Genomic DNA, 72,089 nt, shown 5'->3' on the forward strand with positions numbered 1-72,089 from the left:
TTAATTTCTGCCCATCAGGGATATTAGTCTGGAATTTTATTTTCTCTTAAAGAAAATTGGTCTGGTTTTTGTTTCACAGTCAAGTGGCCTCATAAAATGAATTGACAATTGTTCCCCCATCTTCTATTTCTGAAAAAAAGGTTTGTATAGGATTAGTATTATCTCTTTGTTAAATGTTTGGTAGAATTCACAACATCTAGTCTTAGGATTTTCTTTGTGGAAAATGTAATTTTGTTCAATTACAAATTAAATTGTTTAATTGATAGTAGGATATGAAGATTTTCTATTTTTCTCATTTCAACCCTGGTAAGTTGTATCTCTCAGGAAATTTATCCACTTCATCTAATTTATTGGCATAAAGCTGTTCATAATGTCCCTTATTAGTTTATTAATCTCTGTGAGATCTGTAGTGTTGTCCCCTTTGTTTCTCAAATTATTGATTTGTATTTTAAATTTCTTTTTCTAGATTAGTCTTGCTAGGGGTTTTACTAATTTTACTGATATTTTCAAAGAACAAAATGATTTGTTGATCTTGATTTGTTGATTTTTCTCTATTGTTTTTAGCTTTTTTTATTAATTTCTCTCTTATTTTTATTTTTCCTTTTTTCTGCTTATTTTGGGTTTAATTCGCTCTTCATTTTCTAGCTCCCAAAGTGGAAACAGAGATGATTGTCTCCTTTCTTCTTTTCTAATATATGCGTTTAAAACTGTAAATTTTTCTGAGAGAAACATTTCTTTTGCCTCCATTTTTGCTGTTGAGCAGGCTAATTTCAATCTCATTGCCTGTTAAGATTGTCTGTCCTTTTCCCTGGATGCTTTAACATATTGTCTTTGTACTTTGACATTGTGTGGGATCACTATGGTATGTGTTTGTATACGTTCCTTTTTATTTCTTTTGTTATATACTATATTTCTTCTGTGTATCTCTTGTCAGTCTGAAACGTTCTCATCCATTATCTCTCTGACCATTGTCTTTCTCCATTTTATATATTTATACTTCTGGTAATCTGAATAGACATGTATTAGATATTCTCATCCTACCCTTTGCCTCTTCAAATTGTTTCCCAATTTGTCTTCTATAATAAGGAAGCCTCTTTTCCCCTGTTCTCTGGTTTCCATGAAGTAGGACCTCTATTCATATAACATTTCTGGCCTCTATCTCCTGACTCATTCTTCTCAAGGGAAGGAGAAAATAATCTGACCAATAATTTGGAGCAGGACCAGATATAAAAGTTCAGCTCTTTCTATTCTTTCTTTTTTTTTTTTTAATTTTTTATTTATTTATTTTTTCCCCCAAAGCCCGAGTAGATAGTTGTATGTCATAGTTGCACAGCCTTCTAGTTGTTGTATGTGGAACGCAGCCTCAGCATGGCCGGAGAAGCGGTGTGTCGGTGCGCACCCGGGATCCGAACCCCGGGCCGCCAGCAGCAGAGCGCACGCACTTAACCGCTAAGCCACGGGGCAGGCCCACTATTCTTTCTTTTAGGACTGGTCTGCCTGCTCTGTTTTGCTCTGGACCACACTAAGCTCAGAGGTGGAGATTCTTTTCCCGTAAAGAGAGGTTTACAATTGTCCAAAGCAGGCTATGCCGAGGTGTGTTTAAGTCTTTAATTCTGGGCTTTGGTAAGTCACTCTCCAACCTAGATTTTGTTGACAATGAAGCTCATATTTTCATTTCCATTTGTCTGCTTTTTGCATCTCTTTGTTGTTTCATATTTAGACAAAAAAACAAAGTTATTTATTATTCTCGTAAATTCCCAGCATCATCTTTCAGGGGCCAGTTTAAATATTCTCTCTTCTGGGAATCTTTTGCCAGATCATCCATTTATTTAGCACCTATGCATTATCTTGCTTTCTTTTATTACTGTGCTCTGTTTGTCTCTATTGCAGTGATTAATAAGAATTGTAATAATCTATTTCCTTCCTTGTTTATTGCTCCTTTTCCCCCATTAAATTTTTTAAAATTTTTTGTTGAGATAAAGTTCACATAATATAAAACATCATTTTAATCATTTTATAGTATATAATTCCGTGGTGTTTAGTATATCCACATCATGCAATAATCACCACGGTCTAATTCCAAAACATTTTCATCACTCCAAAATGAAACCTTGGGCCCATTAATCAGTAAATCTCCATGCCCCCATGCCCCCATCCCCTGGTAACCACTAATTTACTTTCAGTCTCTATGGATTTGCATATTAAGGACATTTCATACAAATGGAATCATGCGTGACCTTTTTTGTTTTGTTTTCTTCAATTAACATGTTTTCAATGTTCATAAATACTATAGCATGTATTAGTACTTTATTTCCTTGTATGGCTGAATGATATTCCATTGTATGGATACATCATATTTTGTTTATTCATTCATCAGTTGATGGACATTTGGATTGTTTCTGCTTTTTGGCTATTATGAATAATGCCGCTATGAACATTTGTGTACAAGTTTTTGTCTGAACAGATGTTTTCATTTCTCTTGGTTATACATCTAAGAGTGGAATTCCTGGGTCATAAGGTAACTCTGTTTTACTTTTTGAGAAACCACCAAACTGTTTTCCACAGCAGTTGCACTATTTTATATTCCCACCACCAATATATTTCTCCATCATATTTTAAACTTCATGAGGACAAGAGCTCTATCCATTTTGTTTACCATTATATATAGTCAGTACTTAGGGCATAAGGCCTGATACACAGGATATTCTTGACATAGATTTGCAGATTAAATAAGTGAATAAATAAAAGAAATGGTCTAGATGTTGTTCAAAGCTATATGTGTTCCTAACACACACAGAAAGTGATTGGTAAACATTAAAATAATATTATTATTAATTTGAATTTACACTAACTTGAGCCCCTGTCTATACCATAGAGTTAAAATTAGATCAAAATTGGTTTGAGTTATACAAGTCTGCTGATTTCAGGAAAGAATGCCTGATAAAATTGACCTGATTCTTACTGGCAACTACTCAGCCTGCAATAAGAAATATTAGAATATTGAATGATTTGCCAATCTTCCAAACTGCTTACAGTTATGAGAGAAGAGCAGCAGTATAAAATTATCGCTCAGAGGAAATAGGTCCAGATCTCAGCATCTTCTTGGATAAAACAGTTGAGGTGGATGATCAGCTGATCTTAAAGCTCCCATCCAGTTAGGCGATAAGGGAATTTAAGAATGTGTTAGAAGTATTCTCCCCACTCCGATAGCCTCTAGTTAGTGTCATTCTCCAATCCATTCTCCATTCACTAGCCCAAATTATCTTTTATCTTTTTTGTGTGTGTGTGAGGAAAATTAGCCCTGAGCTAACATCTGTTGCCAATCCTCCTCTTTGCTGAGGAAGATTGGCCCTGGGCTAACATCCGTGCCCATCCTCCTCCACTTTATATGGGACACCGCCACATTATGGCTTGACAAGTGGTGCGTCAGTCCGTGCCCAGGATCCGAACCTGTGAACCCCAGGCCACCAAGCAGAGCACGTGAACCTAACTACTACACCACTGGCTGCCCCCCCCCAAACTATCTTTTATCATGAAGATTGATTATCCCACTTTGCTATTGATACCTCTCTGTGGATTTACTGTTGTATTTAGGATTAAGTCTAAAACCTTAATATAGTCCACAGGAACTACATAAAGGCATTTGTGACTAAGCGTTATGGGTGTCGCCTGTGGAGCTTTGGCCTAGATTCAAATTTTAGTTCTACCTCTTTCCAACTGGATGAGTTGAGGAGTTACGTAAGTTATCTGAGTCTCAGATGTTTCATCTGGTAACTAGGATAATAGTAGAATATCTGCCTTATGGATTTGTTTTATTAAGTGTGTGTATGTATATATATTCACAACAATATTGCAGGATAACTTAAAAGAGTACTTGACACACATTAAACATTCTATAAATGTTAGTTGCTAACATTTTAATTGTTTTCATTACGTGTTATTGGCCCCTGGTCACCTTTCCAATCTTTTCTCACACCACTCACTTCTCCCTTGCTATGCTTCAGTGACACCACACTTCTCTTTGTTCCTCAAATATACCATGGGTTTTCCTGTTTCCTTTGCCTGAGGCACACACTCCCTCCTATAGGTGGTTAACATCTCACTTTCAGTCTCATCTTCTGTGATCCTTTCTCATGAAGGTCTTCCTCATGAAGACCTTCTTTTCCTTCATAGAAGTTTTCAAAATTATAATTATTCAGCTACTTGTATGATTATTTGATTCCTGTCTGTCTCACCTGCTTGACTGAAAACTCCCTTATGACTGGCACTGTATGCCCTCTGCTAAATGGATGAATGGTTGAATGCAAGACATCAAATGGATATGTTTTGAATGAATAAATGAAATAACATAGATAATTTGTAAAGATGGCTACTTTAAGAGAGAAAAGCAGGGGCCGGCCCAGTGGCATAGTAGTTAAGTGCGCGCGCTCCGCTTCGGCGGCCTGGGGTTCGCGGGCCTGGATCCCAGGCATGCACCAATGCACCGCTTGTCAAGCCATGCTGTGGCAGCGTCCCATATAAACTAGAGGAAGATGGGCACAGATGTTAGCTCAGGGCCAGTCTTCCTCACACACAAAAAAGGGGGGGGGGCAGAGAAAAGAAGAGGCTAAAAAACGGTTGGCATAAGCTTTTAAAATAAGTAAGCTTTGCCTATGGTAACATTTTATTGACCTCAGAACACATCCTGGGCCCTGAAGATCATTCTCGCCTTGACCTTCCCAGGCTCTCTTCCTATTCCTGTAGTCCTGGACTTCTCTGACCTAGCTCTTCTCATCTGCTTACTCCTTTGCTTTACATCACTTAGCACTCACGCTGACTTCCACACCCTAGAATTCTTTTTCATCCTATTCCTTTGGTAAACCCTTTTGGGCAGCGTTTTTTTCCTAGTATAACTTGACTGTTTACACCCTTGGCAAATCTTGCACTGTGCTTTAGTTTGCACTTCCCATGTTCACGTCTAAACTCTCTCCCTAGGGAAATCAGGTCCAGATGTACCAAAACATACCCTGGTAGCAAAAGGGACATGGGAATAATATCAGAGTTAGCAATCATAATCCAGCTACCGGATCTAAGACAGGCGACATAATTCTAGGCCTCAGAGGGCCAGCTTTGATTGACATTTGCTCAGAAATTGGATCTGAACATGGGCTCCCAGTGGAATGTATAAAGCAGACTGAGAAATTTTGGGTGGGCTCATATAGGTCAGGCCATGACCCAGCAAATGACACAAAAGCATACAGAACACAAGCTTTTTCTCCCTTACAAGTTGGTCTACACCTGACTCTACAGATATCACCTTCAAGCACTATACTGAGCAGGGAATCCACCTCTCTCATTGTCTGAAGCATAACTCAAATTTGACAGTAAACATAGCACACGCATGCAATCTGTGACAAGGGATTATTCCTGAAATGGTTCAGTCTCTGAATATTTCTCGTACTCAAGTTGTCTGAGGAGTTTGGGGGGCTCTGGTCTCAGAAACTGCCTGGCAGGCTTTGCACAAATGATATATTTTTTTAATATTAGAACCCTTGCCTAAGACTTAGTGGGATGAAGTTCCTGAAGTAAATGAAACCTGTTCAAAACTCTGTCCCGGACACTTTGACTCTATAACCTTGGCAAGTCACTTCATTTTTTCTTGAATCTTAGTTTGTTTCTCCTTTTAAAAAAATTAATAATAAAAGTAATCTTACAGTATCATTGTGAGAATTTATTAATAAAAGAACACATTTAAATTTCTGATGCAGGACCTGTAACACTAACCATAGTGGTATGATAAATGGTGTTAGGTATCCTCAAGTAAATACATATTTGAGCACAGACTAGGAATATGATCTTGTGAGGATAATAAGGATGGTTGATCTGTAAACTCTGCCCTATGGATCTTTCAGTACAGTGAGAGATGTAGGATACATCTACAAAACAATAGCAATACCAACAACAGTAGTTATACCTGAGGGCAGTACTGAACCTTCAAAAATATAGAGACCACTTCCTGCCTAGAATGATTGGAAAAGATGGGATTTGAACATGGCCTACAATTATGGTAGCAGGAAAAGCAGAGGCTGGGAAACAGCAAAAATATAGGAAATGGAAAACCAAACAACAAGTTGAATAGATACTGGGTAGAATAGTTTGTGTAGAATACCGGTTCACCCAGGGAAACAACTAGAGTGATAGCTAGGAAATAGGTTAGGGCCATATTGTGGAGGGTTTTGGATACCAGGTTAAGATGTTTGGATTTTATATGCAAGCAGTGAGTGTGTGATGGTTTTTGAGTAGCAAAGGGGCATGTTCAGAAGTTGTCTTAAAAGATTAGACTTAGTGGAAGGAAAAGTTGGAGAAGGGAATCATAGTGAGGGGTGTTGTTAAAAAGCTGGGACACATTGAGACCATCTAAACCATCAGTACCTACATCATAATTGAGATAATAGGAATGGTGACAGTAAAACTGCCTGTACTTCCTTTTTCATCTGTCTTAACTCACAATAGCAAAGCACATGAGAAACATTACATTCTATTCCAAAGCATCCAAGAGGAAAATGGGTAGGCTGAAAGCAAGAACCTACATATCAATAATAGAGTAAAGGAGCATTGGAGCTATGAGAGGAGAATGCCATTGCCAGGAAATGACTCCTGTGAACTGCTGCTTTGAACTACTTTACCTTCTAAGAGAGTTGTTGTTTCCCTATCATGTTTTCAGAGATAATACTAGATGTTTGTACTTTATTGAGAATAAGGTCAATATTTCAACAAATTTAGATGTTTTCCTCTTCCTTCAATAAAAGAGCAGGAGGGTTTGATAAAATAGTACCACTAAAAACTTTTCTGCCAGTTTATGATACTATCCCCAAGAATGACAAAAAGAAAATATAACTCTTAAGGTAAGCACTGAAATTTACAAATATATACACCAGTATATATTTGGAGTGTCTCTCTCTTATGGGCCTCAAAACACTTTGCAAAGATAACTTCAAAGGTCCTTACAAGAAAGCAGATAGATGGTCATACTGTCATTCTATTAGTGGATGTGGGTGATCAGGTGTAGACAAATGAAAGCCAAGCTTAGCTTCATAAATTCAACAATAGAGTCATTCCAACACTTGGTCAATACACAGTAAGAATTGAGAGCTGCTGCCAAATTACACTTTCAGGAGTAGAGGGTGGAAAGCTTTACAATAATCAATCTATTCCTTGCCTGTTCAGTGATGTTTTCCGCTTCTATTCTTTTCTGGAAAGATAGTAAAAGTTGGGGAATGCAGAGGTGACTAAGTTGACCTTCCCAACATTTTCTTAGGAGTGGGTTTTAAATAATTTGATCAGCCAATTTATTGGTCCTTCATAATATGCTGTACCATGATAGATACAGAGTACTCTAGGCTGCCTTGGTTTAGGAACAACAAGATTATTCATTGAATGAGTGCCAGGCACTTGCCGAAAGATGCAAAGATGAATAATGATCAGTGTTGTAATTAACATTCTATAGGGGTAGAAGAGAAGAGAAAGGCATTTCCACTGGCCTGAGATAAATGGACTTGCTCTGTATGGAAGTAGTGATGTGTTAGATGATGAGGAGTGGGTGCTGTAGAATTTGAGAGCTGGAAATGAAACTAAATATCATCTCATCAAATTGCATCCTTAATAGAATGCAATCTTAAATATATACCAATGTTTTTTGAAAACATATAAAATGTTTTCAAGTGCATAGGTTTTATTTTTTTCATTTTTTCAAAAATTCTAGTGATGTCAGAACTATCACAACCTTCTTTTTTTTGGTGAGGAAGATTGCCCCTAAGCTAACATCCATGCCAATCTTCCTCCATTTTGTATGTGGGCTGCCATCACAGCATGGCTTGATGAGCAGTATGGAGATCCGCGCCCAGGATCTGACCCCGTATACCCCGGGCCGCCGAAGCAGAATGTGTGAACTTAACCTTTATATCACTGGTCCTGCCCCACAATCTCCATTTTATAGATTGGAAAACTAAGACTCAAAGAGGCAAAGTCATATTACAATTATAAAATCAAATTGTCAAACAGAAGCACTAATTTGCATATAAAACAGAACTCATTCCAATAAAAAACTTGAATATGAATATTTAAGGGATAAATTCTAAAGCAAATTTTTTCACATTAATTTATTTCCATTCTACATTCTTTTCTTTATAACCCAATCTCCAACTAATTTCTTTATTTTCATATGCTAGCAACTTTCAACAAAAAAGCATAAGGTGAATATTCTAACCAATGAATTATGGAATTACAAGGTGGCATGTGTTAAAAATGCAGAGTGAAGAGGCTGTAATTTTTATTTGCATCTATGTTCTCTTCAGTTTGCTAGAATTGTACTAAATGCCTCTTCAAATAACCCAGCCGCCAACTTGTTTTCTTTGTTAGCAAACAATATGAAGCAATGACAAACTGTTTAATTGTATAGCTTGATTACAACATGACACCTATGTAGACTGTAATTTGATTTCAAGTTCTATGTGATTCTGGTATTTGGGGAGGTCCAGGCAGGGGACATCAAGGAGGCTGGAATAAAGCCACTTTAATCTCTCATTGGTTAAAACGAGTTCTCCCTAGAATGATGTCATTGAGAAAATTGATTCTCTGTCTGGAATTTTAAAAAGCGATATAAAAAGTGACGTTGGTTGGGTCATTTCTGTATATGAAAAAGTAAATAAAATACCTCTTCTACAAGTAATTAAGACGAAAGGACCTAATAGCGGTATCTGATGATTCTGTAATTGTGTATTAATTACATTCATTGTGAATCTGCACCAGATCAATGAGTTGACATCCAGCTATCACTATCTCTCAGCCTTGTAATCCTCCCTTAATTAGATTTCTAAGGAAACTCTTCTGGGCCAAATACCTGTTTTCAAAGAGATTTGTGTATTACGCATCATACAGTGAAAAAGAAACAGCAAGAGATGGGGTTATGACTCGTTTAACCGATAACTAGCTATATAATCTTGGACCTTCACCTTCACCTTTTTGAGTCTCACTTTTATCTTTGTGATACCAGGAGTTGAAATAAATGATCTCTAGGTTATTCTAGCTCTAATATCCTATGACGTTTAGACATGACTGCTTTGAGGAATAGTGTATTGCTATTAAAGCTTCAGAATCTCAAATATTCCCAGTTGAGCATTTAAGCTTTAAAAATACCACAGCTTCCTTCAAAGTATTGGTCAGCAGGAGAAACATGCAACTGAATATACAATACAGATACCCAGAGAGACTTTGGAACTAGCTGTTCCTTAAAATAAGTTTTCTAAGAAGCTAGAACTACAAACCTCATAGGCCAGGAGTGGAGACAAACCAAAACAATGAAAATTGTATTTACTTTAAAGAGAAAAATCTGTTTATTCTTCAATAGCTCCCTGACTTCTGTTCACTTAAAATCCAGTGGAAAACTCTGAGTAAATATTGCTGTATTACATTTAGGAAGAAGTCTTACAAATATTCTAAAGAAATTTTTTGGAGATGGAAAGTTTCCCTTCTAACTGACCTTATGTAGAAGAAGAAAAATTCATTTCTAGAAAAATACCTTTTTCTTTGTAGTTCCCATATACACTAATCAACCATGAACAAAAGTGATCATTTTTATAATAACTTTAGAGATAGATACCACTTTCTTGAAATCTAGAGACCTTGTACTTATCTCAGTATTATTCAATGTATCTGTACCAAACATACCAGGAAAACATACCCAGGAAAAATGTAGTCAATATATCTATACAAAACATATTTAATAAGGGTATTGAAGTTACATAAAGCTAATGTTAGATTTTTTTTAAACTCCTTTTAAGGTCAATAAATATGCTTCTACATCAGTAATGCCTTGGGTCTTCCAAAGAATAGTAAGAATTATCAAATTAGGGAATGTTCCCAGGCGGGTCACATGCCCACACTTCCTCTATGCATTGTTAGTTCTACTCCTTCCATTAGGTTGGTGTGTTTCCTGGAATACTCTGGGCACATCTGTAACCTTGGCCAATAAACATGCCCACATATTTTTCTTGTTGTTATTTTCTCTGTGTCTGACCGTTGTAAGGTCCTACCATCTTCCCACTGATTTTACATTTTTATCTAGTCACTGCCACCCCCACCAACCCTCTTTGAGATACAGCAGAGAAAGGACAATAAAACTTATGAACTACATGTATGATATGCAAGGCACGATGAAATCCGTGGAGCTCATAGCATCTCTGAAAGGATCAAACATTTTATCAAATGCCAAAAAGTTGATCTGTGGATGGAAAGCAATAGATAAACATTTGTTTTCCTTCTATCAAACAAAGTAATCTTTATCAAACCAAAGGGAGAATAGTGATGCAAAATCTCTAGAGAAGACCTAAAATAAGAACTCATAAATCCTTGGCATAGGCTTGGAATCAAGATGTTCTTTACAGTGAACCTTCAGACCACTGAGGACACATAATGACCCCAGCAGTGTGGTATAATGAACAGAGCCTTGATCTTGTTCAGGAGACCTAGGACCTAGACCCAAGCAAAGGCCTCAATTTCTTCATCTGCAAAATAAGGATAATAAGACAGGGACACATATTTATTGGACACTTACTATATGGGGATGGTATATCACCATCCCACAAAGAGTATCACACATCATTTCCTTTAACTCACAAAGCAGCACTAAAAGGCATGTTGTTAGCCTCGCTATACAAATGAGGAAACTGAGGCACAGAGATGTTTAAATCTTCAATTTAAGAAGCAGAATAGGATTTAGAACCAGTTATATCTAAAACCAAAGTTCATGCCTTTTACCACACCCTGTAGTTTTCACAGTATCCGAAGACATCTTAAGAGATACCAGATAGGAGAACAGATTATACATTTCAAAGTGTTACACAAATATACAACTTAATAACATCGACACTTTTGATGTCTAAGCATGGAAAATCAGGACTGAGTGCCTCTGTTTATGAGTTCTATCTCCCCAGTAGATGATTATTTTGCAAGGAAACCTGCATCTGACCTTCTATATCTTTTGTACTATGCGCCTCACAGAGCAAGGGCTCAATTAATGTTCATAACTAATTATGCTATGCTATTTCCATGGTTTCACATTTAACCTCAGGATCCATTCTATATAATTAAATGAATCTAGTGTAAGTTCTATACAGAGTAAAATCCTTGTAAAGTGTGAAAATTTGGAAGAACATGTAGGTCTCTTTGCTAAAATAGGAAGATTTTATCTGTATCTCATTATTATTTTCTTTTTCTCTTCTTTATTATTAGAGCTCAAGTTTCCTATCGCAGGGGTTTAATAGCATATAAGGCCAAGCAACTATTTAAAAATAGGAAAATTAAAGCAATGAGCTACTTTACTGGCCTACTATCCATTAAGCAGATATTCTATAGATCAAGGATTGTTAACTTATTGTCATTGTCCACATTTGACTTACTATGGAGTAATATGACCTCTTTCTTCCAAAATATATAATTTAAAGTAAAATAACACATTTTAGTATTAAAAGTCAATAATTCCAAGAAACCCCTAAAAGCATACCCCCATTAGCATGTCACCTTTAAGGGGTTATTTTCAACATTATCTCCTAAGGTGAACTTACTAAACAAAATATAAGAGATGAAAGTTATAAAATTATTAAATTTTAAGTCTGGGGCCAAAGAGCTGCAAGTTATCTAATTATCGTGAGAGGTGGAAGGAAGAACAGTTAGGATCAAAAAAAAAGGAACCATGTACAGAGGAAGAACAGGGATCTAGGGATAGAACTGAGTGTGAAGAAGGAATGAATTCTGGTACAGATTCAAGATCTCAGATCTTATTTTCACACTGCCTCATTTCATACATAGCACTTATGAATAATATAATTTGGCTCTTTGGGTTTGAAAACCTTATAAATCTCTGCAGATGTCATCTCCTACACACATTGGAATGAACCAAGTAAATAGGAAAATCCTGATAATTTAATAGTAAACCTGGAGGGAACATTGATTTAATTTTTCATGAATATTGCAGCCCATTGTTTTTAGAACACTCAACCCAGAGGTCCTTCCTTTCCCCCAAGAAATTGAGAGTAGGATCTGTAACCTGGAATGTCTGTCTGAATAGCACAGAGAAATGATTACTTTCTAGGGCAGTCACAGCTTTTTGCCAAACATGTACTGGAGGAGAGAAAACTCCTTAATGTCTAGCATCTCACACGCCTATAAAAAGAAAGTTAGACAAAACAGTAAGTAGAACCATAAGAAAATAATTGAGGATCTGCAGAAAGTGACTGAATACAATCTGCAATGGCTCTCTCAATCTAATCTCTATCAGGATGGAACTCAGAGAACTTTCTTGAGATGATATCAAATCAGGACAACAAAAAATGATACGGGACCATGACAGAAACATTTCTCTGGACCTAATGCACATAAGAGTATCACCAATTCCTTAGTAAGGAGGGATTGAAAATATCCAAACAGCTATATTTGCTATTAAATAAAATTCTATCTATCTATCTATCTATCCATATACACACACAGAAGTTGACTATTTAGCAAACCATGTGTTAGTTATACCATGATATAAGTTCAGCCATCAAGTAATTTGTTTGTAGGTATAATAAGTCTAAATTAAAAGAATTATTCCAAGGCTGCTATTTGTACAAGTCCATATTCTTTGAGTACACCATGAGTTACATAAATACAGCCCAAATCAGTTTTCAAAGATTCCAGGCAGGATTCACAATGCTATTTTTCATATCAAATAAAAATATTTTGGGTCTAAAAACTTTATTAAAAGTTGATACAAAGGGTGAGAGTTGCATGCCAAGCTGATAGATCAGTATATAGCATTTTAAGCTGATAATTGAAGATTCACAAATCTTTCTTCTAAACAAGTAAACAAAAGAAAATCCTAATCGAACCCCAAGTAGTAAACATTTCTACAAAATCTTTACAACTTGATTTTACTCGTGTTACTATCTTAATAAATCAAAGTACAACTAGAAATTTTGCAATTCACTCCTGCAAGAATCTTTATGAGGACTGAAGACATGCATCAAATGCTAAAAAAGAAATGCCAGGCAAAGAATTTACTATTGTTCTCACATGATTCTCCTCCTCACTCGCAATATATCCCTTCACAACTCGATTACTTGACAATCAAATGCAAAGGAAAGAGAACATAAATCCATTTTTAAATTAAACACCTAATGAGAAGATAGTTATCTTTCTGAGGGACATTTTTTCTTCTGCTGCTCTATGCTAAGTTGCTTTAGTGAAACTATATCTGTGAATAAATTGGATATTGAAGGAAAGCAACGATAGACTTTGAGATAATAAATACTTCTCTGGGTCCTGTTGCCTTTTGAAACTATACTTCTACTCATTCTGGATTTGACCCACTTGATGGCTTGGGAAGGATACCCCTAAACTCATGTTTGCCAGAACAGTGAGATGCACTGAGCCTGTCTGAGCAGGTAGAGTGCACACAAATAATGCCAGGTTTATACCATTACATGTTTGATATTCTGTTGTGTTTGTTTGCTTTCTTATTTGTTTTGGCTCTCGTTTGCTAGCTTACTGGTTTTTTTCCTTTGTTTTTACCATACTTGGAACTAATATCTGAAATAGAAGAACAACTAAAATATGGTGCGAGTTGCCCAGCAAAATGGTGGCATAGGAATTTCTAGACCTCGTCTCCTCCCTAGAAGATCAATTTGAACAACTATCTGCATAGGAATAGAACTTCACAAGAGCCAAGATGAGGCTCAGGTGAGGGATTACAGAACCTGAGTGAAGCAGAAAAATTAGAAAAGATGCATCAAGGAGGATAGGAAAGATAGATCCACACTACTCTCATCACTCCTCCCCAAAGCCCAGGCATCCCAGAACACAAAAAGACACTCTCTCCATGGCAGAAGAGTGAAGTGAACACCCACTCACCACAGGCCACACAGCTGGCCTGCCTCAGCACCAGACTAACTCCCGTGGCCCTAGGTAGCTGCCTGAGGGCTCCCACAAAGCAAGGTCCCCGGCTCACCCTGGCACCTGCCAGCTCTAGCAGTCCCAAGCAGCTCCTGTGGCCTCATGCAAGGTCCTTGCCACTAGGTTCCCAGAAGGCTCCTGTGAATCCAGGCCCCTGGCTCACCCTGGCATCTCCCAGTTCCAATGGCCCTAAGTAGCTGCCATGGTGCTGGGCAGCTCCTGTAGCCTCTGGTTCTCAATCAACCCCCATGAACCCAGGCTCAAGGAGGGACCCACAAGCCTAGGCTCCCAGGTGGGCCCAGGACCAGACCAACTACCATAGACTCAAACCCCCAGCTCACCCACTGCCAGCCCAACCTCCATGGACCCAAGGTCCCAGCCCATCCCAGTGACAGACCAGACCCTGCAGACTCAACCTCCAGGTCAGCTCACTAAGCCCTAGGTTACAAGCAAACTCCCATTGCCCCAAGCTCCAGGCATGCCTCTGTCCCAGGCTGGCCTCTATGACCCCAAACTCCAGACTGGCTCCTGTGAAACCAAGCTCCCAGTACATCCGGCCCCTGTGGATCTAGATGCCAGGCCCACCCCAATAGTCCCCGAGGCCTGGTTGGTCCTGTGGACCCATGATTCAAGCCTGCCTACAGAGACCCAGGACCCAGGCCCATCACCCTAGACTCAAATGCTAGGTCCATCTGCCTGGACCCAGGCATCAAGGTGGTCCCTGTGTACAGAAACAACAGCCGAGCACACTTGCTGACTCAGTCACAGGAACTGCCTACCCAAGGAAATGAACAGCAAGCCTACCCATGGACACCACTAGACAGCCACCTAGAATCTCTGGACAGGCTGACTAGTGAACTCCTTTGCCTGCCAAAGCCAATCTGTAAAGACTAGACGAGGTGTCTACTTTCTCAAATGTGCAAGCACCAATGCAAGGTCACAAGGATCATGAATAATGAAGGAAACATGACCACCAAGGGAAACTAATAAAACTCGAATGAGTGACTCTAAAGAAATGGAGATCTATGAACTGTCTGAAAAGAATTCAGAATAATCCTCTTAAAGAAATTCAGTGTACAAAAAGAAAACACAGATAGACAACTAAATAAAATTAAGAAAACAATGCATGAACAAAATGAGAAGCTCAACAAAGAAATAGAAACCATTAAAAAAAACAAATAGAAATCCTAGAGTTGAAAAATACATTGATTTAACTGTAGAATTTATTAGAGAGCTTCAACCATAGATTCAACCACGCAGAAGAAAGAATTAGTGATGCAGAAGACAGGTCATTTGAAATCATCCAGTCAGAGGAAGAAAAAGTAAAAAAATTTAAAAGTGTATAGAAAGCCTTCTTGAATTATGGGATACCACTAAAAGAAACATTATTACTGGAGGCCTGGTATGAGAAGAGAGGGAGAAAAGAGCAGAAAGTTTATTTACAGAAATAATGGATGAGAGTGTCCCAAATATGGGGAGAGATCTGGACTTCCAAGATTATGAAGCTAGTAGGTCACCCCAAAATTTCAACCCAAAATGATGTTCTCCACACACATTACAGTAAAACTGTATAGAATCAAAGACAAAGAGAGAATTTTAAAAACAGTAAGAGAAAGGTTTTTTTATATATAAAGGAACCCCCATGAGGCTATCAGTGAATTTCGCAGCAGAAACCTAGCAGGCCAGGAGAAAGTGGGATGAAACATTCAAATTACTGAAAGAAAAAGCTGCCAAACAAGAATGTTTTACCCAGCAAAGTTGTTTTTCAGGAATGAAGGAGAGAAAAAGACTTTCCAAAACAAACAAAAGCTGAAGGAGTTCATGTTCAGTAGACCTGCCTTACAAGATGTTGAAAGGTGTTCTTCAAGCCGAAATGAAGGAACGCTAATTAGTTACATGAAAAGATATGAAAATATAAAACATACTGGTAAAGGTAAGTATATAGTCAAATTTAGAATACTCTAATACTGTAACATGGTGGCGTGTTAATCACATAACTGTAGTAAAAAGGTTTAAAGGATAAATGTATTAAAAATAAATATAGCTACAATAATTTGTTAATGGATAGACAATATAAAAAGAGGTAAAATAGGACACCAAAAACATAAAATCTGAGGGGAGAGTCTAAAAGTTGGACCTTTTATATGCGATTGAAGTTAAGTTGTCATCAGCTTAAAATAGACTGTTACATCTATAAAATGTTTTTTTTGTTTTTTGTTTTTTTTTGTTTGTTTGTTTGTTTGTTTTTTGTGAGGAGATCAGCCCTGAGCTAACATCCGCCAATCCTCCTCTTTTTTTGCTGAGGAAGACGGCCCTGGGCTAACATCGGTGCCTATCTTCCTCCACTTTATATGGGACGCCGCCACAGCATGGCTTACCAAGCAGTGCATCGGTGCGCGCCCGGGATCCGAACCAGCGAACCCCGGGCCGCTGCAGCGGAGCGCGCGCACTTAACCGCTTGCGCCACCGGGCCGGCCCCTATAAAATGTTTTAAGCCTACTGTTGATAGAAAAAAGATAAAGAGAAGGGAATCAAAGCATATCACTACACAAAATCATCAATTCACAGAAAAAGACAGCAAAAGAGGAAGAAAAGAACAATGAAAGTACAAAACAACCGGAAAATAATTAGTAAGATGGCATTAGTAAGTCCTTATCTATCAATAATTACTTTAAATGTAAATTTATTAAATTCTCCACATAGAGTGGATGAATGGATTAAAAAACAATAAGACAAGACAGAACTATATGCTGTCTATAAGACATTCATTTCAGCTTTAAGGACACACATGGGTTCAAAATGAAGAAATAGAAAAAGCAAAAGTAAGCAGGGAAACTAAACTTATATCACACAAAATAGACTTAAAAGTTAAAAACCCTCACAAGATGCAAATAACGTCACTATATAATGATAAAGGGGCCAACTCATCAAGAGGATTTATCAAATGTAAATATATATGCACACAACATCAGAGTACCTAAACATATTAAGCAAATACTAACAGATCTGAAGGGACAAATAGATGGCAATACAATAATAGTAGAGGACTTCAATATCCCATTTTCAATGACTGATAGATCATCCAGACAGAAAATCAATAAGGAAAAAATATTGGACTTGATCCATACCTTTGACCAAATAAATCTAAGAGATATATACAGATCATTCCACCCAGCAGCAGCAGAATATAGATTCATCTCAAGAGCATGCAGAACATTCTCCAGGATAGATAATATGTTAGGTCACAAAACCAGCCTTAGCAAATGTAAAAGACTAAATCATACCAAGTATCTATTCTGAACACAATGATATGAAATTAAAGATCAATAACAGGAGGAAAACTGGGATATTCACAAATAAGTGGAAATTAAACAACAGACTCCTAAAGAACCAATAGGTCAAAGAAGAAATCAAAAGAGAAATCAAAAGATATTTTGAAATGGAAGAAAAAGGAAACACAACATACCAAAACTTATGGAATGCAACAAAAGCAGTTCTAAGAGGAAAGTTCATAGCCATAAATGCCTACATTAAGAAAAGAGAAACATTTCAAATAAACAACCTAACTTTACACCTCAAAGAACTAGAAAAAGAAGAGCAAACTAAGTTCAAAATTAGTAGGAGAAAGAAAATAAAGATCAGAGCAGAAATAAATGAAATAGAGACCAGAAAACAATAGAAAAGATCAACAAAACTAAGAGCTGCTTTTTGAAAAGAGAAACAAAATTGGCAAATCTTTAGCTAGACTAACCCAGAAAAAAGGAGAGAACACTCCAATAAATAAATCAGAAATGAAAGTGGAGACATTACAACTGACACCACAGAAATACAAAGAATCATAAGAGACTACTATCAACAGTTATACACCAACAAATTGGATAACCTAGAACAAATGGATAAATTCCTAGACACACAATCAATCAAGACTGAATCAAGAAGAAATAAAAAATATGAACAGACCAATCATGAGTAATGAGATGAAACAGTAAATAAAAACCAGCCAACAAAAAATCTCAGGAGAGGATGGCTTCACTGGTGACTTCTGCCAAACATTTAAAGAAGAATGACACCAATCCTCCTCAAACGCTTCCAAAAAATTGAAGAGGCGAGAACACTCCCAATCTCATTTTACGAGGCCAGTGTTACCCTGTTACAAAGACAGATAAGGACACTAGAAGAAAAGAAAACTACAGGCCAATATCCCCGACAAATGTAGATGCAAAAATTATCAACAAAATACTAGCAAACTGAGTTCAAAAGCACATTAAAAGGATCATATACCACGATCAAGTGGGATTTATCCCTAGGATGCTAGGATAGTTCAACACATGCAAGTCAATAAATGTGATATATCTCATTAATAGAATGAATGATAAAAATAATATGATCATCTCAACAGATGCAGAAAAAGCATTTGACAAAATTCAACATCCGTTCATGACAAAAACTCTCAAAAAATTGGGTATATAAAGAATTTACCTCAACATAATAAAGGCCATATTACGACAAGCCCACAGCTACCAAATCCTAAATGGTGAAAACTTAAAAGCTTTTCCGCTAAGATCAGGAATGAGACAAGGTTACCCACTCTCACCATTTTAATTCAAAGTATTGGAAGTCCTAGACAGAGTAATTAGTCAAGAAAAAGAAAAATAAGAGGCATCCTAATCTGAAAGGAAGAAGTAAAATCGTCTCTGCTTGTAGATGATATGATTTTATATATAGAAAACCCTTAAGACTCCACCAAAAAACTTTTAGAACTAATAAACAAATTCAGTAAAGTTGCAGGATACAAAATCAATATCCAAAAACCAACTGTGTTTCTATACGTTAACTATATATACATAACTAATGGGCTATCTAAAAAAGAAAGAAAGAACCCTATGTAAATAGCATCAAAAATAAAATATTTAGGCATAAATTTAACAAAGGAGGTGAAAAATTTGTACACTGAGAACTATAAGACATTGTTCAAAGGAATTGAAGATGACCTAAATAAATGGAAAGGTATCTCATGCTATGGATCAAAAGAATTAATATTGGGGGCCGGCCCGGTGGCGCAAGCGGTTAAGTGCGCGCGCTCCGCTGCAGCGGCCCGGGGTTCGCTGGTTCGGATCCCGGGCGCGCACCGACACACTGCTTGGCAAGCTATGCTGTGGTGGCGTCCCATATAAAGTGGAGGAAGATGGGCACGGATGTTAGCCCAGGGCCGTCTTCCTCAGCAAAAAAGGAGGAGGATTGGCGGATGTTAGCACAGGGCTGATCTCCTCACAAAAAAAAAAAAAAAAAGAATTAATATTGTTAAAATGACCATACTACCCAAAGCCATTTGCAGATGTAGTGCAATCGCTATCAAAATTCCAATGACATTTTTCACAGAAATAGAAAAAACAATCCTAAAATTTTTATAGAACAACAAAGGATTCCAAATAGCCCATGAAATCCTGAGAAAGAAAAACAAAGCTTGAAGCATCACAATTCCTGATTTCAAAACTTTATTACAAAGCTATAGTAATCAAAACAGTATGGTACTGGCATAGACCAATAAAATAGAAATGAGAGTTCAGAAATAAATGCATGTATATATGGTCATCTAATATTTGATAAAGGCATCAAGAAGACTCAGTGGGGTAAGGATAATCTCTTCAATAAATCGTATTGAGAAAACTGAATTGTCACATGCAAAAGAATGAAATTAGACCCCATCTTACACCACTCACAAAAATTAACTCAATATGGACTAAAGACTTAAATATAAGTTCCAAAACTGTAAAACTCCTAGAAGAAAACATAGAGAAAAAGCTCCGTGATATTGGTCTTGGCAATGATTTTTTTGGATATGACACCAAACATGCAAGCAACAAAAGCAAAAATAAACAAGTGGGACTATACCAAACTAAAAAGCTTCTGCACAGCAAAAGAAACAATTAGTGAAATGAAAAGGCAATCTACAGAATGGGAGACAATATTTGCAATTCATCTCTCTGATAAGGGATTAGTATCAAAAATATATAAGGAACTCATACAACTCAAGAGCAAAAAATCCAACCTGATTCAAAGATGGGCAAAGGATTTGAATAGACATTTTTCCAAAGAAGACTTACAAATGGCCAATAAGTACATGAAAAGATGCTCAAAAACTCTACTCATCAGGGAAATGTCAACCAAACCATAACGAGAAATCATCTCATACCTGTTAGAATGGCTGTTATCAAAAAGACAAAAGATAAGTTTTGGCAAGGGTGTGAGAAGAGGGAAACTTTGTGCACTGTTGGTCAGAATGTAAGTTGCTACAGCTACTATGGAAAACGATATGGAGTTCCTCAAAAAATTCAAAATAGAACTACCATATGATCCAGCAATCCCACTTCTGGGTATATATCCAAAGGAAATGAAATCATTATCTTGAAGAGATATCTGTGCCCCAATATCCATTGCAGCATTATTTACAATAGCCAAGACATGGAAACAACCTAAGTGTCCATCAAAGGATGAATGGATAAAGAAAATGTGGTATATACAGAATATTATTCAGCTGTGAAAAAGAAGGAAAACCTGCCCTTTGTACAACACGGACAGACCTTGAGGGCATTATGCTAAGTGAAATAAGTCAGACAGAGAGAGATATATACTGTACGTTCTCATTTATATGTGGAATCTGAAAAAGCTGTACTTGTAGAAACAGAAAGTAGAATGGTGGTCGCCAGGGGCTAGGGGTGGGATAAACAGGGAGGTGTTTGTCAAAGTGTACAAACTTCCAGCTATAAGATGAATAAGTTCTGGAGATCTAACATATAGCATGGTCATTCTAATTAACAATACTGTATTATATACTCGAAAGTTGTTAAGAGTGTAAATCTTAAATGCTATTACCAGAAGAATAGAAGGTGATTATGTGAGGGGGTGGATGTGTTAATTAACCTTATTGTGGTAATCATTTTGCAATATATATGTGTATCAAATTATAACATCGTACACCTTAAACTTACATATGTTATATGTCAATAATATCTTAATAAAGCCGGAAAACATGTAGAACAAACACTTCATGGTAGTTTACACTTTGCCATTAGTAAAATAGCAGGAAGTTGATAACATCATTAAATCCTCATTAACCAAAGTTAATTTGTCATTTGAGAAGAGATTTGAAAAACAAGAAATTAAAATAACAGTAAAATTTTACCATGAGCCAGTTCTTCTATTCCTAAAGCAGACAGACTTTAAGGTGGCCCCATGATCTCTGCCTTTTGGTGTTCATATCTTTGTAAATTCCCTCCCCTGGAGTGTGAGTAGGAGCTGTACCTTGGTTTTATCAATAGAATCTAGCAGAGGTGATAGCTTTCATTCCTGAGATTACATTACATTATATAAGACTCAACCTTGCTAGCTTATTTCTCCCCTTGCTGGCTTGGGAAAAGTAACCTTCCATGAAATGCAAAATCATAAGGAACTGAATGTTGTCAACAACGAAGTGGGAGGGAAAGTAGATATCTCCCCAGCTGAGTGTCCAGCTGAGAACCCAGCCCTGGACAACACCTTGATGGCAGCCTGTGATACCCTAAGCAGAGGACCCAGTTAAGCTGTGCCCAGACTTCTGACCCACAAAAACTCTGAGATAATAAATGTATGTTGTTTTAAGCTGTGATAATTTGCTATGCACACCAATACAATTCCACAGTCAAAAAAGTGGATTTAAAATATAAATGCTCATAAGAAAATGTATGCTAGTCTAAATTACTTTTGAAAGACTTTCTTTTAATAGATATTGATAATAGGATGGGGACTGGAAATTATATAGAAAGTATAAGAGAACTAGGAAAAACTTGCATTTATTGTTTGAAAAGAGAAAGAATAATCATTTAAAAATTTAACAGAATAAACAGGCAAAACTATTGTATTAAAAGACTCAAATGTCCAAAGCTTAGTTAATCCCAGCATCCCTGTGAGAACTGCCATCCTTCTGCACCATTGCAACATCACTGTTCTTCTGGTTGTTCTTAAAGGTCCAGAGTTCTCTTGGACACTTTCTTTTATCGCCAAATTCTGATCACTTTCTCTCTATGGGCCTGTAACTTCCAATCTCTCCTTTTCATATGAATTCCACTCTCTGGGTTCTCATCACTCCCGATCTGTATTACAGCATATCAACTAGTCTTCAAGCCTCATTTATTGAACAAAAACTTAGGGATTATATGCCATATGGTAGACTATTCAATAAAACATTGCATAAACTGTTGTCAGAATATCTTTCTAAATGACAGGCCTAATCAGGGAAAAGAATCTATCAAAGGCATCCTGTTATCAAACAGAGATTGTCTGACTGCACTTCAGTTAACTTTCAATCAATCAATCAATGCGTTAGAATTCATCTAGAAGAGCCGAATATTTTACATAGCCAACTAAGAGAAATAAAATAAAAACTATTTTCATAAAAATAAGATATATTTTACCATAGAAAGTAAATCTTTAAATACTATATGCTTTACTTTATAACGCAGATATTAATAGTACTCACTTGATAAGGTTACTGTGAGATTAAATGAAAGAATATTCATAAAGCCCTGGAAACAACACATGAGACATCATGACCATTCAATAAATTGTTGTAATTATTATTTGTATTCCTATTTAAATTTGCATCATAATCAAGCATTATTTTTCAAATGAACAATAAAAAATTTAGTTAAAATGAGAAGGACATACCTTCCAAGACAGTTGATAACTTTATACTTATATACATATGCACAGAAATTACTTAGGAGACTATTGTAGTAATTTAGGAACGATAACTATGCCCTTAAACGTGAGAATAAAAACTGAGTTTTAACACATATTGAAGAGATAGACTTGAAAGAACTTGAAGACTCATAGGGTGTGAAGGGGAGATAAAGAGAGGCTTCAGGATTGGCTTCTAGATGTCAGGCTTAGGAGACAAGGTGGCTTATCATTCACATTAACCAACATGAGAGTTATATTCAGTTTGGGACATGTTGAATTTAAAGTGAAACAGAAATTTCAGAGTGATAACCAACAAGCAATAGAAGGATGCCTCTACTTCTAGATTGAACAACTTAAGGGCAGGGACCTTGTTTTATTCATTTTGTCACGTTTCGTCAAATGCAGGCCCTTGCACGAGAAAGTATTCAATAAAAGATTTAATTCAGTTGACAGCTCTATTTTGGAAAGGTTAGAAGGCCAAAGAAAAAGAAGATAATAAGTATCAAAATGCCTGTTCTTCTCTTTTCAATAAAAATTCAGCAGAGATCAAAAATATTCACAAATGTTTACTGCCTCACCAATCCAGAACAGAAACAGTATGCTTTGCAAAGAACAGAATTAATTCAAAACCCTATAGTTTTGCCAAAGTTCTTTAAACAGTTTTTTAAATAATTTAAGATAATTTTATAAAAAACTCTTGATATCAAATATTTAGCTTGCTCGCATTCATCTGTCACTTAAAATAAACTGAAATATCCAATATTTTCAAACCCTTCCAAATGAAATCTCTAAGTACTGTCAGATCTTTCCCCTGTTGGATAGATTGCTTTGGGAAATTCACGGTATATCTACGAAATCCAATTTCTGTATAAATCCTGTGATCAGACTCTATAATCTATTTCCCACATTAGCCAGGCTCTTTAGTATGGCTTTCAGTCAGAATTATTTGAACTATTTAACTTTAAGCTTCTGAAGATAGGCACAGGGATCCAAACTGTCTTTCTTGAGCTGCCAATTGTCATTAAAATATAAGAACTTTTTTTTAGTAGTCATTATCAAACCTGGCATACAGAAAATTCCCTGAGCTACTTCCCCACCTAAAAAAGCCTTGTTGCATTTCTCAGACCATTTCTAAAAATAATCTTCCCAAATAGAGAAATTTGGGGGGAATGTGATATATTCAGTTCAGGAAAAACGTCTAAACTCAAAAAATTGCCTCAAATACAATCTCCCCTATATAAATAAAGTCAAACAAATTTAGTCAATATGACCTATTTTTAAATGTATGTTTCCCTGAGAGAATAATCTAAAAAATGTTCTACTCTACGTTGCAAAAAAATCTTTAGTTTTCCTGGACTAAGCATATTTATGAGATTACGAAAGGAAGTCAAATTACGTTAGCCTAGTTACTATCATTCATCAGCATTTCTCATAGGGTGCTCCTTTGCAAATATTGAAAAATAAAAGTCTAGAGCAATTTTAAGTGATACTCTGAATCATATGCCTCTTTCTGCCTTAAATGTCCCTCTCTCTCCAAGTTCTTCAGTATGGCAAAAATGGTACAGATTAGGACAAGACATGGCACATACCGTCCAGCTGGTCTAGATTTACAAATCGGGGTAAGGAGTCAGAGTTTTTACATTTTCTTACTCACTGACATCATCTATAAAATCTGATCACCCAACATTTATTAATTTCTATGCCAAGCACTAAGAATAGACACGCAAGAGGGGAATTGTCATTGTTTCCCAAGGCAGATGGGCTTTCATTGAAACTAAGGGTGCTGGGATAGCCTTTTGAGATAGAAGACCCATCACAGAGTCTCTCTTACCAACAAAATCCTCATCTTAGATAAGACTGGGTGATCTTGTCATCTGCTCTTGGTCCTAGTTGTCCAGACCTTTGTTGGAAGCGCTTATTTTTTTGTGAAATATCCTTAAAGAATTGCTTCCACCCAGTTTCTTTGTGGTTTCCCCATTCTCTTTTCACATATCCTCAATCAGCTTTACTTCTCTTGTCATTTAATATTAAAAAGTATTCAAAGGTGTTGACCAATTGTTCCTCAAAAATGCCAAACATTCCCACATTAAAGCCTTTGCATGAGCTATACCTGCTGCTCGGAAAGATCTCTTACCCCATCTGTGATCTGCTGGTAACTTTTAAAAATTACACTTTAGACTGTTGCTGACTACCCAATCTATAGTAACCACCCAGTCTCCCATTCTACTTTAATGTTCTAAATAGTCTCTATAACTGATGTGTTCCCTGTTAATTTATTTGGAGGTCCTGTTATGAGAACACAGACTGAGAGCAGAGACCTTGTCTGTCTGCCTCACTTGCTCATCCCTATACTCACAGTACCTAGAACAGTGCCTGACATATATTGGATGCTCAATAGATATTTGTTGGACCAAAAAAATAAAATATATCATTGCAGAAATAGTCCACAATGCTGCCTGCTGAAGTAACATATCCTTACAATTAAAGGATGGGACCCTATTTTGAGTTCAATCTGGTCACAATTCAGACTGTCTTGTGGTTGGCAAGGAGTAAACAGCACTGAAGCAACAACAAATATGCCACAAGATAACTGGCCTTTTGCCATTGTGAGCATCAGTATTTGCTCAGTCTTCAGAAACAGAACAATTTTCTTCTGGTCGGCGTGCAACTTGAAGAAAGACTGTCAACTTGATTACTGGAAAGTGTCCCCTGAACTGAAAAATAACATCACAGCATAAAATTCTGTCCCTGCAGCTGAAATGTCCTGGATGTTTCCTCACCAGCAGCCGATGCCAGACAGCCTTTCACTCCACCAGATAGGCAGCCAGCTGGGAGAAGTGATTGCTGTCAAAAACTATACAAAGTGTAAAAGATAGCAGGATTAGGTGTTCTGTTTGAAAAGAGGGAGGAGATTCAACCATATTCCTGGAATGTCTGGAAAGGTTTTTCAGACTTTTGGGGACTGAACAGGGAAGCAAGTAGTTGGAGATGGGCAGATTCCAAAGCAGACAAAAGGAGGAGGTGGAGAGCAAGTGAGCACACCTTTATGAAAATCCTTTATTTATACCTCTCGTGGCTTCCCAGGCGCCCTGCCAGTTGAGGGTGATCACATCAATATTTACAGCACGCCACACCGGGGTGCACATGCTCCCCAGCAGGGGTGATTAATACATGATATCAACGCCTATGACAAGACCCATTTTATTTCCGTTAACAAACAAAGAGGTTTCTACTTTCTCTGTCAGCTGAATACCCAAGGCTTTTATTTTGCACAATAAACCATCTTTAGCAGGAGCTGAAAAATAGATGCTGAACTGTAGTCAATTCTTTAAATAGGTTTCTTCAACTGGCAGGCGGCCTGTCTGTGGCCTGTGTCAAATATGAGGAATTCTGCTTTTGGTGGGGGATAAGTGAGCATGATGAGGAGGGTCCGAGGGAAGACGTGCCTGCGATGGTTTTCATAGCATGTATTTCGCACTGAGCTGTATACAACGGGGAAAAAGTCAGGATTTCGCTCCTCAAGGGACTTTCAAATAAGTCTAATACATATAACACAGTAGAAATGTGGGACAATTTATCTTTAACTAGTACTTTCTGTTTAAGACTTTGAGGTCCTATACAAGTGTTAATTTCCAGAGTTATGATCAAGTGGTAGAATGGACCCCTTTGGATCTCATTTATAATAAAAAGAGCTTTTGGAACTTCTCCTTGAAAAAATAGGAAACAAGGACTAATCCTTAGATAAGAAAGGAGTTTCTATTTTTTGCGTGTGAGAATGAGCTTACTAAGCAACAAAAAGAGTATGACCCAGTGCTTCAGACAATGCCCCTGGGTGTTGCTGGAGATTTAGTCTGTAGCATTGAGTGGGCTGAGCAGAAGTTGTGGCTGTGGTTCTCCTGTTCATGCCAGCTCAGGCCACCTGAGCCCCATGCCCACTAAGTCCAGAAAGAAACATGCTTGAGCTCTTAATGATCCACTGGACGCTATGCAACTTATGCTGGGTATCTACTAAGTTTTTATCACTGATGTTAATGAAGAAATAGATCCACTGGAAGTGTAAACATCTTTAAAATATTCCTAGAGTTAATGGGACAGCTGGCTGCTAACACATATACCAATCTTAAAGTGAGTTCTTGTCCCTGATTATTAGGCAAATTCACACTTTAGTAAAATGGCAAAATAGTACCCACCATGTGATTTCTGAAATTTGATCAGAAAATGATGATGATGATGCTAACTAGTATATTTATTGAGAGCATATTACATTCTCTGTGCTTTACTTATATCATTGAATTATCATAACCATTCCATTGGGTGAATTTTTTTACTATGCCCTTTTTAAAGATGAAGAAACAAAGTCTTAGATTAAGCATTTGCCCAAGATCTCACATATAGTTTAAGTGGTGCTGCAGGGACTTGCATTAGGTTTTTATGGCTCTGAATCCTTTTTGTCTTTGATAACAGCAGATTATTATCCCGAAGACCAAGCTTATACTATCCAATAATTTATTCTGAGCATCTACTATTTTCTCAGCATTATCCTGTGTGCTCTGGGAGATTTAGTGCCCTGGCAATCTTTGCCCTCAGATGTTTACAGTCTTAAGAGACAAGGCAAATAAACATGAGTAAAACAATTAGACAATAATTCAAAAGGATGTAATTAAGTGCTGATAAAGTAAAACCGAGTGCCAGCTTGGTATCAGATACAGAGCCTTAGATTTGAAATCAGAAACATGGATTTAAGCATGGTTCTGTCACTTATTTCTATACATCTTTAGGCAAATTACCTAACTTTGATCTCCTCACAGGATAATACTCTTTGTCGTGGGAATTTGTCTTCTGTCTCTAGGGGACTCATATATGAGTCCTGTGAAGTTTATATACAAAAAAGGAAAGAGGTATTTCACTCAATGTCTCTTTCAAGTATAAGAGCCCACATAGTACTGCCTGGGTTCACCTCTGAGAGATGGTAACATTGAAGACAAACCTGGAGCAAATTGTGCTTCCCAAACAGCCTTCATACCAGGAGGGTTCTAGCACCTCCTAAGAGGAACAGCAGCAAAAACACTGGTGCCAGAGAAGCAGCCACAGAGCAGCCAGGGGGGGAGCAGCAGTGCCCGGGAGCTGGTGAGAGGTAGTGGTGCCCAGCAGAGTGGGGGCCACCAGGGGCAGCACAAGGGAAGGAGTCATCAGGCCCACCCTAACCTTTTGCAGTACTGGGGGGAGAGAATAAATGGAGTCAATGTAATACGTGTCTAAATATTTTAAAGTTGTAAATAGAGCTACTAAGCTGTGAAATAAAATCTCTTCTATGCTCCTACCTTCTTATGATCCTCAGCTTGATAGCACTGGGAGCTGTTGATCACCCTGGCTGGTGGCCTGCAGCTCACGCACTTTTATTTCCTCACCAGGCTCTGTCCAGCCCCATAGGTGGCCTCCCAGATGCAATGTGGACACCCCACCTAAGTGTCCGAGCTCCGTCTATAACCCCCACAAGCAGTTCTGCCTAGTCGCAGGCCTAGAGGTGTGCTTTGTGACAGTGTGATCTACCCTCAGAAGGACAGAGCTGGATAGGTAAGAGCCGGCAGGAGGGCGCTGCTTCTATAGCAGGCAGAATCCTGCAGGAAGGGTAAGTTATGACTGCGGAAAGGTTAAGAGCTAGCTCCTTGCAGAAATCCTTCCAGAACTAAAAGGAAGGGAAGAAGCCATCAAAGGTAAACATTAATTATGTCATGGGTTGTTAAGCGCTGGCACTTGGCATAAATATTTTTGAAGAAACAACTACAATGTTCCTCCCACCTAGAAGAAAATTATGATTGTACCTGCAGCACCTAACTCCACACATAATACACAACATGAAAAATAAACATTTGTTAAATAAATGCGTAGATAGCAAAGCTATGTGCTAGAGTCAAAAGCTATTTGAATTTAGAAAGAATTTTTTTAATGAAATCAGAATAAATGAGCAAATGAATGAAATATTATTCAAAGGAAAATCGGGATATTGTCACTATCACTAATGTATTGTGACTAAATAAGCAAGCTCAAGTCAAGAATGAAAATTCTTACAGTTCAAGCCAGAAATACAAAAATAAAAAATATAAACTGTTCTAGTTGTCCATAGAATTCACAATAAGTTCTTTGAGGAATGGGTTTTTCAGGTCATTGTCCTTTGCAAGTACAGGCAAAGCCTAAGGAACAGCATACATAAGGTTTCTATTAGATTTTTCAACACTGAGGCAACTCACAATAAATAGTATGAACTTTTATATAAATTATGTGTATATAAAAGTATATAAATATACTTTTATATAAATTTATATAAATTATATAAATTATATATATTTATATAAAACATATACTGATGTTTTGGTCAGTAATATTTATTAGACCTACTATTTTTTCCCATCCATAGTGGAATGAAAGTTCTATGATATTTGATAAATCTAAGCAATCCTTTCTTTTATTACATAAAAAAAGATGAAATGGAACCAGGTTTGTCTTTTTTATATTAAAAAACAATAATCCCAGGTTATCTGTTTCAGGAGCTTGTTCTACCTTATCCTGGAAAGAATTCATACAAGAAGGGCTCTGGGAAACCTTGGGTCAGAGAACTTACACATTTTGAACAAGTTGCTCTCTCAACTAAGTGTTTCTCCTTGGCAGCCTCAGAGTCTAGAAGCAGACATTCTTTGCTCCTATATCAGTTTAAGACAAAATTTTATTGATATTTCCACTCACTAGGATTTCAAATGAGACACTTAAGGTAACCAAGGGATTCTTTCATATCTCAAAATGACTTCTCTCAGAAAGATTCTTTGCCATCAAGGAGACTGACTGGGAAGCCATGGGGAAAGATGGCAGCAGAAAGAACAAATGGGGTTAATTCCCTCACCCTCTTTGTGTTCAAAATAAACCACCCACCCTTCAGTACTATGAGACTTCTCCTATATAAATACTGTTTGAAACCCTGGCTTGTTCCATCCTGGATTATTCCCACCTACTCTACTGTTCATGGGTGAAATTCCTTGGCTCCCCCTTGGCTACTGCATGTCTAGCTTTACTTTATACTTTCCATTCCATATCAAAATAGAACTGGATTGATACTGGATGCTGGCTGACCAAGAACTTTTCAATTTATCTTCTCCCAGTGCCTACAAAATCAATTTAAAAACATGTTATTTCGGTCAGTTACCACTAGATGGAGGTACAAATTTTGAAGTGCTTAATAAATGTCCCTGTTTGCATTTACTGAAGGATAATGGTACAAGGTAACACATACTGTTGTGTTCTTTCATGTCTATAAATCTTCCTGCCTTGGATAGTGCTCAATCCATGTGGAGTTCTAACATATGTTAAGGAAAAAACCCATAAATATACATGAATAATGACAAGTCTAAAATGTGTGCCTTTTTTATACTAGTTTTGTAATATATGCATACACTGAAATGTTCTTAATAAAGAAGTAAATACTTCTCTGGCTTGGGCATAGGCAGAGAAAATTCATTGCGTATTATTTTATTTGGAATGCCTTCAATACTTGACAAAATGTAATAATGTTGAAATTGAGACTGAAGTAAGCAATGTATCTAGGCCAAAGTACATGATGCTTATATTGAGCGTCAGTGTCCCCTTTCTGCTCCTATCTGTGTTTAATACAGGGTCCTCATGTTTTCTTGCTCCCCACTCCTTACAGAAATGTACTTTCAAAATGCATCTGGCAGTCTTATTCACGCAGAAATATACATGATTAACATTGTGCTGTATTAGCTCACAGAAGGAGATTGTTTTTAAACAGGACTGATAATATTAAACTTAAGTCTTTAACAAAGGAATTTCAGATATTAGCAAATTAGTCGAGAGGACCTGAATAGTTTTCTCTTGACCCCTGAAATCACTCACAAAGGAGAAAGGCCAGCCCACACTGAAATGCAGGAAGATTCTGATTGATTTTCTTTTTCTTCACAGTGGCATTTGGTGCAAGGCAGAAAGGTTGTCTCTGGGCTTGTGACGACTTGGAGAAGGGTAGGTATCTGCATGATTTCTCAGCATAAGGTGGCAGCTGGCAAGAGAAACTGCACTGACTGCGGTCCTTCAAGAAGAGAAAGAGACGAGTCCTTGGGGCCAGGACATTTTGTTCTCTGAAGGGGAAAACTGAAATGCGGTGAGGACTGGGAATGGATGAAATAGGAATGGAAATGGAAGAAAGACTGATAGCCCTTATAGATCTGTAGGGGCACCTTACTTACTCACCTCTGTGTCTCCCCAAATCTTAGGCTATATAGAAACTGAACTCCACATTATGAGGAGATGGAATGGATAAAAAAATGGAGAATTATCAAGAGGGGTTCTCACTAGCTACTCTATCTCCAAATATTTGGAGTGATTAAAAAAAGAATTTCTCTTCATCTAATCCAGGCTACTCATTTAGGAGACGTTACTAAGTTTCCAGAAAGAGAATCCCACAGCAAATGAAAACTTGCAATTTTGTCAAATTTACCACCTAAAAATTTCTAGCACTCTGATTCTCTTTTACTATAGGTAGCTGCTTGCTAATATCTCTGATTAGAAATTCTTCGGAGAGAAGGAAAGGGAAATGTGGGGATGCAGTGGGTCTTTTTCCCATTTGCTAGGAAAATTCAAATGCCCACCCACTGAGTTTCACCCAGCACCACTCCTATACTTACCATGCAATTGTTCTTGCTTTGTATGATTTATTATTACCTTATCAATTATTGACAATTGGTTTGACAGGTTTCTGCCTCCTTTCTTATGGCAAACGTTTCTTAAAATAGACAAGGTTCTGGGAGAAAAGTAGAACCATTCACCTGAGACTTAGAGGTCCATGTGAGCATTGGCATAATTGGTCAAAGGAAAGGGTATGGGTTTTTGGAAGCACAGAAAATAGTGTGTTGTATATATAGTTTATATATTTCGTAGGTTTTCCCAGGGGAAAAGGATAACAGCTAAACTTTCTAGGATGATTATATTTTACTCATTCACATATTCAACAAAAATTGAATGAGCACTTGCAAAGGGCATGTGGTGAACACAAAATAGTCAGAGCCCTCCTAGAGTCCAGTGTGAGAGATGCCCAAAGATAATATAAGATAAATTACTTAATTATGCATGAGTACAACTAAGGAACAGTAAAGCATATTATGAGAAAGTATAGCAAGGGGAATTTATTTAGTTTGGGGGAGGCATTTAAGGCATCTCTTATAACTTGACATTCAAGGCAAGACTTTTAAAATGACCAAGAGTTAGCAAGACAAACAGGTGGAGAGAAGAGATTCTTAGGCAGGGATAATAGCACATGTGAGAGCTCTAAGGCAAGGAGCTTGTCATATTTGATAAACTAAACCTTTGCTCACAGAGGAGATGATTCTGCCTCTCCTTTTTGATCCTGCCTATAGACATTTGGTTGCTGTTTCAGTAGAGTCCAAACAGGAAACAGATGTCATAGTCAAATTAGGATAATTCAAAGAGGGTTTAAAATATAGAAACACGTGGCCAGATTGTAGAAGAACATAAAAGATTTTGCGGTTAACCTGGGGTTTGCAACCATGGAGCTATTACTACCCTCAGACCCAAAGGGACAAGGCAAAAGCATGTAACAGAACCCAGGGGTGGAGCACTGTGCAGAAAAGGCCACCTTGAGCAGAGCAATCCAAAGTCACAGCTAGCCAGGGTTGGTTCCACAGTGAGGGAGCCTCACTCTCCCCTTTCCTTCTGCTCTGCTGGGGCACCCCATCAATCACACCACTAGAAGCCACAGGGCAGGAGAGCCTCTTGATGGAGTACATACAGTTAAGCCTCCCCAGACAGACAACAAGGCAGGCGGAAAGTGATGGAGAGTGGATCTGAAGGAGCAAACAGAAAATGCCTGGCACACTTGATCATTTCCAGGATGAAGAAGGGTTGCAGAAAGGGAGCTGGCCCTTAGATCAATCATATTCTGATAAAGCAGAAAAAACTAGCAGCAACCCATCCCAGTTTCCATTCTTTTAATGAATTTCCTCATTTCTATTATTTCTCTACCCACTTGGATGAATCTGCTTCTTATTAGTAAGATGGTTTCCATATTTGCTTTCTATCATACACCGTGAAAACATAGAGACCTGATATTGCTTGACTTCGCTGCAGGAATCTCTAGACCCTGCTTGCCTGCTCCTCTAAATCTATGCTCCTAGTATAACCGTGAATATTTTCACCCATGATGCAGCATGGGCTTCTCGCTCTACAGGGTGCGTGAGATTCACCTGAGGAGATTGTTGAAAGGTGAATCCTGCCCTCAGAAGTTCTGAATCAGTAGGTCTGGCCTGGAACTCTGGAACCTGTATTTAAAACAAGCATCCCAGGTGATTCTGATGCAGGTGATCCAGGGAACACATGTTGAGAAATTCGGGTATAGTTGCTACCATAAAGATAGCATATTACTAAATTGGCACATTTCTTAAAACATTCCTGTACATACCAGTATTTTAAAAAATAAGAAATTTTGGAAAAAAATTTAGTGCAAAAATAGAAACAGAACTATGCAGTGAGTTACTTAATTTACAAGCAAAGCTAAATATGAATGGAATCATTATAATTAATCCTGAGTTGCTAGTGACTTCATTTGCAAAAGTTTTACCTTTTTCTATGATTAATCTTCTGTCAATAATGATTCATGATGCTTTGGCTTTACATTTATCTAAGCACCAACCCCCAGGGTCACCTAACGATTTAAAATCAACACTTAATTGCACTAGGGAAGCTCATACCTTCAAAGAACCTTGCACGTTGTTTTACATTGTTATATATTTTTTAATGTGAACAACCATTCTCTACACTATATGTCAGGGATTTTTTTAATTGAAGTTTAATTGACATACAATATCCTATTAGTTTCAGATGTACAGTAGGTTATAATTTATTGACCTCTAATTTTGAACAATGTTACAGATTATGGTAATTAGAACATATAGATTTCTTTTCTTATCCCTAGATATAAGGCACAGGCAATCCATGATAAGTTACACTTTACAACTGTGTCTTAAAAGAAAGATAAGAAAAAAGATGAATCACATAGACCTGAGACTGAGTCCCAGCTGCCAGCTTCACCTCCACAAACAGGTCACCTTGGGCAAATTACTTCTCCTTTCTAAGCCTCACTTTCTTCAACTTTTAACTGCAGTTGACTATCCTCACTTCACAGTATTACTATGAAATGAAAATGAAAAAAAAGCTATGTAAGTACTCAGCACCATGCCTACGATGCTCCTTAAAGATGAGCCTGTTTCCCTTTGGTTAAAATACAGATAAGAGCTGCACCTTCCATTTACTGATTAGAATATTTCAAAATCCTAGTATTTACCTATAACTGCAGTTCTCAACATTGGCTACATGTTGGAATTTCTTGGAAAGATTTTTAAACTTTGATGATAGAGCCACAACCTGGACCAGTTGAACCAGTATCTCTGGGGGAATGGGACCCAAGCCTCAAGATTTTCAAAGTTTCCCAATGTGCAGCCAAGATTGAAAACCACCACCTTTTACCATGCTATTTTTAAAAACTGAAACACTGGTACTTTAGTTGTGGTCATGTAAACGTTTGAGACATTGGTCAGCAGCTTAGTTGGCCGTTTTTATCTTTGTCTCTAATAGCCTCCTCTTCTACTTCCTGCCCAGCGCCCTTTCCTGACATCCTCACTGCAAGCCATTCCCACTACCCTTTGTCACTGATCCCTGCAATATTTGTTAATCTTCCCCCCAACCTCACCACATCCCCACACAAGAAGCCTGGGATGGACCTGGCTGAAGCTGCTCATTGCACAGGCAGGCGCCTCAGCTGGGAACAGAGAGGAGAGGCCAGGGACACGGCCACTTCTTTGGGGATGGCAAGCAAAGAAATCAAAACTGCTGAAACCAGACCCTCTGGCCAGAGCAGAAAAGCTACCTAGCGGCAACAGTAGTGACAACTCCACTCAGGGGAGCTAAATAACAGGAAGATAACTGAAGGCCAACTGGACTGATCACATCAGAGGATACAGCTCCAAGTGATCTCACTGGTCCCAGGATGGAGAGGAACGGAGTCCAAGCAAACAGCAGAGCCCAGACATGTCACTTAGCAGCTTGTCATTTATATTTAAATTATATTTTTAAGTTTTATACTTTTTCATAACTTTACATTGGATACATTTCATTCAAATGCTAGTATTTGAAAAGCATTAAGTAACTATATTTGGTTATTTTGTTAAATAAGTTATGCTTACTTTTTTCATAAAATGCCAATATTGCAATATCACACACACAAAAAATGCAGTTCTGTCATTTTTCTCAGCATATAGTCACTACTTTTATCCCCAGCAGATGCTTTGGCTGCTTTACAGGATCTCTCTCCAGCCACCCTCACTGCAGCAGTGCACCACATCCTAGAAGCTCCACGACCTAGAACTCTCTCTCGATTAGCACTAATGCTCCACCCAAACCGAGACAGCTAAACCCTTCCTCCCTCACCTGCCAAGCTTTCACCACATTCACCAGCGTTAACAGTGTCCTCTGTTGCAGGGGCCACAGACAGTTAGATGAGGTAAGGACTCAGAAAATAAAGCATATTTGATTGACACCAGATCAATAAATCTTAAATTCAGCGGCTCTGAAGGCGAGATGAAGAAATGGACTCTGTTAAACATAAAATCAGTAGCGGAAGAGCACTGCCATGAAATGAAAGTTAATATTATCTCAGAATCCTGACAGCCAGCTGACACGTCATGATTTTTAATATTAGATAAAATCTGGGCAACTCTCATGTGCTTAAGGGAAGCCACTTTGTTTCCTCTTTCAGAATTATTTCTTCCAAGACAAACACATTGACAACAGAGAACAACCTCTCATTTCTTTTTCCCTTCTACTTCTCCCCATCCTATCTTTCATAGCTCAATACTTTCCCTATTTCCCAAGTTGTTTTTCACATTTCTAAAAGAATTGTCAAAACTTTGTTTTTTAATAATCCATGAGTTTAAAAATTCATAGTTGAGTATATCTCTAGTCACAGTAAGCCAAATAACAAATTTGAAATGAATATGCAATTTCCTTTTGCTTACTTGGAAGCTAAGAATGATTGTGCAAAGGCAACATTTACTTGAGTGGGAATTCTCTGCCTTCTGCTGAGAGAAAGGCTTGCTATAAACATGTAAACAACTTAACAAATAAAGATGTATTTGCCCAAACACGACCTGTACAGGGGCCCTGCAATTCTGCTGTTCCTATTACATTTTCTTGAGGATAAAAAATTATTTTAAAAGCTATAGATCAATCCTCATCTTAGGAAAACTGCTTGATTTCTGCTGTCCATATTCCACAGAAATATTGCATTCATAAAACAATTATGAAAACCTCAGTAACTATATTTCTAAATGTATTGTGTTATTAAGAGATGTCACCTAGAGAAAAGTTCAAGCATTTGTGGCCTCCCTATTTTTGAATTGCTATCAAGCTTGATATATGGCTTCTGATGCTGAATTTACCAAGATAAAAAAAAAAAACCCATAGAACTTTAAAAACAACTATTTGAAACAACCACAAAAATATAGAAAACCATAAATAAGACTTTTCTGAAACTATGAAAAAGACTAAGATCTGCTCCCCTCTCTAGGCCCAGGATAATGCTACCCAGGAAAAAGGAAAGAGAATACTTCCTTACTTGGCCCTTTACCCTCAACCGGAGGACACAGAGAAACACATAATATGCACCCAAATTTTCAATAGGCACTCTTCCATCCACCTCAATATCTCTGGGAGAGCCTGAGGGAACACACCAGCTGATGTGTCACAGCTGTGGGCTCCTTGGCCTTCTACCAACACGGAATGTGCTGTCTCACAGGGACATGAGTGAATTGCAGAGGCTCGGCAAGTGAACTGGTGGATCTGCCAGGCTTCCCGGCTTACCATAATACAACCAGCATCTTAGAGACTCAGAACCCATAGGCCCGTGCCCCATCAGGGGTTAGGCAGAGCCACACTCCCAAAATTGCAATAGCTGCTGATGAAAACCAAAGCTAATAGACAATAAAGATACTGCTTCATACATGGGGAAAACATTGCTAATTTCACAGCTGCCCAAAGGGAGACTTAAAGCACTGAAACACTATCTAGTGTTTTACATAACTAACAGTAAAAATAATCACTAAACTTACTTCCTACAATCTTATTGCAGAAAGAGAAAAGCTGAAGTCTGCACATCGCTCATTTGAATATCAAAGTGGAAAGAAAATTGCCTTTTTAAGTCTTCTCCTAGAAAATTTTATCAGAAAGTTTATACCTGGTCTAGGAAAGTAGCCATTTCAAATTCTAATGACACCATAATGTCACACTAGGAAAGACCACAAAGCAGCAAATAGGCCCAGCTTCTCACCTAGTACGATCATTTTTCCACACAGTTGTGCTTTCAGAGAAGGGATCGATGCATGTATTTCTATAGGATTAGGAGATGATATTTAAAAATGTATAAGCTCCATATGCATAAATTAAAGAGCTAATACTGAGATTTCAAGTTACCTGCCCAATGCCATGTTAGGTATCAAAATTGGATTCAAATCAAGGCTGCCTGGTGCTAAAGCTCATTCTCTTCCTCTCTATAAGGTAATTCTCCACATCACATCTATACATCCTCACCTGCAGTGACAGCAAGTGAAAAAATACTGGAAAAATGTTATTTTTCTAAATAGAAGAGAAAAACTAGCTCTTTCATTCTGGATTAGACCAGAAACTAAATTATGTTAACCTTCACGAGGCAGAATTGTCATTGTACTTACTGTTTAGACCACTTTAAATTTTCCTCCTGGTCCATAGTATTCAAGAACATCCAAATACAAATGTTGAAGAATCATGTCAGACTATTTTCTGACTATTTTCAAATTATATTAGAAATTGGCAGATCCTAAAATGTTTGTAAAAATGTTAGACACAGATAAAAATAAACTCCTAAAACAAAGATAAATGAGGAATTACAATGAAAATCATAACATATTTAGAACTTAAAGACCTGTGCAGAATTGAAAGTATTATATAACAAAACGATTAGAGTCTTAATCAGAGGTAGGTAAAATCTTAAATGCATTCATTATATAAGAATAAAGATTAAAATGAGTTAAGCATTCAACTCAGAGAGTTAGAAAAATAATTAACAGAACAAACAGAGAGAAATGGAAATACTAAATGTAAAAGCAGAAATCAATGAAAACAGAAAAATACAGAGAAAATTAATAAAACCGAAAGTTGATTCTTTGAAACTATTAAGATTTATAAAATATAGATTTTTCTAATAAAATGAGAAATGGTATAAATAACCAATGATAAGTTCAAAAATTGGAACTTATCAACAGACCAAGTGAAGATTAAAAACCAGAATAATGTGAACAATTTATATCAAATTTGACAACCTAGATGAAATGGACAATTAAAAATACATGGGCATTTGTAATATTGACCTTAGAAGAATTTTAAATGATGACAATAAACCAACATTAAATAAATTAAATAGTTAAAATTCCATTTCCCCAGCTCATTACTGACCGTTCATCCACACCCACCCATCCACTCCGCACACACACACATATACACAACACACATACACATGCACATGTAACCTCCCAAAAGGCTCAGGACACTTAATTTTAAGAAGACATTTATCAAATCTAAACCTCTAAGACAGATCCAGTTTATACGATGCAAATTGTTTCAAAGACTACAAAACAAAGAAAAGGTATCCAACTCATTCTATAATGAACATGTAATCCAGAGTCAAAATCATGCAAAGATATACAATAAGCAAATTAAATTTATCATAGTAAAAAAAAAACTCATGACCACATAGTGCCAATACCATAAATGGAAAAATGATTGCCCCATTCAAGATAAAAACTGTTAGCAAATAAGAGATAGTAAAGAACTTCATTAACCTGACAGAGGAAATCTACTCACAATCCACATTTAATGGCAAATGTGAAAATATTATAATTTATTTAAGCTGGAAAGTGGATATATTATGAATATTTGTTGTAATTTCTACACTTTTCTATGTTTAAAATTTTCCTTCAAATTATAATTAAATACAGTTTTTGGAGAAAGAGATGGAAGAAAAGGAAGGAAAGAGGGAGGGAAAGAAAGGAGGGAGGGAGAACCTTACCATTTATTCATTATACCTTGTCTGAAGTATGCTATTAACATTAACAAAAGGTTAGATATATGCAAGGATCCTACAAAAAGGTGAGTAAAAAGTAAGATTTTATCAAATTGTTTATCCAGCACTGATTAAGGAGGTCAGAGACTTTGAATCTGGCACACTCAAATGTCCGTCATTTGAGATGTTAATTATAAAAGGATGGAAATAGTTTTGCTGTCTCCTTTGTTTTCATCAAATGAATGCAATAGCTCTTAAACCAAATCACCTCTGGTGACATTCTCCACAACCAACTTCTGACTATTGAGTTCGCCTCCCAAATACCCTGAAATGTACAGAGATTGTCCTAGAGAATAAACATAAATATCTATTCACACACTGCCCTTTGTAAATCCTTCGATTGGGCTAGCTTACGTGTTAGTTTCCTCTAACTTTGTTTAGGTTCTATCAGTCTCCCTAAATGTGACCAAACTGTGCCCTGGCAAAACTGAATTTCTGGGACAATAAGGCTGAGAATAAGATTCTCTACTGTATTTCAATACTGTCAGGTTCTGCCAAGAGGCTGATTTGCCACTAGTATCAATCTTTTCACTTTTTAATACGAATAACATCTACTTGGGAGAAAGCTGCTCAGCTTCATTTAATGTGATTCTTAACTTGTTGGGATGTGCCTGGACACACCGAAACTGGCTCCATGTGTGATAATTCAGCACCCCCTATACCCTTTTGCCTCCATAGTCATGATATAATTTATTCTTATTCTGAAGAACTTTTGTAATTCCCATGGTTTTTATTAATTTTTTTCCTAAAACTTCAGTGTGTTTGAGAAGAAAAGGCATGAAACTATAGTTCCAAAGGTTACTGATCAATCTAGCAAGGAAGAGAAGTCTCGTACCTCTAGTTTTATGCTTTTCTCAATTTTGAGTTCTCATAGCAATTGTCAATAAATGTAAACTGCTACCCAGAAAATTATTAGAAAAGTCCTGAGAGCTGTTGGACTGTGCTCGTGAGAAATCATTTTAAGGGTTAGAACTCCCAAAAGAACAAGCAGTCTCTCTGTGGGGAAGTACATCCCATGATTTCCTCTTTTCTCTATTTTTGGGGGGGTTATAGCAGAAGTTGTCTATAAAACTCTAAATGGTTTCCTGAATAAATAATAATGATAAAGAAGGCTATTACCTTGCTTACTCCCTTGCTTGAAACCATCTCATACTGATTCACCATCTCACTTCTTTTCAGAGCAATTTCTTTCTCAGAGAGCAATAGGTCCAAATGCTCAAATACATAAACCAGTCACGTGGAAATAAGTGGTCCCAAACAGAAGTCCTTTCTGTGTCTAGGAGAAGGAATGTACTGGTGCTGTTTAGTGATCTTGGAGGTGAGTTAATTCACATAGAGCTCCACAACCCTAAAAGTATTTACGTGATGAATGGCCTAAGTTCAATCGTAAAATGGAAAAGACACCTCAGGAACACAGAATGTATTTGCAAGTTTTCAATACAACAGTTATTTATTTCTCTGGAAGTGTTTGAAGGGAAGAAGGGTAAAGATTATCATTTCTGTTATGTCATCCACTTCTACTATATCATCAGCCAGTTCTCAAGGTACCTCAATGTTACATGTCGGTCTTGAGGGATCAATATTTATAAACCCCTGTCCTTTTACTCTCCCCATCCACTGAAGTCACTCAACAGAATCTGTTATGTGAATCAAAGACTTTTTTGCCAGGATATTCTGCATATGGATATTTGTAATATACATATTATCTGTTCAGTGTCATACAACTTTAGCTGCAGAGGGGTTTAACTTAAATAGGGGCTATAGTGCATTTTGTAAACAATGATCCAGTGACTAATTCTATTAAGCAAAGAATTATGATGTATTGATTATGTTAAGAATATAGTATATTGAATAAACTTAACATAGAAGGTAAAATTAAGAGTTAGGTGTTGAACAGGGTTTAAATTAAAGAAGATCTTACAGAAACACAGATTCACTGTATCTGTAAGCGAAAGGAACAGACACTAAATGGTAAGGTAAGAGAACAAAATTACAAGTTTCTATTACCATTAAATTCCTGTCTATGAAAGTTGTTATAAAGTTTTAACCTAAACCAGGTATGGACCATAGTACAGAACAGCTATGTTTATAGACTGATGTAGAATGGAATGGCCACTTCTGGAAGTGAATAGCAGTTGCTGGGACAAAATTTACCACCCAGTCCCAAGCTTTCACTATGACTGTCACTACAGTCAGCGCTGATTCAGCAGTCCTTATTAGGTGTATTCTGGAAACCATGATAAAATACTAAAATTAATCAGTATATCAGTTACAAAATTTAGAGGGACTTCAAGTACACACGTTTCAGGAGAATATTCTTAGGTATATACCAAAAAAATATGTCTGCTATATGATATTTACATTAAATGTAAATATTTACATGATGCAAATATATCTAAAACTAAGAAAATGTATTAGTTTATGTCCATACCTACTTCCTTTGTGAAGGGTAGAAAATATGTTTAACTTGTTAGATACTTTAATTTGATTTATCAAATATTTATTTTAAGTCTAATACAATAAATTGCATTGGACACTAGATGCACACAGGTATACAAAACTATACTTTTGTTAAAGTGTACTATTAACAAAAGTATAAAATGCTATGTGGATTGTAAAGTGGAAGAAATTATTCATAAGGAGTTGGGCAGGTTAAAGAAACTAAAAATGGAAGGGCAGAGCTTGAGTAAAGAATGGTACACAAACAAAAAGCCCAGATTGTGGCTGGGAGTCCTGACTGGTGTAGTTAGCAGGAGCTCAGGGTATGACTGGGGAATAACACGAGATGCAGCTGGAAGAGGGAGGATGGGACTGTACTATTTGTGAAGCTTCTAATCCTTGAATTGAAAATCTCATTCTTAACTCAGTGGGCAATGAAAAGTCATTGATGGTATTTAAACACAGAGAATACCATACAGTACAGATACTATAAGAATAGCACCAATAATAATAGAATAATACCAAAGATCATACCAATAATAAGGATGGTAGCAATAATAATAGCTTACGTGTTGCCCACTTGTAATAACTATACAGATAGAGAAAGTATGGTTGGAATAAATCACATAATAAAACCTTAAATCTTTAAGAAGTTTATAACCTGCCCTGAGGTCTAAGCATATCTCTACTCTTACAAGACCTAAGCCCATTTGTTCTTCCTTTTCCTGCTTTCCTAGTTGGAAAAGAGCATGTGTTAGGATTGAGCTGAAAAAAATACTTCAGTTCTCAAGCAAATATTTAACTTGAACAGTACATATTGGTAAGGCCAGAAAAACTAAAAGAATAAGAGCAAGATGAGTAATTAGTATTAATTAGTGTCAATTGCTGTTTTTCCTGAAAACAGCTCATGCTGAGGAAGCAATGGTATGATGTAGACTGAATGTATGCCAACAGCTTTCTTGAATTGCACCAATCTTACATTTCTTTAAAAATTGAACATCATCTTATTTTATTCAAGAAGATTGATCAGAGGGAAACTGCTTTGCTTAATGAGAAAATATTGCACTGGATTGTTGGCTTTTGTGTGGCAGCCTGGATTTGGAAGGGGCTGTTCTCACTTGGCTGTTTTCTGACGTGAAATGAGCCTTGAAGATTGTCTTGACATGAGTACAGCCATGTTTGGCCACTCCATTGACCTACAGCCACCAGCAAACCAAGAAATATAAAAAGCTGCTTTCTGTGTGGTGGGAACTGGCCCTTCTCCCATGGAGAGAGTTGCAAGTTGTAACATTTCAAGGCTCTTTGGGCGTCACAGCACGAGAGGGACTGGCCATCTGTGCCAGGCTGGGACGATAACCAGAGAAAACGATGCACGTACACAACTGCTGGGCTGGGACAATAGCCAGGGGGGCTCAGTGCACGTTCGCCACTGATAACCATTTGTTATCACACAAAATGCTTGCTCTGCAAAACTCTGTAACTGCTTACTCTGGAAATCACTGATGTCATAAAAATTGCTGAAAACTGAGACCGAGAGAGAGTTCCACCTGTGGAAGGGACACATTGCCCAGGACGTGTGACCCCCACCCAACCGTGTTGATTGAGAGGACTCTCCCGGCAGTGGGGCATGAATGTTTTGAGTAATTGATTTGTTGTGAGTAATTGATTCATTGTAAAGTAATTGGTCTGATGTGTTCTCTTTTTGGTCAACCTGGTGTTTCTCTTTCTGGTTGATTTGTGTCATTTCTCTTCAGTCAATGTGGATGTTTTCCCTTTCCAGTCAAGCTGATGTTTTTCCCTCTTAATATTTGACCTATTCAGATCTGTTTGCAGACCATCACCCTTACTATCCTCTATATAATAAAATATACCTTCAGCCCATTTGTTTGAAGTGAAAAGTTTCTTTTACATCTCCAATCGAATGCCCCGAACCTCTCATAACAAAGATTAACCAGCCATGTTGTGCGTGCACCCCAATATCATATGTTGTCTTGTACTTACTGTCAACAGGACTCTTTTTAACTACTCATATCATTTGCCTCACATTCATATTGGAACTTCATATCATTACAGAGCCAGAAAATTGCAGAAAGTGACTCTGAAATATGGTCCACTACATCTGCAAAATTTCCTATTGGCTAGTTTAATACCTGTCTATGCAATCCTGTCACAGCTAATGCATTGGACAGTCTTTCACATCCAAAATAACATATCTCTCTCCCTGGGGCAAAGCCCAAAACAGCATGAAATTCAGGAATGGGCCACAGGCCAATAAGAACTTTTCAGTTGTATTTTTGTTTTCCTAATTTAACATGAGAAAATAACATGCACATCATTAGCTCTTCTTCTTGGAGTAAAAGAAAAAATGTATTTGCTATTCAAACACTGTCAGGATGTTTTTCCTCTTGTTTTTATTGCTATTATTATTATTACTAGATCTTTGTCTTTGATTTTCACAAAAATCAAATAATTCCACCAAAATTAGTCTGTTTTGGAAATTATTAAATAAATATTTATTCTTAGAGCTGCTGATATAGCTATTCTTCCTGCATCCCTCCCCTAATGCAATTATAAAGGGCTTCATCTTAAATAGGATGTGACTTTATTCTCGATCTCATAGTCTGACAATTTTCAGTCTCAAAATGACCATTGAGGCATGTGAATTGAGGTATATATTAGCTTGGAGCATGAAGCATGACTTCTGTAGTTTCATGGTTGCTGCTTATGATTGTGTTAGTGTAATTTTAACCCCTATTCCCATGTTTCTTCTTGCTGTCTTGTCAAACAGAATTTTAGCTAAATCATCCATTTAAATATTTTTCCAAGGGTAATGCACAAAGTTTGCAAAAATACATCTGAACCAGCAGCTATGCTCTTCTGGTTTTTATGCGCTTATCTAAAAGTGTACAATACCAAGAAATGTACAGTCTACTCTCAATTATCAGTTTACACGGACTTAGTAAACTAGAGTGTGTTTAGCTTGCAAATTATCTAAAAAAGATAATTTTAAACTCAGTTTTTTGGGATTCTAGATGTGGTTCCTGCCACCAAACACCCCGACTTCAAGTATAGCCTAAATTTATGGTTGGAGAGAACGGCTCTGAAAAATTGGGTCCTGAGGTCATTACCAGGGCTCTGGAAGCTTCTGGGAAGTATGGATGTTCCTGGTAGAAGGATGGAAACTTAGAAGGGTATGTGGGTCCTGGGGGGATGATCCCATGGTTTCATGTACTTACGAAGCAATGGATCCAATGTGCCAGCGACAGCAGGAGTCTGGCCCTGGCAAAAGGGATGTAGGTTGCTGGGCATTTAGGAGCGCAGTGGGGGCTCCAGTTGGAGTTCCTTGTGAGAGTTGATGAGCTTTGTGTGTTAACCAACATAAAATGTAAATTATGGATTTTTTTTTTTGTCTTTTTTTTTTTACCAAGCTACACATCAGAACACTCTTGGTGTTTTTCCACCATTAGAGGCACTTAACTCCCAAATTTAATTGTATTTTGATGTTAGCCTAAACAAGGTACATCTTAAAATTTAAAGCAATATCAATTTTAACTCTTCTTATGTCATCTCTAACTTTGAATTCTCCTTGTGCTTTCTTTTTTACGGTGGAATGATATTGCCACACACTTACACAGTATTTCATTCTTTTTAAAACACTTCATACCTACTGCCTACTATGTTCCCGGCTTTATAACAACTTTTGAAGATATAAAGATGAATAAAATCTGTATTTGCCCTCAAAATCTTCATTAAATGTTAGTTTGTGAGGTATTGGAGTGTAAAGTAATAATTATAATTCAGTATGAAATGTGATAATAATTGAATATATGTTAGTAATTAATAATGATTATTATTATTATATTATTATTATAGTATATTTTTTGAGCCTTTATGGTATAGCAAGCTCTCTTCTATCTTGCTTTTTTATTGTATCCTGACAACTACCCAATAATAGAAGCATTATTATAATTTTAAATATAAGGCCTCAGTTGAAGTGCAGGGAAAGAAAATAATTTATCCAAAGTAACATAGCTATTAAAAGACGGTGTTAGGATTTGATCCCACGCAGTCTAACTCCAGAGCACGAAGTTAGAGGACCTCAACACAGAAGAAAGAGTGATTCATCTTTTCCCAGAGAGGGTGACACCTGGGGAGTGTTTTGAAAGATAAATAGAAGTTAGCAATGTCAATGGGGCTATGAGACAAAGGAGCTGGGGAAAAGTGTTTCAGAAACAGGGAGCAGCCTGAGAAAAGGCACAAACACAGGATGGAATCTTAAAACTATAAATAATTCAAAAATTCTAAATCTATAGGTATGAAAAAATAAATAGTGCAAGATGCAACTGGAGAGATGAGCTGCTGAACGAAGCTGTGGAGCCTTGAATGGCGTTCTGAGGAGCTTAGACTTAAGATTGAGGGCTACAGGGAGAAAAGGAGGTTTGTATGGAGAGGATTGAAGTGCCCACATTTGCATTTTAGAAAAATTGCCACGGCTGTAATACAGGGAATAAATGGGAGTGCAGGAAGATCCAAGACAAGGAGATAGTGATAGGTCGGTTGCACTATCCAGCAGAGAGAAGATGGGCGCGTTGAGAGCATAGGTGGAGTGATGATAGATGGAAGGGGACAGATGCAAGAGAAACGGCAGAGATCAACAGATTTGGATGGTAATTGGAGAGGGAGAGAGTGGGAGCAGACTAGACTGACTTAAGGAGTTCGCTTGGGTGACTGCAGATTGTGGTACATTTGTAAATAATTAACTGCATGTGAAATCGCTTTTATTGAAGAACCACATTTAGAATTCCAAATAACTGAGTTTAAAATGTACTCCATGAAACTCATGAATTCTCCATGGGATTCTGTTAAATGTTTTTTGATTATAACCTAATTTTAGTTCATTTGCTTCTGAAAAAAATCTGGGATGAATGCTTATAAATCTTGGGAAAAATCAATCATGAGAAAACTTAACCCCTGATGTTATTCAGAGATATGATAAGGAATTATTGTTTATTTGCTTAGTTGATTTTATGGGTGCGGATCCTGAATGGAGACAAGAAGTTTAATTAGAATGATCTTGCAAGGATCTGGGTAAAAAGAGTGGTCAAAACGTGGAAGGGGGTGGGGAAAGAGGAGGGAGCCGCAAATCATAAGAACACCAAAACAGAAGTCCCGTTCACATTAGATTTAAAAGAGTAATATCTTACCAGCCTGCCCTCGTGGTCTAGTGGTTAAGATTCAGTGTTCCCACCACCACCTTCCCAGTTCATTTCCCGATGAGGAACCACTGTCTGTTGTCATACTGTGGCGGCTGCTTGTTGCTGTGATGCTGAAAGCTATGCCACCAATATTTCAAATACCAGCAGGGTCACCCATGGTGGACAGGTTTCAGTGGAGCTTCCAGACTAGAAAGACTAGGAAAAAGGATCTGGACACCCACTTCCGAAAAAATTGGCCATGAAAACCCTATGAATAGCAACGGAGCATTGTCTGATAGAGCACTAGAAGGTGAGAGGAAAGACTGGGCAGGGCTCTGCTCTGCTGTACACGGGTCCCTAGGAGTTCAAATCGACTTGACAGCACTAAGAAAACAACAAAATACCTTACCCCTTCCCAACAAATTTCTAATCTGCATGCTTTCATATGTTCTCAAAGTACTAATACAAATACAAATACTAATCCTAGCCCACCACTCAACAGTTATAGAGACTGGTTTAATCAATCAAACAAGCAAGCATTTAATCAATTCAAATAATGTACTCAGTACAGTAATTAGCACACAATATGTATTCATAGTCATAAACCCAAAGTGACATAGTCCCAAACTGTTTCTGTATCAGATTGAAGCCTAGTGATTTGTGTATGCGTATGCATACACATACACACATACACACACACACACACACACACACACACACACAAGTGTTCTTTATTCAAGTGTGTTTAAACACTCATATTTTTTCCTCTAAAGAACAAACTACACCCTACAGGGAAATTTACTCCAATATACCAATCAAAGATACTAGACTCGGCAGTTTTGCTTAAAGACTTTGTCCCTGCCACCAGTAGGAGAGAAGGAGTATTTCTCAAACCTCATCAGCACAGCTCAGAAGACTAGGAGCCTCTTTCTACCAAGATACTTGGGTTCAGAAAAGTAAATGCTTTACAGTCACTGTCAACTGGGTTTGGTTAAAAAAAAAAAAAGACATACACATGCATTTAATTTGTAAATTGAAAGCTCTTCTGCTGCTAAGGCAAAAAAAAACTGATATTTAATCTACTTGATAATTCTAAATAACTAGATACCACTAAAAGGGAACACAGATGACACCTAGATTCTAGACTTCTGTGGAAATACAAAATATTTTGTTACGTGCAAGAGAATACGAAGGAATTGAGTTTTTAAAAAAAATATTCTATAAGAAATGCAAGAGTTTTGGACCGTGTTAAGTCTCTGTGAGTATATTCATAGTATTTATGTAAAGCATACATAATTTTGAGCAAACAATAAGCACACAGGAGGAAAAATCCTTTTATTTCCAAAATAATTTGTTGGATTAAGAGCTTTACATATCTTAAAATATTTCCATTCTAATTTCTTCAACCAAAACCTCATTTACATATGTAAAACAACATTTAGCAATATAAAAATAAACCCAACTCCCACTGAATCATTTGTGAAGAGCAAATCTTAAATACATTCAAAAGACAATGAACCAGTTGTACCACCCAGCAGTTATACATCTCGATATAAGATTAAAATTTCCCAAACTCTTGATTGAGCCAAAACGAGTCAATTATAGGAAAGAGAGGGTATAGTCCACGGTGATGGCACAAAGGAGCAGCAACCAGAGGCTCAAATCTCTCCCTTCCAAGGAGGGGCCTCTAAAGAGTTCTTAGACTTTGGATCTTAAACATTGCCTTTGGATGTCTCTTTCTATGCTCAAGTCAGCTCCTCCTTTATCTAAATGTTTCTTTAGCATCAACTGCCTGGACAGTAATATTATTTCACCTCATTCCTCCACCCCCATCTCAACTGTTTATTAACACTGGGGGAAAAAAATCCAAGCATCTGGGAGGTGTCAGCCTGTCACTGCCACAGTGACAGAGCAGCTATAAATGTTGGCAGGGATGTGACTTGCCTTGCAATAAGAATCTGTCTCCTGCAAGTCAGGCAGCAATATACAAGTTGCACATCTAGCCTGAGCTGTCAACAGTGAAATGCAAAAGTCTGGTTTGTGTACATCTAAGGATATTTACCTTTCTCAAATAGCTTTGGTTGGTTTCTGGTGGGGCCAGATTTGAAAAGACCTGGAATTGGTAACTTGTTTTGATAACTTTGCTTTTGATTTATGAGTTGTGCTTTCCAGAAACAATCAAAAAAGATTAAGACTTTGGAGTCGTGACGTGCTGATACCCAAACATTTTTCCAGAAGGAGGATTGTGAATCAGCATAATCAGGGAGGTGATTTCCATGCTCTGATATCAGCCTAGAAACAATCATTCTATACACTTATATTTTACATACTAATGTTTACAAAGCACTTTAACGTACATTATTTTCTGAAGGCTTTGAAGATAGAAGAAGACAGTGCGGTGTAAAGAAAAAAACACTGAACAGAGGAGCAAGATATGCAGATTCCAGGAACGGTCATGTCATCACGAGTAGAAATCTGGCTTCTTGGAAAAGTCACCTTACCTTTTAGGCCTGCTTCTGCAAAAATAAGAGCATTAGAGAGAAGAGAACTAAGTAGTCCTAAGATTGGCTGTTTGAGGTAGGACAGACATAACTCTCGAGTGAATTTCTTTGCTCCACGCTAATGAGAACAGAAGGCTAAGAGAGTTTAAGTGATGTGGCCAAAAGCACATGTCTAATAAGTGTCAACCCTAGCCTGATTCCAGACATTTGGGTGGAACCTCCAGTAAGCTACCCCGCCCTTTCATGGAACCAGTAAGAAGATCAGCAGGCAGTGTCAATGGCCCTTACCTAGGGTTGCCAGATTTAGCAAATAAAAATATAGAATGCCTAGGTAAATTTGAATTTTGAATAAACAATTAAATTTTTTTAGTATAAGTATTTAGTATCAGTGTAATATTTTAGCTATACTTATATTTTGAAAGTATTTGTTATTTACCTGAAATTCAAATGTAACTGTGTATACTGTATTTTATCTGGCAACCCTATCCTTGCTCCATGAAGGAATGGGACAGAGGTTTCAAGGTACCTGCTGCTCCCACCCACCTCTAAAATCCATGTGGGTATCCTATGCCAGAGTCTTTTAGATAATAAAACATCTCCATTCCATAGAACCTTCTACCTCCAGAATACTGGTGTTCCTAAAAGAAGGAACACTTTCCTATTCCATAGCTGCCTTGAAAGGTCTATTTGTCCATCTTTGTTCTATCAGTCCTATTTCTGAAGATATGGATCATGTTTCTAATCTTTTTCTTTCTTTCTTTTTTTTTTTGGTGAGGAAGATTAGCCCTGAGCTAAGATCCCTTGCCAATCTTCCTCTCTTTTTTGCTGAGGAAGATTAGCCCTGGGCTAACATCTGTGCCTATCTTCCTCTATTTTGTATACAGGATGCCACCACAGCATGGCTTGATGAGTGGTGCATAGGTCTGCGCCCAGGATCTGAACCTGCGAACCCCACCCCGCTGAGGCAGAGCACACAAAATTAAACCACTACGCCACCAGGCCGGCCCCTCTTTTTTTTTTATTTAAACAATTTAAACTTAAAAAAAAGAAAACAGTTCCCCCATTCCAGTTTAAGATGACCTTTTTCTATTATAGGCAGATTCCTCCACTTGATTCATCCTTCGTCCGACACTACTATTGTCTCTATGCTGCAGTCTAAACACTGGCCTGCTTTCCATCCCTCTAGATCGGATCTCTCCTTCTGGATTCTTAGCGCACGATTTGGAAATAGATACATTCTGGTTATCTCAGTTAGAACTTAGACTGTATCCCTGGTTTGGGAACTCCCCGTAGTGTTGCCCTCCTACCACCTCCTCCTGTCAAGACTCTCCGTGTTTCCAAATATTACTCTTCACTCTCAGTCTGGTGCCCTGTTACTCTCAGCTTGCCGCAGAGCTAACACCACACAGGGCAGCCAACCTGAGGTAGGAAATAAGATTTAGTCTAGAACCTTCGCTTTTATATAAAATAGCCCACATCTTCACAGTTGGCTAGAACTGTGCTGTCCAATACGGTAGTCACCAGCCACCTGTGCCTATTGAACTCTAAATTAATTAAAATTAAATAAAATTAAAAATTTAGTGCCTCAGTCACATTAGCGACATTTCAAGTGCTCAGTAGTCACATGTGGCTCCTGCCCACCACATTGATGAGCACAGGCATGGAACAATTCCATTGTCACAGAGAGTTTGAAGAGGGCTACTCCAAACCATGGGTCAACAAACTTATTCTGTAAAAGGCCAGATATTTTAGGCTCTGGGCCATATTTTCTCTATCTCATATTCCTCTTTGTTTTCTACAATGCATTAAGAAGAAAAAAACTATCCTTAACTAGAGATCATACAAAAATTGTCCACTTGCCAGATTTCGCCCACAAGTCATAATTTGCCAACTGCTCCTCTAGACCATTCCCCTCACTGGAAAAGCCAATTTGTCCAGTTTCCATTTTTTTTTTTTTTTTTTTTGCTGAGGGAGACTCGCCCTGAGCTAACATCCATGCCAATCTTCCCCTATTTTTTAGTATGTGGGCCACCAGCACAGCATGGCTGCTAACAGAGCGGTGTAGGTCTGCACCCGGGAACCGAACCCAGGCCACTGAAGCTGAGTGCACAGAACTTAACCACTAGGCCACTGGGACTGGGCCTCCTATTTTTCTTTTTATCAGCGAGTTTATCTCCTCAGTGACCCCTCAATTAGCTCCCCAGCTCTGATCACTCTACCTCAGTCTTCAACATGCCTCAACTTTAATTACATTCATTTGCATTTAGAATCACATAGAATAATCTTTCATATAGTTTTCCCCCTGTGAAAGGATTGAGAGCTTTACTACTATTCTTACCTTAGTAAGTTTTCTCTCTCAAAAACCAGGTAACAAGTCACATGAAGGCCCTCCCTGTGCCTTCTACTCCATGTGTCTCACTCCTCTGGATTACCTAACGCTGCCCTGAGCCCACACGACAAAGTATTTGCTAAGTGACTGAATATTTATCTTACATTTCATAATATTATAGAATATGAGAAAACAAAGAAGCTTCACAAAGCTTTTTGTGTGCAGTCTGATTGAATGAAAATGTGAATTATATATGATGTTTTTCATATATTCTATAATCTATATAATAAATAATCATTAGACTTATCGCCCACTAAAATAGAAAACATATTCTATTCTATCACACTGCTTAAGGTTTTTTTTTACTTTATGCTTCCTCTACATAGAAAAGAAAACTGGAGAAAGAGGGGAGAATTAGGAGGTATGAGGTTAAAACCTACTTTTTAGGAGTGCAGTCAACGATTTGGGTTTAATAGAAGAATACAGCATTTGGTATTCAAAAAGTTGTATGTGATCCATCAACTACAGCCAGAGCCAGCTAACTGAAGTGCAATAATTGCATTTTAGACATTACGTACTTCAGTCTCATTTTTCTTTTCTGGTTGGAAGAAATGAATGAGGAATCTGGCTGCATTCAACTCTAGACCAATATAGGCGTTCTTTTAAAGCAAAGACAACCAACTGACTATCAGACAAAAACTATCATATTTTCAAAATCTATATCTTTGTCTTCCATGTTTGAACTTGTACTAAATATGTTTTATTTTTAAGGCACTTGAGAAAGATAGGATTATTGCATCATAATACAACTGGTCCATAGACAGTTCAGTTTATTTCCCCAAGATCTGTTTATATATGCAACTCTCTTAACATTTCTTCCTTCATGTGGAAAGATACACCCACCTTCATTCAGGGATTTAATTTACTTTGAAAATCGATTTCAGTTAACATGCAGCATGATCTCAATATTTAACAGCTGTGTTAACAGGAATTGATATACTGAACAGTTCTGCTAAAAGCTAGAAATCTGATATCTTGCCTCTACAAAATATGAGAGGGTACAAAAATATACTGAGGCGTAAAGTGTAATGGAGCTGAAAAGTAAAAACTTAAAAATCAATTAGCTGGCATCTAATGTTCGAGAGAATGACTGCCTGGGATATATTTTGAATTTCTTTTTTAAAAATCTTACCTCTGTCATTTGGTGCAATCTCTGAGTAGAATGATAGAGACTTCAGATAATTCAGTACAGCAGGGTACCTCATTTTTCATGGTACAAGGAAATCATAATGAATATATTACCAACACCTAGATTGTTTTCATTAATTGGTTTTCATCATGTGAATTAGGATGCCAAAATCTGTATTAGTTACTGACAGACTAAAACTGCTAGGACTTCGCAACATCATTTTCTAGAAGTCAATCCTGAGAGGGACAGCACTGGGTAGATCACGAATTGTGCAAGAGTGAGCAAAAGTGGCCCAATTCAGCAGCTTCTCCTCCAGCAGGCCCCAGCCCACTGCAGCAGCATGACACAGGACACTACATTGACAGCCCAGGGCTGTGCTGCCAACAGGGAGTGACAATAAGTTGCTATTAGATTTCCACATGAGTAAGGCCGCTTTCCGATTCTTTCGCAAAGAGCTGACAGATCTGATTATAGCGACAGGCTGCCCATCCGCGAGGAGAAATTGATGTGCACAGGAAATTGTTATCGTTGTGGAGGATCCCTGCTGTAAACAGAGAATGCCAATTTCTGCCACACAGGGTGGGGGCAGGACTGCTAAAGGTTGTCAGGGCAGGTGAGACTGATCTTTATTTAGAGAATTCAGTAACTTGCTCCTATCTGAAGATTGTTTAAAAAAGAAATCCACCAAAATTCATTTCATCTTGGGTAGAATGTAAAACAGAACTTCAAAGTAAGAGCTGTGTGTTTCTGTTGTAGATGAACAAAGTGGTCAGTTGCCAAAAGGTTTTACATTTCCCTGCAAGGTGTTCTAAAGCTCCAAACCTAAATACTGGTTTACAGAAGGCCTCTGAGATCTACGTTAGCAGAAACTCACCACCTTGGTTGGAGTTAACTGTCACTATTTTACGTTGTGATTTAGAGAGAACTGGCTGATTAGATTAAGGTAACTCCTTGAGTGTGCATGAGACAGTTAAACCAAGAAGAAAAGCAATGCCAAATGATTTGTCAACTTGAAAATTTTATGGTTATAAAAGTATATTGGAATTGGAAAGAATGATACCATGTCAAATGCACACAGAAGGCTGGTGGTTTGCATGGAATCTAAAATAGGAAAGAGTAATGGGAGAATGGGGATTTATAAATTTTGTTCTGCAATATCCAAGAGGAATGGTGCTCTGACTCTAATCAACTGGCACTGATTCACTGGGCAGAAAAAGCTTCTAGTGTGGAAAAGAACAATTCGCTATGTTTACCCATGTTTCCCAAACTGTGTTCCCTGGAGAACAACTCATTTGATTAAAACCAACCAACCAACAAACAAAAAAAGTTCATCATCATACAACACTGTATGCTATACATGCCACTTATGGACTGATAAGGGATATTAGTATTTTATGGGCTCTAGGAGAATTTCTGACTAAGAAAACTTGTTAACTTTGTTTAACAAGAAATTTTCAAACTTCTTTAACTATGTGGGTACCCTGACTCCTCAACACCAAATCACTATTAGCATTACCTGAAACTACTTTCTGTGACACATGTTACAGATGAAAATATTCTTTATAAACCAATTCCTTTGCCCTAACTGCATGCTTAGTAAGCACCCCTATAATCAATATGTGCGATTTGGCATGCATCTACCTCCCTGCAAAGCAATGACCACGTACAAGGCCTGTTCCAGATTTTAGGCTACGTATATGTCCTACTCCTTCTCCACCAGATTAATTGCTAAAATTGATTCTGCAAACAAAAGCTGAGATCCTGCAGCAGAGTTCTGATTTATTTTCAGATTTCCTCTGTCTGTGCACAATCCATTCACTGTTTCCTTAGGTAAAATTGGGTATATTTAACGAGGAGAGAAAGGGAGAGGGAGAAATTTTATCAATTCATTCTAATAGTTAAACACACACACACAGCCTGGTAAGACCTTATTTATGAGGGAGGAAGACATGGGCAGGAGAAGCAATAAAAACCACAAATTGCCTATTTTTGCTCTCTAGACTCGATGGTGTATCCTAGTGCAGCATTTCTCAAATGTACATCTCAACCTGCTAACAGTGAGCTATGCCCAACTAATTGTAACTAACAATAAAATGCAGGAGTGTGTGAATTACAGCCTTGATGCTTAGACTTGCTGGAGTTGGCATACATTTTTTTTAAAGAGCCAGATCATAAATATTTTAGGCTTTGTGGGGCCAAGAGGCAAAATCAAGGATTATGTAGGTACTTATATAACCATTTAAAATGTAGTCAATTCAAAAATGTAAAATCTATTCTTAGTTCATGGGCAGTAAAAAAACAAAAACAAAAACAGGCAGCTGGTCGTTTTTTTGTGTGTGTGTGTGTGAGGAAGGTCAGCCCTGAGCTAACATCCATGCTAATCCTCCTCTTTTTTGTGTGTGTGTGCTGAGGAAGACCAACTCTGAGCTAACATCTATTGCCAATCCTCCTCCTTTTTTTGTCCCCCCAAAGCCCCAGTAGATAGTTGTATGTCATAGCTGCACATCCTTCTAGTTACTGTATGTGGGACGCAGCCTCAGCGTGGCCGGAGAAGCAGTGAGTTGGTGCGCGCCCAGGCCGCCAGCAGTGGAGCGCGCGTACTTAACCGCTAAGCCACGGGGCCGGCCCAACAGGCAGCTGGTCTAATTGAGGCCACAGGCCTTCGTTTGCCAGTCCCTGGTTTAGAGCATGTGCTCCGGAGTCAGACAGTCGGGGCCCTGGCAACGCCTGTAATTTGCTGTAAGACTGACTTGGAAAGTACTTAATCTTTCCCTCAGTTTTTTCATCTATCAAATGAGGATAACAATAATATCCCCTATCCCCAACCTAAGAGTTGTGAGGATGATTTAGTTAACACTATGAAGCACTAGAACCCTGCCTGACAATGAGTGCTCAATAAATGTTTACTAGCATTTTTTAAATAGAGTAATTCATATCAGTCCAAAAATTAGCAGACCCTCAGATGCACTCAGCTCTCTAGGTCATAAAATCAGACTGGAGTTTGTGTTTAGTGCACCAGGAACCCTGAGGAACGTGGTGAATATGCACGCTTACTCCATCACATATGTTGCTCTGCAAAACAGTAAAAACCACTGACCTGGTAGATTAGGATACTTGAGTTCTAATTACAGTCCTGTTCCAGTTCTTATGAATGCAAGATGACTAGTCGCATTGTATCTCAGTTTATCCAGCCACAAAATAGAGTTAGCAATACTTTACAGTTCAGGAAGTATGAGGGTGAAATAAGGTATTAAGTGTAAAAGTATTATGGAAAAGAATTTCTAGGTTCCAGATGGTAACATAATATTTAATGTAACTTGGATGTTTCTGTGTTTGCCTAAGGAGGGCTACCGAGTTTTGAAGTAGATCTGGGAAGGTTGCTCCTAAGGGAGAGATCATCCATGATTGCACTGGGAGCAAACCCTCAACCATGGACCTGCCTTCTGAATAGGTAGTAAGTCTGGAAAACCTCATGGATCACGCAGCCTGTTGTCTTGGAATTTTTAAGGTCTGAATACTAAACTGAGCCCAAATGTTTATACTCCTTCCGACTTAAAATCTCTTTAAAAGGGGGAAAAAAACCTATGAAAAGAAAGGTCCTGTAACATCACAGGGAAACAAGAACCAATATCATTCACATCTTTGAAATGTTAGAAATTCCTTAAGGATAGAAGGCAAATGAAAGAAGACTTATAGAAAAAAGCAGAGGGAAAAAAACATACCTAAAACATTGGAGGTCTAATGAAGTATTTGAGAAATTCCAAGCCTGAAGTCCACCAATGCACAAGGCAGGCATCATGCTGACAAGGTGAAGAACTGCATTCAGCACTGCTAACTTGATTGGGCTCACTCTTCATCAACCTGAAGAGCAGACGAGAGCAGTGTCTACTGCCCGCTGACTGATGCCCTGAGAACTGCTGCCTGAAAGCCTGAGGACCGTCTGTCCAGGGAGGGCTCACAGTATACACTGGCACTGAAAGACAAGAGCAGTCTCTAAAAAGAAAGAAAGACGAAAAGGACTCCTGCTTGCTAAGGATGTTCTGTGAAGTATCAGTTTAGACACAGGAGAAGGCCCAGGCACCAAAGAAGTAGCCCAGTTACCCGAGGTAACTTACAGCTTCTGGAAGGACCAAGAGCTCTCACACTAGGAAGACAAATCAATCGCTAGCATACACTGAGCCCCGCACCACATCCCTCCCCGCATGAAGCAGAGGCAGGCCCTGTAAGAGAATAAACGTGAGAGAAAAGCTGAGACACAGAGAGGTTAGATCCTGAAGTTTCAAGGCCCGTCAATTATGAATTTCAAATGAAAATACAGAAGAAATGGAAAGGAAGGTATAGTAAAGATTAAGTCAAATCCTATATGTGAATAAAAACCCAAGGCTGATGACTGAATATGATGTTAGTGCAAAAGAAACCTGCACTGAGGCACATCGTGGTGAAATTTCAAGAAGCTAAATAGAAGAGAAAAAGTCAACAGCTTCCCTGGAAAAACAATAAAAACTTATCTACTGGCTTGTGAGAATCAAACTGGCATCAGAATTTTTATCAGTAACATTAGTCTCCAGAAAACTACAGAATCACATCTTCAATGTTCTGAGAAAAATCATTTAAAGTTAATATTCCAGTATAAGAACAAAATGAAAATATGCATAAGGATGCATAGGACTAAGAATATTTACTTAGGCTTTTTGTGAAAAAAATTACTAAAGGGCACCCCTGCAAAATAAAAAACAACAACAAAAATTCAGAGAGGAAGGCATGGGGATAAAATAATTTTAAAAGAAAAAAACTGGTCTTTAGACAAGAAAACGAGGAGGGGATAGGAACCTGTAGCTAAGCTTAAAAATTGCTGTTGCAAAACATATGAGAAAAAAATCAAAATATGGAATAAAATCACAAATTACTTTAGCATGAGAGCTGGTAATGATGGAAGGAGTGTGACTAGCCAAAAACAGATTGGATTTTTATCTTCCACCTCAGTTGAAACAAATCATTATTCAAATTTCTATGATCTGGTGAGAATAAAACTCACTGTCCTGAACCATTGTTCACCTGCCTCATGCAAGTGTCTAAAGGTCAGTGAGATGGTGACCTCAGAGCCCACATCATCGTTTAAAGCATGAGATGATACACACCCTCCCAAAATTCTGACTGCAAGGGAGACATGCTCAACGTCCCAACACTCACTGTGAGCTGGGCTGGACCAAAAGGAAAGGAGATGACTGTTTTTGTTAGGCTACAGGCAAGCCTGTCTTATATTTAAATTAGCAGTAACTAAGACCAGAGAGAAGGATCTCCTTGTATATTCTCTCAGAGGTTATCTTCATTTTTATATGTTTTAAAAACATAATAATGGAATGTGGATGAAGAAGACAGAGAGCCCACCTCCATTATTAACTATCACGTCACTCACCTCTATCACTAGAGATTTAATGGTGTACAGGACCATCTGCTTAAAAAATCATTAGATTTACTCATTGCCAGTAGCCTTTGCATCAACCAGAAGACATTTTGATATTTTGAATCAATTCAGCTGCAGCAGTAAAGTCAATAAGAATCATAACTTTATGGAAATAAGGAGCCCACCAATGAGTTCTTAATAATATCAAATGCTTCTCACAGAGAGGGTCTTTGAGGCATAAATGCATACCTTTCTTACTAAGGGAATACAAGATAATCCTTTAAAGATGAATCAGAAATTACTAGAAAAGAATTTTCTCATGAGGAAAGAATTATTCAGGTCTCCACAAGGGGTTAAGAGAAGGCTAGAAAAGTCTGGGATCAGAAGTCAAAGATGGTAAATGTCACCCACTCTCACCCTCATTTTCAGCAAGTAATTCTTATACCGTGGTTCAGATCTCCATTTCGCCCAGTTGTAAAACAGTGAGATGCCCACTCCTGTGCAACCAGATGAGATCATCATCTACTTCACCCCTATGTTCTTCCCATTTCCATTAGCAGGGCAGAATGGAGCTCTCTTCCTTTTGTCCCCTTCACCCCTCTCCATCCTCATCCCTATTCTGAAGGGGCTTTCTAACATCATGGTGAGCATAAGTTATGCTATAAGATGTTACCTCTTCATTAAGAGAGACATTTCCTTTTCTTATGGCCTCATTATGCTTTTACTATATGTTGAAAAATGTGAACAATCAGGGGGAATTCAACTTGGTGATGCAGAGACAGCAGGAAACTTGATTTGTGTGACTGAGCACAAGTGTAGGATAAAGCAGGACTCATGGGGGAGGAATGAAAAGAAAAAAAAGTCCACAGGAGAGAAGATGTCATGGCCCATAAGCACCAACCTCTGGATGCCAGGAATATGTCTGACTGTCTACTGGAAAGATTTGGCTCTTGTTGGTGATGAACTGTGCCCTATTCTTTTCCACATGTTAATCAGAATGCTAGTCTACATGAGTATGGCTCATATTGATCACAAAAGTTCCCACATTTTGCCAGATATTTTACCACTGAAATGCAGTTAGGCGCTAAATTGGTGCAATAGCACTTGCCTTGTGAACATTTTATAATCTTTGCCTCCTTCATTTCTTTTTCTTTCCTGTTTCTTCAGAAAAGAAAGAAACATTTCTGTTTCTTCAAGAAACAGAACAAATGGTTTTCTGTCTTGTAAAGTATCCATGGTTCCATGAAAGCACATGAAGAAATTTGAGTAATTTAAGCAGACTTCCTCTTAGTTACAGCCAATGAGGCATGTATGGGGTGGGGTGGCAGATTATTTGTTTCAGCAATTTCTTTTTTTGTAATAATGATGTTTTAAATTCTGACTACAAAAATAGATATGACCGTTATAGATATTTGAAAACCATGAAAAACACTGAAGGAGAACATTAAAATCACCCATAATCCTACCAAAGAAAATAATTATCATTAGTCAATGTGTTTTTTAATTTTTTCATTCATTGGTAAGACACAAATACACATAACATATACTTGTAAAAATAGGATCCACATAATTTTAACTCCATAATTTTTTACTAAATATTGTCATGATTTTTCATTTTTTCTTAAATTTTATTTAAATTTATTTTATGGCTCATAGTGTTTCATTTGTATGTACTGTTGTCTACTGAACTAGCATTTAGTACAGAAAATTTTATTTTCATTATAAATGACATTGCAGACAGCACTCTTCATTTTATTCACCTTAAGCGAACACATTCACACTTCTCAAACTGCTCTCACCAAGTCCCCAAGGAGCTAGACTTCTGCCACTGTCACCATCTAGCAGCAACACACTAGATGGAAAACTGTGCAGAGAAATATCAAATGGTTCCTTCTGAAATTGGAGATGCTATTATTCAGAATGGGAAGAGGGACAAATATATAGGCTCTGTTTTCCAAAGCGATAGTTGACGATCAGACGTTGGGAAAGTGTCCAGCAACTGTGATAGATAGTTGAATGGCAGCATAGTGAATGCTGAATAATCTTTATAATAGAGGTAAACTTTGAATGAGATAGGAAAGTAAGATGGAGGATGAATAATCCAAACAGCAATCCAATTAAAATGAAAAATCACTGATATTTGATTTGAGGATAGACAACATTTCCTTAGAAACAGGAATAATTCCGTAAATTCAGGCTTTAAGTGACGACATAAATTAGCATTGCCTGAGCTCACACAATCCTGGACACCATTATGGAAAATTGACCAGAGGCAAAGAAGTTGCCCCAGGATTAAATGTGTCCCTGCAGGTAGTAGGGATCATGGATCATCAGCATGCAGACAGCCCAGAGATGCTGTGTAATACAACGTTGATAAATGGCCATAGTGCATTTTAATTGAAGCTGTGAAAAGAAATTGATGTTCTAACAAGTGGAGTTCTAAAAAAGTAGTCAGCATTGAACACAATAATGGCAAAAGAAAGTAAAAGTGCAATCTCCAATGCATGCTGTGCATGAGAAAGAGATTGCTTCAATGATTTAAAATCCAGATTATTTTATGACAGACATGTTTCCCTCAAATATAAAAGTTGTCTGTTAGGTGCTTGGAGTATTTTTCCTATTGAAAGTAAGTTAAAAAATCTGGTATAGTACCCATATTGGATTTCAACTTCTACTCAACATACAAGTTACCTCAAGCCCACGTGTTGCATCAGGTGCTTTCGTTGTATGTAACATACTTACAGTAATAATTTCACCTTGGCCTGCTAAGAGTGCAATGGTCCCATCCCCCACTTCAATCCAGAGGGATCCTGAGTCCTTGTCCAAAAACCCCATGTTCTCCTAAACACCCTCTTCCTTTCCTTCTGAGGGCTCCAGAGGTTGGCCTAATTTCTTCCTTTTCCACAGCTACTTCCAGTGGCTCCCACATGCAATTTCTTTTTCCCTCATTGGTAAACTCATAAATGTTTAACAACAGACTCTTTAGGAAAAAAATATACATATATACATTCCTGTACATAAAATCCTTTATGAATATAAAGGATGTGTAGCACACAATTTACAAACAATAATAAAAATAACATAATATACAAGTCCAGATAATGAGTTGATTCTTACAGAATATTTTGGTTGATTTTTGCCAAATTCTGGTGTCCATAGCCAATGTATTATTGCAATTGACAAACAAGTGTTCTTCTGACCTAAATGTTGGATGACACTTTCTTTTACATTAAAGAGCAACATGAAAGTGAAATAAAGAAGACAAATGTCAGAATGACACTTGTTCATCAATGTTGCGAGTGGCTTTTCTGCCAAATGGGATAGTGGTTTTCAAATATTGGAATATTTTCTGAATTTTTTGTGCTATTGACAATGTAATGGATACAAATATAACACAATTTAAATTTTGAAATGCATTATAAACATTTCAGCATCATTTTCTTAAATTTAGACTAGAGATCAGCAAACCTTGGCGCATGGGCCAAATCTGGACAACTTCCTGTTTTGGTAAATAGTTTTATTGATACACGGGTATAGAAAAAGTTTGCCAGCTTCTGGTCTAGACAATCAATAAAACAATAAATCAAGCCTGGATGTGTAACATTTGCTATTTCTGTGGTATGAATATTCCCCCCGTGGCCAACTTCAAGCTGCTAACTTGCCCATGGGATTGCGAAGAGATGCACAATAGCACACTATTCTATAATGTTTCCACCAAGCGAATAGACATAAAGAAACTTGACCATATATAATAGTAACACATAATAAAATAATTAGGAAGTGGTGAGTTTTGAATATTCATTATCTTTGTTTTTAATATAATTTTTTCAATTATAAGTTTATATAATTTTATTCTTAATAATGGCTATGTTTAACAGCCAGCTTACATAATTCAAAGAAATATAACAACTGGCTCTGGTGAGCTGGTAGGAGCCAGCTGCAGCTCATCTCCGATTTTATTCCCCTATTGTCCTCACGTCACAACTTCTCTACCGTGTTCCTGTCCCTGAACTAAATCCACCATTTTGGGGGTTTACTAGGGAAGGATGGGCTTTTGATATGCTAAATAAGAAAATATAAACAGTGATTTAAAGGGCTTCCTCTACTCCCTTCTCTATCTTTTATTCTTTGTAGTTAAATTCAACAGGGAAATTCAAAGTTCACTTAAACGGGTTAAAGGTAGATCTGAAAACACTAACGATAGAAGATTCCTCTTCACTGTAAAGAAAAATAACTCACCTCTAAATTTGAGCATGCAATATGAAGGAGCTGGGACTAAGGTGAGTGGACTAAGGTGAGAGAATTGGAGATAAAGAACCAGAGCCAGATGTCGAAATTTGGTGTGTGTTGAGGGGTTGGAAAGAAGTGGATGGGGGTGGCCAGAATGCATGACCGAGACAGGGGGTGTCTACAAACCCTCCCCATCCTGCCAGATCTGAAGCAAAGTGAGAAGTTGGACAAAAGGAGGGAAAGAGATTGGAAGATCAAATTTAAAATAGCAGCAATAGAGGAGTAAAGGAAGTCATGGTGGTGACTGGCCTTGGATCCATAAATAATGTGATAAAAGCGAACAAAACTCAAACACTAAAAAAAAATCTATGCTGCTCTTTACAGTAGTTTTACCAAAGCACTTATAATGGTTGAGTGATGACAGTTTATTTTCACTTTCATACTCAATGAGATATAATATTTAGGCAAAACCATAATCCTCATTAGAAGCTCGATTACACTTGTCTCTATCTTATTCCTTCCTAATTTAATAGGAGTTTTCTCTGGGTTTTAAAATAGAGTGTTTTCTGGAGTGCATTGCATAAAGTCTTAGCACCATGATTTATTTTGTGTTTTTGTGAAAAAAGATATCCTGTGATTAAATAAATTTAGGCAATGTTGAAAATTATGTCCTTTTTCCCCTGTAGACTTACAAATGTATATTAGTAAGAATAAATGTTCTAAGAAGTCTAGCAGTAAAAACAATAACAACCAAACTAGTTTTGTTCTCCAAAATACACACTAGGCAATGTTGAGCTAGACCCTTAAACAAAGGTGGTGGACGGAGCCAACCTCATTTGAATGGATACGCTGCACTCTATGACACTGCAGGGCCACAGACAAGAACTTCCCCACCATAAAACCTCTCCTTTTACTCAGTTATATATGTATGTATGTATATATATATATATATATATATACACATACATATATATATGTATGTATATATATATATGATAAATATATATAAGTATTTTACAATGAGTGTTTTATAAATGATTATCTGAGAGGAGAGTCATGTTGAGGCAAAGTGGGATAACAGTACACTGGATATGAGGCATGGCGGACAGTACATGAGTCGTAATAACATGTGGACTCTAATAATTGGCTCAAGGTTATAATGAGGATTAGATGAGATAAGAATCTGAGTTAGCAATATCATCTTCAAATATAAAAGGTGATACTTTTATATTATACTTCAAATATAAAAGGTCAACCAAAACAGTAACTTAAGTTGTCTTTACTAGAAATGCATTTAAAATTGAGATATGGTCCCTGAAGAAGTTTCCTGATTCCAAATTTAATACTGATGAGCTTCTTACTTAATACACATTCCTGACTTAGGACCTTTGATATGTAAATAACTCATACTCCCTTTGAGAATCATTATGAATGATCATGCCAGAACAACCCATATGCAGACATGCCACCTGTCAGGTCTTGCAAGGCCTCTTTTCGACAAGTACAAGAATTCTGGACATACGGTCTTTGTCACAAACAAATGCTTCATCTTTTAAATATGAGACTTAAACACTTCTGAATCAAGAACAGCAGGAAGCCCGTTACAAAGTGAGGGGTTGGAGAGTAACTCGAAAAATATATAGACAGTAATCATGGTGAGAATAGCCAAGGGGAATATAAATATGTATAAACTCTAACCAATTCAAATGTTTATATTGAGGGTCTTCCACAGTGATCATGGCCTAAAATTAATAGAGTCAATGCCTGCTTTGAAAATATGCAAGCATCACTTTGGTGATTCCTCTGAATCCTATGTGAATTAAATGAGATATATAGTTATATCACCTCACTAAATGTATGTCAAATAGCAGGGAGCTGCAAACTCTAAAATACTCCTGCTTCCAACTTCCTAATGCATGAAGAAATGTCAAATAATTTCATTATTAGAGATAAGATTTAACCTCCACATGTTCCTCAGGAATTTAAGAAAAGTCAATATTATAGTAATCTGTAAAAGATGAATATATTAATAGCAATGGCTAACATTCATCAAATACTTACCATATGACAGGCCCTCAAACGGAATAATTTGTTTAATCATCACAAAATCTTATGAGTTGGTCGGTTTACTGAACTGAAGAGTAAACTAAGACAGAGAGGTTAGTGACCTTGCCCAGGCTACATAGCTCATAACTGATAAGAGTCAGGATTTGATCCCAAACTGCCGCTCCCCAAACCCCAAGCTCTTAACCATGACTCCATACAACCTCTTCTATGCTTTATATTCTGAGAGAAAAGTTTGATATACTAGTTTCAACCAAAAGAGAAGGTTTTGGAGCACAAGAGGATGTAAAAATAGGGAGCCAAGAAGTGGGGAGAAGAGTAGGCATAGAAGGCCATGGGCCACCAAACAAAGCTGCTCCACTTCACACAGCTACTGTCGCTATGTGGTCGGGTCTTCTCAGGTTCTTCTTAGTCTCCTTTGACCTTTTAGGAATTAGCCAGCTGGACCACACTGGGCCATATTCAAGAAGACTTCTTTACTGGAGCCAAGATAAGTGAGTGAATTTTTCTTACTACTAACAAATTCTCATCGACCAGATCTGCCATAGCAACTCAACAATGATTTTTTTTTAAAAAATGTAGGTGACTATGTGGAAATTATACTTTTATTCAGAATTGTTTACAAACTGTTTAAATTTAGCTTGCCAATAAATAAGCTTTCAAGTAGCCAGGAAAGGTCGGCAATCAAAGTATGCCTTGAGGATTGAAAAAGTTTTGAGTATCAGTATCACTTATAAGTGCAACCTGAAAAAAAAGTCAAACTCAGACACAGAGAGCAGAAAAGTGGTTGGGGACTGAGGAGTGGAGGAAATAGGGAGAGGTTGATAAAACGGTACAAATTTTCAGCTGTAAGGTCTGAGGATCTAATGTATAACATGATGACTATAGTCGATAACACTGCGTTGTATAATTGAAATTTGCTAAAAGAGTAGAACTTAAATGTCTTCACACACACAAAAAGACAAATATGTGGGGCGATGGATGTGTTAATTAACTAGATGGGGAAATCCTTTCACAATGTACATGGGTGTCAAATCAGCATAATGTACACTTTAAATACCTTACAATTTTATTTGTCAATTATTCTTCAGTAAAGCTGAAATAAAAAAAAAAACAAAGAAAAGATCTGAGTATCATATTGTAGACATATAGGAGTCCCATTGTTCTAAAGAGACAGTAACATATTTGCTGACTTTGTAAGAGCCAACAGTGCAAACACCACCCTCCAGGAGTAATTGCTTGATGGCCCCAGCAATTCTCATTTATATAGTCAGGAAATCTTAGGAAGTCTTAGACTATGACCTTATGTTCATGGAGAGAAATTAACAGGTACTTTACGGAATAAATAAATAAAATGCCTATTTATTCAAAAACATGATCCAATCTGATAAAATATGCTTTGGAATAAATGATGACAATGAAAGTTGGCTGCTGTAATTTTTCAAAGGGCTGAGGAATGAAATTATTAAATCTGGGGAAAATGCCTTATGAGACTTTGATGCAAACTCTCAGATTTGAAAAACATACGTGGAAAACGGAGAATATCATCAATATGCTCTCCTCTGACAGAAAGCAGAAATAGTGTCACCTATGCAACAGAGAGCATTTTAAATTGATATTTCAGGACCTCATTTTAAACAGCTTCTATTATCATCTTTCCATGTCGGAGCCCTGACTTCTAACAACGCAGCTCTTACACTTATTTATGTCAATGTGACCCTGCGGCTGAGAGATGAGTTTATATGGCACATCAACTTACCATTTGCATACCCAGACACAATATTAGTAGTGAGTTCAACATAGAACCATGAACAAGATTTGATAAGAAAAGAAATGCAACTCATTCTAAGTATACTTAGGAAGTGAATCACATTTATATAAACTCTCCAGGTTTATATAGGGCAAAACTGGGAAAAATAAGAGCTCACAGCTTTTTTTCCACAGATCATAAAGAGAAATATAATGAAAAATCAAATAGGAATAGACATATTAATATAATGACCCGTTGGTCATTTAGAGGTCACAGGAGATTGTCACCTGAGTCCTTGTGGCCAGGCCTGTGCTGTGGAATAGAAGATAAGATGTACAATATGGAATAGAAAATAAGAGATAAACCCATAAAAGGGTAGAAAACAATACTGATTGTATGCCCAAATCTCAAATTCTTGGGTAAATAAATGTGAAAACAAGAGTCCCACAAACTCAGATTTAAATTGTGAAATAAACAAACAATTAAAAACACTATATACAAATATGTATATTATATTACATATTTTACATGTTATGTGTAATATATATAATAGTGAATGTTTCCTATGCTAGTAGCAAGAAATGCAAGAATCTATATATAAGCTTACTGGTAATATTAACTTATCTCAAAGAGAATCAGAAGGAGGTTTGTTAGCTTGGAGGACTCCACAGGCACGTTCACTTTGTTTAGCATTCCAGGAGAGAAGGTAATATAAATGTCCAAATTGCTTAGAGAGCAAGTGATGTTTTTCAAATTTTTAATGAGGTTGTGGTGTTGATTCTGCATTTACTTCATAGAGGTATATATGCTCTTGATAAATGCCTGTTGGATGAATGAAAGAAAGAAATTCAACAAATGGAACAGATAGTAAATGTCAGGGAGTTTGAGGGCAGAAGGGGGTGACAGAGCGATCCCTCGACTCAGTAACATTGCAGAGCCCAGGGAAGGTGTCAGGTAGATCGTATCTTGTTTTGTTGCTCTCAAATAAAAAATACATGACCAAAGCCTGCCCAACATGTTGCAATGTCTGCCCAGTTTTTTGTGGGTTTTTTTCGTTTGTATAACAGTAACAAGAGATGAAATTTTGAGGGATCATCTGGTCTATCCTTTTACCTTAGAGGATAATTGTAGGTGTGATTTCAATCCTACCACACAACTACACATCTTCTTAATAGGATATATTGATCTAACAAAAAATACACTAGACTGGTTTTATAAATTCTAATCATCTTTTTTTTTAATTTTACATGAAGCTTCTTTTTATTTTATACTAAAATTTGTGTTTGAATTATAACTATATCATTTGATTTTGGAAGCTCTTTTTTTATGAGGTGTTTTGAACTCCTGAAGAAAGGTATTGCATGAATAGAAATTATAATGAGCTTTAAAGAAAGATCTATTTATATCTCTAGGTCCATATATTCCCAGAGGTATTTTCTTTTCTTTTTCTTTCCTTTGTTTTCTTGGTGTGGTCGGGGGTTATTATTCTTATAAGGGTCTAAATCAAGACGTTTAGAGGGAAGAAAAGGGTACCAATAATGACAGTATAAATAAAGTGGGATGATAATTGACTGAAATTTAAAGCAGGAAGAGAGTGTGAGTTGGATTTGGTGACTCATTTCTAACAGCTGGGTTCCTGGGATCTCGACTATCATCTAGGAAGCTCCATCTCCGTCTCCATTTCTCTCACAAGCTGTGTGATCTTAGAGGCTTCACATCTGCTTTCTCTTCCTTCTCAGCACAGTGCTCTGCGAGTTTCTAAGTTCTTGTTTCCTCAAATCGTCAGCCACATGACTGGGTTGCTAGAAAGCTAAGTCTGGCAATAACTCTTCATAAGAGTTAGTACTCAGACTGTCTAATCATAGTTTCTGTGTTTTAGGTCCTTGCGATCCAAAGTATGGTCCATAGACCAATAACATTAACATCACCTGAGAACTTGGAAAACAGTAGAATCTCCGGTCCCACCCTAAATTTACTGAAGGTGAATCAGCATTTTAACAAGACCCCCAGGTAATTCATATACACATTAGAGTTTTAGAAGCACTGCCTTAATCTAAACTGTAAAGAGGGAAAACTGAATCAGTACAAGCCAGATGTTTACCCCTTGTATAATCAACTGCATCCAAGAGGTCACCTGCTAAATAAATAATAATAAATGATGGCAAAACAAAATGTGGTGTCTTGGATTTGTTTTGGAATAGAAAAAGAACATTAGTGGAAAAATTGGCGATATCTGAATAAAGTCTTATGCCAATGTTAAATTTCCTAGTTTTGGTAAACGTAACATGGTTATTTGAGATGTTAACATTAGGAGAAGCTTACTGAAGAGTATGTGGGAACTCTGTACAATCTTTACAATTCTTTTGTAAATTTAAAATTTATAATTGTTTCAAAATAAAAAGTTTAAAAATTGTAGCTGTGTAGAAAAGTCACAAAAATCTCCGTGGCATACAACACATATCTTTTCTTTATGTCGATGTTAAAGTGGTCTGTGCTGGGCCCAGCTTATCTCAGCTGGGCTCACTCAGGAGCTAGAGAGCTCTGCTGAACTTAGCTTGACTCATTCACATGTCTGGGGATGGACTCGCTATTGGTTTATCTAAAATGGCCTTGTCCGAGGCAGTGGGGCAACATGGAACTGTCCTATATGTCTGTCATCATCATGGCCATTTTATCACGGCCACAGCAGAGATCAGTAACGGGCAAGTGAAAATATACAATTTGTTTTGATGCTAGGATTGTAATTACAGGCCAAATCAAGTTAACAAGCCCACCCAATACAAGGAGTGCTGCCTCTGTTTTTAGAGGAATAGCAAAACCACAAGGCAATGGGTGTGGGTACATGGAATTTAGAATGAGTGAGACTATCATTGCAGTCTATCACATGGGCTGATGAAGTATGAATTCACGTCTTCCATTTAGCATATCAGATAATGTAGGCTCCACAACTTCAATCTAATCTTCTAGTGCTGATCAAAATGAATTCTGTGCTGTATTCCTATCATTATTTCATACTTTAAAGGTTATATTAGAAAGAAAAAGGTACCCAATTTTTCTGATAAACTTTATACTATTATATAGTTTTCTTCTTGAAAGCACAACTTAAGAAATTTCAACATAAAACAAAAGCAAACAGAAGAGGTCAACTTCAAGTTGAAGAATATCATTTCCTCTGTTCTTTGTTTAAATTTATCTCTTCTTAACCAAATCTGTATAATTAAAAGAATATAATGATCCAATTCTACACTTATTACAATTTCAAATCTAAACTACTGACATTCAGAATGGATACAATAGGAAGTTTTTAAAAATATTTTAATATAATTTTAAAAAATAAAAATAGATAAGTATTGGACATCACCTTTGATAGGACTCCTGGCACTTCCATTGACAAGCCCCTCTCCTATCTCACACTTTGCCTTCATTTACATTAAATGAATTAAATATATATTTTTTACATGTGTAGTTTTCAGAACCAGTAAAATTCAGCGAACATTTATAACTGATCTCTTCAGTTATACCGTGAGAACATATCCTTGCTCTATTAAAAACAATGTCTAGAGTCAGCCCTGATGGACTAGTGGTTAAAACTCGGTGCACTCCGCTTCAGTAGCCAGGATTCGGTTCCCGGGCACAGAACCACACCACTCATCTGTCAGTAGCCATGCTGTGGTGGCAGCTCATACAGAAGAATTAGAAGAACTTACAGCTATACACAACTATGTACTGGGGCTTTGAGGAGGAAAAAGGAAAAAAAAAAAGGAGGAAGATTGGCAACAGATGTTAGCTTAGGGCAAATCTTCCCCTGCAAAAAAAACAAAAAACAAAACAAAAATCTGATGTCTTTTTAAATGACCTTAGCCAGAGTTGCTTTGAAAAAGTAACAGAAGAAAAACTGTCACACAATGTCAGTTGCTGTTACATAGATAAACTTTGAAGTAGAGCATGACTGGGATCAAAAGCAGAATAATCAAATCCCCCAAATTATTTATGTATGTATCATTACGTATCCTTTGTTGGAGTCCAAAAATACACTAGGGTGATAAAATTGATTGTGTTAAATGTGCCATGCAATTGGGTCAATGTTCTTATTCAGGTCAGATGACTACTACTTGGTAAGAACCCTGCAAAGTCATAAGGTTTATTATAATGAATAAAAACAGTATATATATATTATATACACATACATGTCTTATACCTACGCACACATATGATTGATGATTACTTTTCTAGTACAGTGATGAATGTAGGGCAGTTTCATAATATGTAAAGAGCAAAGTGTGATGCCGAGTGAGTAATCTCTCCCTTTTTTGAAACTCAAAAAGTTATACTCTGTAGGTATGCATTCATTTAGTAATGAAGCTAAAGGATACCCCTTTTGGATCTGTAGAAATTTCTATCTAAATATTGGCCCCCAAATGAAAACTAAATGAAGAGTACATACAAAGGTCTGTGCCTATAAATAGATGTTTGTACAGAAATAGATATTAAAAATACATTTATTAATTCAATTAATATTTATTACATAATTACCATGTGCCCAGTGTTCTAGGTACTGGAATCATTGGTATTGCCTCTTCCTTTAACATTTGGTAGAATTTATCAGCAAAGTCATTTGGCTGGACGTTTTCTGAGTGGAAATGTTTTTAGCTACAAATTCAATTCCTCTAACAGGTATAGGGCCATTCAAGTTACCTGCTGCTTCTTGAGTGAGATTTGGTATTTTGTGTCTTCCAAGAAATCTGTCTATGTCATCTAAGTTTTCAAATTGTTGGTATAAAGTTGTTTATAAATTTCTCTTTTTATCCCTTTTAGGTGGGGATGGATGGTGTTGTTTTCTTTGTCATCTTGGCTTTGGTAACTTCTACCTTTTCTTTTTCCTGATAAGTCTGGCTAAAAGGTTTATCAAGTTTATTGATATTCTCAAAGAACTAGCTTTCAGTTTCATTGATTTTTCTCTCATTTTTAAGTTTTCCATTTTGTTTAGTTCTGTTTTCATCTTTGTTTTTTCTTTTCTCCTGCTTACTTTGGGTTAAATTTGCTCTTCTTTTCCTAATGTCTTGAGGAAGCTTAGGTCACTAATTTGAGACTCCCTTTTTTTTTTTTTTTACTAATATAAGTGTTTAAAGCTATAAATTTCCTCTATACACTACTTTAACTGCATCCCAAGAATTTTGATATGTCCTGTTTTTGATTTTATTCAGTCCCAAATACATTCTATTTTTCCATCTGATTTATTCTTTGATCCAAGTGTTATTTACAGGTGTGTTGTTTTATTTTGTCTGTGAATTTTCCAGATTTCTTTTTCTTATGGTTTTCTAATTTAATCCCATATGTTTGTTATACAGTATACTTTGCAAGATTTGAACACTTTTAAGTTTATTGATACATGTATTATGACCATGATATGGTCTATTTTGGTAAAAGTTCTATGTGCATTTGCAAAGAATGTGCATTTTGCTATTATTGAGCGAAGGTTCTAAAAATAACTATTAGATAAAGTCTGTTTATAGTGTTGTTCAATTCCTCTATATCCTTACTTATTTTTGTCTTCTTTCTATCAGATATGGAATCTCTCACTATAATTGAGAATTCGTCCATTTGTCCTTTTGATTCTATTGGTTTTGTTTCCTTTATCTATAAACCTTGGTATTAGGTACATAAACATTTAATATTGTTATATCTTATTTATCATTAAAAACGGCCTATTTTATCGCTGGCAATATTCTTTGCTTTAAATTTATTTCATCTCATATTAATATGGCCATTCCAGATTTCTGTATATTAGCTTAGCACTGTATATAATTTCCCATCATTTGACTTTTAACCTATTTGTGTCTTTATGTTTGAAGAGAGCTTATCGTATATCACGCATATTTGCATCTTGCTTTTTTTTCTTTTTTTGTGTGTGTGAGGAAGATCAGCCCTGAGCTAACATCCATGCCAATCCTCCTCTTTTTGCAGAGGAAGACTGGCCCTGAGCTAACATCTGTGCTCATCTTCCTCCTCTTTATGTGGGATGCTGCCACAACATGGCCTGACAAGTGGTGCATCCGTGCGCACCAGGGATCGGAACC

The sequence above is a fragment of the Diceros bicornis genome, chromosome 12 (genome assembly GCF_020826845.1).
Source record: "Diceros bicornis minor isolate mBicDic1 chromosome 12, mDicBic1.mat.cur, whole genome shotgun sequence".
Taxonomy (NCBI): Eukaryota; Metazoa; Chordata; class Mammalia; order Perissodactyla; family Rhinocerotidae; genus Diceros; species Diceros bicornis.